Here is a 72,089-nt window from a genome sequence, read left to right on the forward strand (position 1 = left end):
AACAGATAAACCAAGCCAGAGCAGTTGCTCTGTGTGCAGCTAATAGCTGCCCTTCACGAGGGCATGGCCGCCTTCTCCCTCTGATTGCCACAGCTTAGGAAGGGATTTATGTGTAGTAGTGTGTGAGAAGGGGGACAGCCACCCAACCAGCTAGATCAACTGAATCAGCCCTGCAGATCAGCACAGTGACAGCTGTCCCAACCAGATGGTGCACACATCCACTTGATAAATGCACCCTAGAAATGTGGAGTCTGGGGAGAAAGCATTTCTGCCACGAGGCCTCCTGCCCAAGAACAAATGGCCGACAGCAGCCTGCTGAAAGTCAGGGTCGGAGCAGACCAGAAAGGCCTTTGCCGTGCGGGGGTGAAAATGCTGCCTCATGTCCCTCAGCTCCCATCTGTGATGGCTATAATCTCACCATTAGCACCCCATTCTTTGGTTTAGGATTTTTGCTATACTAACATACAAGTACACACCTGAAAACCAAGACAACTCTTTAGCCATTCAGTTCTTAGGTTGAAAAGACTACAGATCCTTTTTGAGAGCAAGTTTATCCATGGGGGAAGTGTGGTGGTGAATTTTATGTGCCAGCTTGACTGGGCCACGGGATGCCCAGATATCTGACTAAACATGATATTTCCAAGCATGTCTGTGAGGATGTTTCTGGAGGAGATCAGCATTTGAATTCATGGACTAAGTAAAGCAAATGGCCCTCCCCAATGTCCGCAAGCACCATCCCATCCACTGAGGGTCTAAGTAGAACAGAAAAGCAGAGGAAGTTTGGATTCACCTTCCCTCTGCCTGCCTGCTGGCACTGGGAAATCAGCCTTCTGTCCTTGGTGCTCCTGGTCCTCAGGCATTCAGACCTGGGCTGGAACCTTCACCATCCACTCTCAAGCTTTTGAACTACACCACTGGCTTTCCTGGGTCTCCAGCTTGAAGACGGCAGATCACGGGACTTCTCAGCTGCTATGATTGTGTGAGCCAATCCCTTATAATATATATGTGTGTGTGTGTATATGTGTGTGTGTATATATTTATATATGTATAGCCTATTGGTTCTGTTTCTCCGGAGACCAATTTTCTTAGTTGCTAATGTTTATTCCTGACTAATACAGGAAGTAAGAAAGAAGAAAGGGGAAGCTGGAAGTAGCAAGGTTAGGCTTCCAAACCAATACCAAGGTAAAGGTAAAGATTGGCCCTGCCATCTTAGATAGGACATTTTACTGTGAGCAACTAACTATCCCTCAACTGCTGGGGACCTCACAGTGTTGCAGGAGGGCCATATTTGAAATGATATATGTGACAACTCCTGAAGTGTCCTACACATACAATGAGCAAGCTGTTATTTTTCACACTCTTACTGGGGGCTGCTACCACACTTTTTTTTAATGTCCCTCTGAGCTAATTGTCCTCCTCCACAAGAACTCACATCAAATACTCCCTCGCTATCACATCTGACAAAGCAGATCCCAGCTGTTAATGACAAACAAGAGTGTTCCAGTTACCCCACTCTCCTAGAAAGCAGTGCCCCCTGGCTCTGCAGGGAACATTTGCTTCTCAGAAACTAGTCTTGGGATCTTGAGGAATGGGAAACAGCCCCGGAGGAGGGCTGGTGATGCTCCTTGCCTGTACCGCTCTCCGGGATTTCCAGCAACTTTTTCACAAAGCCCAGGGAAAGGAGAAAATAAGAGACAGTCTAGGGCCCCCAAGAAAAAAGTGACTGTCTCCCCTCTTCTTAGGGTGCCATGGAGCAGCACTGCAATGAGGAACATGGTGGAGACTTGGTTCGGGATGGGAGTGCTCACAGTGGTAGGTGGAGCCGAGCCCATGGGGCTCTACAGCAACTGTGTGGATGTTAACTGGGACTTGCAACTCCCTTCCACTTAGCTATGTGTTAGAAGGCCCTAACAACCAGAACACCATGCAGTGTGTGCCTTCAGTGGAAGCCTCTGCCATTGATCCCCTCCAGACCTCAGCTATCATTTTTAGAGCGAAGCTAGGTCAGTCACAAACTAGGGTTTGTGTAACAGGGCAATAATGGTGGTGAAACTTTCTGCAAACAGGTCACAGGAAAACTGGCTAAAGGAACTGAGGTTGTTCAGCCTGGATAAGAAAAAGACAAAGGAAGAAGGATGTGAAAGGTTGTTGCATAGAAGAAAAGAGCCAGCTTGCTCTGCGCAGCTTCTGCGAGCTCAGCTAGGACCAACTTGTTGGTGGAAATTAATAGGAGCGTTGGGCTTTGAAAGGTTCCAACTAATAATTAAAGCTGCTCAACTTGAAGAAATCAGCAAATTAATGCATTCTTAAAATTCTCTTTCCATGAGGTTTTTCACATAGCTACACGGGTTTCTTGGTGAAATAGCTAAGCTGTGCACTAATGGGACTCTGTGTATTGTGCTAGGGAACAGATTAATTTCATATTCTTTCTATGTGGCTACTTTTGAAGACCAGCCTAACGGGCACATGCAATAAAAGAAAAGATGACCTTCTTTTTCTGCCCTGAGCTGTGAGCTGCTTGCTGCTCTATGAGCTTTTTCCTAGGGGTGCTGGGGCCTCCAGGACTACAGGGTTGTCCTGATGTATAATCCCACTTCTCTCACTGACTGGGCTCTCTTCTCACATAAGAGTGACCACTGACCCCTCCCCCTCTTTTGGATATGCTGGGTAGAGATATGATGAGGAGTCTGGAGGAAAAAAATATTAGGTCTAAAGAGATTCTCCTTATCAAGGGAGAATGAAGTAAAGGCTCTAAGAAAAGTTGCCAGTCTTTTATAGACTCATTGAATTTGCAGCCCAGGAAGACTGATCTCCTCTGGGACCTTCGTTTACTACTCCATCTGTGCAGTTAGTGCCCCGGTGGACTTATGCACCGACAGACAATCTGGACCTTTCCTTCTCTTCCCCATCAAAATTCACTGGTCTGTGTTTCCTCAGGGTCTTGTTCCCTGTAGTATGGTAAATTAATGGCCAGTGACCATCAAGTCTTCAAATAAAAAATAACGGGGAAAATTCGGGCATTGTGAGTAGGTGGGAAGTATTTCCGGGCAAGAGTGACTTCCTCAAAACACAACACCCAGGTTGTTGCCTAGCTCAGAGGTTTTCAAACTCTTTTGCTTTATACCCCCTAAAAGAGTCTTAATAAAGTATGTACCATCAAGCAATTTTTTGGTGGAGAGTAAAAATCCAATTTATCATAAATTTAAATACTTTCAAAGAATATAATTTGGGGCATATTATAAAGGTTTCCATTATTAAATGAAACTTGAATTTCTTCTATAAATGTATACAGTCCAACCTAACCATAGCAATGAATAACACCCCATTATTACATTTTTAAAAACAAATACTTCTCTAACTTTTAGAAATTTTACTTTTTTCTTTTTCTACGTGAACATAAATTTTATTCCACTTTCCCCAAAGTCCTTTATCTTAATATAATAAGATTTTTACTTGAAAATACTTTGTTCATCACCCTATCACATTTATCTGCAATTGAAATGTACCTAAATTTTTTCCTTTTATGTTCTGTGACCATAAAGCTCTAAGCATTAAAAAAAATATGTGATATACTACTGATTAAACAACATAAATATATTATATTAATTATTAAACACAAAAAATAAAGTTATATTGAAAATGCATCCCTTAATGATGCAATAAACTTTTTTCAGTTAGTTGATGTATGTATCTATAGATGAATATTACTTATTGGTAGAATAAGACAGGGGTCAGCATCAATTCTATTTTTATTTTATTTTGGTTTTATAGATGTACACTGTAGGAATTGAAAGTGTCTTATTATTACAGTGTAATTCAATTCATTGAATTCCTTCTGTGTTTTGTGCCATAATTCATATATGGGTCTATTATCAAAAATATTTTTAATCTTCTCTCCTCTGACAACTTGATATGGTCCCCTCTTCATTTTTTTTATGCAATGAATTGGAAAGCACCTGACTAGCAAAGAGATTTCTTCTTCAGTCATTTGAATAATTCACTTTCTCAATTTCTGGGAAAGATACCAAGAGAGCTTTACTAAGATTTATCAAATTATTGTTAATTATGTTGTAACACTTTCACTTTGATTCACCTTTTAAAACCCATATCATCAGCAATGGCAGGGAAACAGATTTTTAAATTTCATTACACTTTTGCCAAAACAATGCTCCTTGATAAAATGCTTGGATCTTATTTCTGTTTTAAATATATTATCATTACTTTGAAGCTGCAGATTTAGCTCATTTATGGAAAATGTTTGTCAAAAACTTCATTGGCAGAATCAATCTTCACCATCAAACCAGTCAGCCAAATTAGAAGCACTTTCTGTCAAAAAAGTTTGACTACATTTTTCAATTCAAATAGCTATTTTGAGGAATATTATAAAAATCAAGGAGAACTAAAATTATACCTTGTATAACTGATCACTAAAACAAATAAAAATTAAAATGGTATATATCTAATATAATTAATTGTCCCATGTTTAAGTAATAAAAATAAGATCCTTCATATACTTTCTTATATAAAATAAGAAGAATGATTAAAAACATGGTATATCTTTAGTAAAATTGTGTGTGGCTATTGAATACTGCTGACTGGCTTGGAAGAATCATTAAATAAGAACTAGTGTAAAAATTGGAAATGGCACTAAGAATGGAAAAGTTCTATGCTGTTAATTATTATGGCAGTACATTTTGTTGTTATTATGAAAAAGATATTAAAAATTTTAGAAGATAAATTATGATGAGAATCACTATGGCTTGAATGCATCCCCCAAATTTCATGTGTTAGAAACTTAATCCCAAAATTCATATGTTGATTGAAGGTAGGACCTTTGGGAGATGATTAGAATTAGATAAGGTCATCAGAGGGGGACCCTCATGATGGGACCGGTGGTTTTATAAAAGGAGAGAGACCTGACCTGACATGGACTCTCTTGCCCTTCCACCCTTCCGCCATGTTTTGATGCTGCAAGGAGGCCCCTACCAGACATCAAGCAGAGTCCAGTGCCATGCTCTTGGACTTCCTAGGCTCTAGAACCATGAGCCAAATAAACCTTGTTTTTTATAAATTACCCAGGATGGTATTCTGTTATAGCAATAGAAAATTAACTAAGACAAGAATTGACTGTAACTGAATAAATATTTTATGTTATGGTTTGATATAATGGGTTTTAATAACTTTATTAACTAATCCACATCAGATCTGAAAGAACCCACATGTATGTATACCCCCATCCCCTCCCACCCCCCACATCTGCCCAACACCCGATCAATGTCATTCCCAAACGTGCTCTTAGGTGATGATCAGTGAAACCAATTTGATGGTGAGTACATGTGGTGCTTATTTTTCCATTCTTGGGATACTTCACTTAGTAGAATGGGTTCCAGGTCTATCCAGGAAAATACAAGAAGTGCTATATCACCATTGTTTCTTATAGCTGAGTAGTACTCCATGGTATACATATACCACATTTTATTAATCCACTCATGTATTGATGGGGATTTGGGTTGTTTCCACACCTTTGCAATTGTGAATTGTGCTGCTATAAACATTCGAGTATGTTGCGCACCATCTGGGGGATGGACACGCTTGAAGATCTGATTCGAGTGGGGAGAGGGGGGCCAGGGCAATATATGTAACCTAAACTTTTGTGCCTCCATAATATGCTGAAATAAAAAAAAAAAGAACCCACATGAAAGTTTTTTATACTTGGGTTTTATCCATTGTATTTTGTAAAAAATTGGCATTCCCAAAAGGCATTTTAGTTACATTTAAAATAATGAGCACTGCAAATCTTTACTGCTTTAGCTGTTCCAAGTTACTTTTCTTCCCAGTCAAGAAACATCCTAGGGAGGGATGTTGAGAATAGTGGAAAATAATTGCTCACAATTACACGAAGAAACCATTTTTGGTGTTCAGTGTCTCCTACTGACTTTCTCTTTGTTTCACTCTCTTGGGACTCTCCCTCAAGAGCAAGGCATTCTTTGACAAGAGTCAAGAGAAGAAACAGAAAAGTGTTAAATAAAATTTGTTATTATTCTTATCACTCCACTTTACCTTTACCATATATCTGAATTCTGAAAATCCATTTAAGAGTCCAAACACCTCATTTCTATCTTATTTAACATCATGATCACCTTTAACATGTGTATGAGAAAAGAAAGTCCAAAGCTCTATGGATTTATGATTAATTATTAAAGGAACCTTTCTCACTGTTTGCTACATCTGAGGTTTTGGTGACATAATAAGAGCAATGTGTCATACTAAGATTTGGGATGGGTGAGTCCCATATCTTTTTTTTAGTAATGTGGGGGAAAGGTCTATTATGAACAAAGATTCATTCTCAGCAAATCAATTTTAGGAAAGAGTGTAAATGGTCACCTGGCCATTTGTTGGTAAAAATAAGTGCAACACCATCCCCCCAAAACCAGAGAATTAGCGTTGCAAACTTCCATGCTCACTGAGGCAGGCAGGTGATGTAAATGAAGCAGACAGGGTGTAAGGAAAGAGGCGGTGAGGACTGGAGCAAGGACAGGGCATGCCTCATCCAAAGGTGGAGGTGGCTATTCAGCTCCAAATCCACTATTGCTAGATCTTCCACTTTTCTACCTGGATTTTCAAGTGAAATCTTCCAATTTGTAAATGTAGGCAGTTAAATCATCATTTTTATAAAACACATTGTAGGCAAACCAAACAAGTTTACAGGTTATATCCGGTCCACAGTTGTTGGTTAGCAATCTCCACCCAAAGGCAACATGGTGATATTTTTGCTTCTAGTGAGAGGACATAACAGTCTTTAGTCAAAGTTTGGGTCTTCTACTCTGACTCCAGCTAGCTCCCCAACTCTTAGCTCTGCTGCCATAGTTGTTAACCCTTAACAGGATCATAGCTGATCCTCACATATGCATCCTGCAAATTTAAAGTGAGATGCAGGGTCAATAATCTAGTATTTCAAGTTTATAGAGGCTGAAGCAGTTATCATCAGCAAACCCTACAGTCCATAGAGTTGGATGGAACTTTAAACATCATTTATTCCAGCTTCCCTGTTTTTACAGCTTCTGGTAACATCCTCTAAATATTCCTCTGGGGACTACTAATGCTTGGATTAGAAATGGAGGCTGAGCAACAGCAATATTATAGTTCCTGAATGCTCTTTTCATACACCTTCAATCTCTGTAGCTCCAAGGACTGTAAAATTTTTTTTTTATCCAAAGAAGTAGCTATGATGCTCGTTTCAACACTTCTTACTTCCAGCCTCTGGCCTACAATTACCCTGAGCTCTTTAACTTCAGATGATGTGCTGGCTTTAAAGCATGTCCATAAATTCTTTGGTATTCCTCCCTTCAGAAGGTAGAGCTTCACTCCTTTCCTCCTCGAGTGCGAGCTGTACTTAATGACTTGGCTTCTAATAGAATAGGAGAGACAATGGTGACTTCTGAGAATAGGTCATAGGCATTTTGGCTTACTCCAAGCTCTCACTTGAACAACTTGCTTTTGAGGAAGCCAGATGTTACAAGGACTCAGCACTACAGAGAGGCTCATCAGTAGAGGAATGAGGCATCCTGCCCACAGCCATGGGAGGAAGCCACACTGGGAGCACTCTCAGCCCCAGGCCAGCTTTCAGATGACTGAAGCCCCTGCTTCCATCTTGACTACAACCTCAAGAAAGATGCTGAGTCATAAACACCAGCTAAATTGCTCCTGAATTCCTGACCAACAGAATCTGTGAGATAAGCAAAGTGTGTTGTTTCCAGATGCAAAGCGCAGTTGTAATTTGTTATGTGGCAATAGAGAACTAATACAGATGGGCAAAGCAACCCAGGCCACACCATCCCATGGCCCGCCTAGCCTCATTATCTTCCTCTGTTCAGAGTTTAGCTGTGGCAAGAAGGTAGGATGTATCCCTTCACAGCTATGATAATCCTACAGGTAATGGGAGCCTGTTGGGTGAGAAAAATGGGGATTGTTTATAAGTTGAAAGGTAAGTAAATTTAAGGAGGACTTCCCTTTCTGCCAGAGGTATTAACTGCATGGCATTAACCAATGAGGTGGTGGTATCTCCTTCTTAAAATTTTTCCTTCAGGTTGAACAAATTCTGATTATGTGGTAGGCAGCTGGAATTTAGTCCTGCCCTAAGGCTCTTTTCTTTTAATAAGATTATAAATTGAGGGTAAATAGGAAACTTAACCAAAATCTGAGATGTGCATTAACTTCAAATAAAACTCAGTAGCCCCCAAAGTTAAAAGTCCCTCCTGGCACACACATACACATGTATCAAGACCAAAGATTTCTGAGACCATTTGATGCCCACTCACCAGAGACCAAGCTCCCAGTTTGGGGGCGATGTTACCTTTATCTCCTCTTCCTTCTCTCTCTAGCTTTCATCTCAGAGGCATGTTTCTCAGTCTCTATTGAGGTGAAACCCCAATGTCTGAACCCAACCAACCAAATTAGCAGGTTGGGTATAAGCCAAATTAAAGTTTCACTCCCACAGTGGATGAGGAGAAAGTAGCAGGTATTGCTCACGCACAGGGAGAGTAGGAATCTCCTGCATTGCCAGGTTTTGGGGTCACACAAGACCTCCAGAAGGCTCTGGTGATCACCATCTTGTCATCTGATAGGTTGCCGGTAGTCGGGTACATACGAATTAAGTTTTAATGACTTAAAATTCTATCTCAAATTTTCATCTTCTCACAAGTTTAAGCTTTCTGTCTGCGTGAAAGTGCAAATATTCCATAAAGAAGCGAGGTCAGGTCGCTTTTGGTATGGATGGAGAATATCACGGAGTGAGTCTTAATGGCAAAGAGTGAGAAAGAATGAGTTTTGACGTGTGTGGGAATGCCCTGAAAGGGAAAAAAAAGTGTAGAAATGAAAGGGTCTTGGTCTAATTCTTCTTTGTGTCCAGAGGCAGCTCTGCAAATACCATCTTAATGAGCTACTGCCTAGCCCCTAATCTCATAAAACCCTCAAAAGGGAAAATGCATGAAAGGCAGAGCTGATTCTATCTCTTTTGATATTTGCCCTTGGGTTTCCTGGCCTGGCTTTTGGGGCTCTGGGAACACATGAATTAGCATGAACCAGGGAAGGCGTTCAAAAGCAGACCTCTTCAATGATAAGCCAAATCAGACAGTTACCTTACAGCTTGCATATTTATTGAACAAATACTACTAAAATAGCTAAAATACATTGGGTACTTGTCATGAGTGCATCAGTAAAGATCACATTGTTACAAAAGCCTGCATTTTCAGCAGCACACAACTGCAACTCTACATAAATGCCACAGATGCAGAATACTGTTTCTTGCTCTATTTACACAGCTGATATACCTAGTCTAACAAAGGGTGGGGGAGGGGACGCACAAGAAACTCAGGCCAATGGGAGAGCGAGAAGAGAACGAAGAAGTGCAGCGCATGCGTCGTCGGTGTTAAACAGTCAGAAGCGGAACAGTTCAGAACAAGGCCTGCCCTGTCAAAGGAAGAGCTAAAAGACAGTTATATAAAAATTAAGGTGGGCTTTCAGACTGGCTAACACAACAACATTCCATGAGTAGATGGTATTTATTTTGTTTATCCACTTCATTGGGAGCAAGGACAAAAATGTAAAATCTACACCTTGCTTATCAAAACCGCCAAAGAAGAGCACTCTGCCTTTTTTTTTTTTTTTTAAATTATTAGTATTATTTTGTAAAGACATTTTTTCCAACTTCATTTTTGGAAAAGGTATAATTTTCATATTCTTACTCAGATGCCACTGTTTTGGATTTTTTTTTTTTTTTTTTTTTTTGGAGGGCATATTAAAAAAAAAAGTTTTGCCCTTTTCCCCCAAATATCCTTTCAAACAAAAAGAACTCAAAGAGACACCTCAAAACGCCTGTGAAATTATTGCTTGTCTTTCTCTAAGTCAGGCAGGCGAGGCTACGTAAAGGAATAGATTTGGTAAGTCGATTACAGTTTTGTGATTGCTCCCGTGACTGCGTGTCTGTGAGTGCCAGCCAATGGGACAATAGCCTCTCACACTCTCTGGTAGCATTCACTCAACCTACAACACTGAGGAAGAAAGCCACACTGAAGACACAAGGAAAACAAGTCAATCCAGTCTAGAGAACAACATCCAGGGAAACAGAGTACCAACACCTTCTTAGAACATGGAAATAAAAAATAACTCCATCAGAGCTACCTCGCCAAGGAGCATGTTGAAAGTCCAAAATAGCACCATTCATCAGTGTCTCAGGTCCTGTGGCAGCATCTCGGTCACTTACCACAAGGAAACAATGAGTTTCAAACTACTTCTATACATCAAAAGAGTACATGGATAAAATATAGAGATATACAGACAATTGATGAACATAAACTACTAGGCTTGTTACATCTAAATGAAAAAAAAAAAATGGGGACTCTCAGCCTCTGCAAGAAGCAGTCGGGAGCTGTGTGAGTGAAAGGCAGGAGTGGACCGGTTGTGTGAGCACGGTGGGAGTTTGAGTTGTGGAAGACATTGTCGTAGCGAACCAGGCCTGAAGGCCCACCTGTAAGGGTTGTAAACGTGGATTCACAGTGTGAAATTCTGAGCGTTTTCACTTGAGTCAGAATGGTTAAAAACTGGTTTGATGATAGCTATTTGTCCACTGTAAATTCTCTAAAGCAAGGCTCAGAGTCCCATAGTTTCTTCTTATACTTGATGATTTACACAGAAAAAAATCCCATATATGATACCATGACCTCATCAATACCCATACACCATATGTAATACAAATGGAGGTGTTACGATTAAAAAAAGTGGAGGTAACTGATTCTCGGGGAGCGGAGTTCATTGCCACCCGGTGGAGTCGGGGAGGCAGCAGCCATCACATCGTTCTTCTTGCGGTTCACCTCTTTTGGGACAGGAAGTCTTCCCTGCAAGGCAGGTGGACCCACAGAGAGACAGACAGACACACAAAAAGACAAATTCAGTCATGCTTCTGAAACCATTTTTTTTTTTTAATTTTGCTGCTTCTGCCCACATTTTACCCTTGAACTCCCGCTGTTTTGCAAACAGAGTTTACATATTAAACACAGTTCACCTGAATGTAAATATTAGGTCTGTGGGGGCATGAAATAATTAAACTGGCTGTCTTTGCTTCAGTAAAATCGAGTGCTTGTCTCATGGTGGTGCCGGCCATGTGAGAGGCAGCGTTCCCCAGACTCAGGTTTCTGGGGATAGTTTCTAGTATCAGATAGGGCCCAACATCAGAGAGGTGTTTAGAGGAGCGTTAATAGATTTTTTTTTTTAAAATAAAGAATTCAGTGGGTGTGACAGAGGGGATTAATAGTCTGTTTTCTAATATGTAATAATATTTTAAAACACATCACAACTTTCCTACATCTTATCTACGTATGGTTTATTCCATAAGCAGTTGGCACATCCCACGTGGGCCCTAACATCAGAACCAGAAGTGGGCACCAAAGATGGGAGTGACTGGGAGGGAAGGAAAGTGAGGGCCCAGCAGTGGTTGCAGTGGGCAGCCAAGGCCAGAAGAGGGTGGGCTTCGCTGGTCTGGACTGACTGCGGCTGTTCTAAGTCTCTCCTCACAATCCTGATGAGTGAGTTTTGTGTGTTTCTGACTAGAACAATTCAACCTCAGGGTGACTACTGGCCAGCCACCATGGTAGGGTGAGGGAGGGCTCCATCATAACCAGACAGCAAAAGCACAGGGAGATGAAGTCCGCTTGCTGCAGCGATACAAATAAGGGTCCTAACTGACCACATTTAATGTCCTGTTCAGATAGAAACATAATGAAGATTTGACAACAGTCTCTCTTTTAGCTAACCCATTGATTACTGGAGTTCTCTTGGGAAAAAAATTATGCTTTGTGGTTTTAAAAGATCTGGTTTTTTTTGTTTGTTTGTTTTGTTTTGTTTTTTGCTCAGATCATATGTTCTAACAGGACAGTTTTGATAAACCAATTTGACCAGATGTGAGTACTTGGATGAAAGCAATAATCTATAATTGTGATCTATAAATTACCACATCTGAATTTCTTTTTAGGAAGAATTCAGACGCCAGAAACTTCCAAACAACTTGAAACTGAATAAATATTTTCAGCAACTCAAGGGTGAATTAAATGCAACACATAATTCAACTTTAAGAAATATTACTTTACTGTCTGGATTTCCCATATTAAACATCTGATATACCTAAATTTTGTATTTAAAAATCTCAGACTTGAGAGCATACAACATTTTTAGAATGTCTATAAAATCCAGTCTTAGGCTGTGGTTTTAGAGGTTGTTTTGGTATCATTAAATACTAACGTGACCAAAACAGAAAATTAAATGAAAATATAATTCATTATTCACACACCATTAAGGATCTAGATAAAATTTCCAGAAGCATAATATTGAGTAGTTCATTGCAGTTGTGAAAATAATTTCAATCTTGAAATTTTGGTACACAATCCCCAAATCAAAAAAAAAAAAAGAAAGAAATCCACTGTAATCCTGATGTCTTTACAATAATGTTACCACCGCCCCCATCCCCCAATCAACCAATTAGCATGGTTCAGGATATGACAAACTTAGGTTTTGGACAAATGAAGAGTTCAACAGCTGTTAATTGTCACAGACCAGGAAGGAAGGAAAATCAAAAGTTCACAAACATTATCTCACTCAACAATTACACTCTTTACATAGCTGGCCTTAAAACTGCCTCTTCAGTTCAGACTTACTCTGTTAAGAAGTGAATATACAGAACATTCGTCTGCGTCTCTCTATAAGTTTGTTTTGCTAAACTTTTACCTCCATGAAAAATACACAACAAAATGAAATAAAGAGCTGGGGATCTGGGAAGAGGTACTTCCAGGAAAAAAGAGGGAAGGAGATCATTTGAGATCTGAATTTACCATTTTTACTATTTTTTCTCTCTTTTTGAGGTCTCCAAATACTCACGAATTTCTTCATTCATTATTCATGTTCTGAGTGCCTACTATGGCTTGATTAGATTTTAAGCCTAAAAAGATTAAAACAGAAACAAAAACAGCCCCTGCCCATTCTGTCCTTCGTTGACTTACTGTACAGGAGACACCCAGGTGACTGGACCCTGGCAAGCAACAATGGCAAGTCACGCAGAGAGCTGCGCTACTGAAGCCCGCTGAGGGCCCAGCACCCAACACGGAAGAGCTGCTGAGAAGACAAAGTTCTGTGCATCCTCCCGTTGGAGCCCTGGATTTACTAGATTTCAATCCTCCTCCCCCCTACTTTTTTTAAAGAATAGTTTTTCTGCCTCTACTAAAGGAATTTTAGGCTTCTGCAACAAGGGAGGGATATATTTTGAAGAAAGGACACGATGACATCTTATTTCTCCAAAAGTCAGACTTTATAAGAATTCAGGCAAAAATACTCCATCCATGGAGAAAATTGTGCTTCCATCATCCAGCACACAGTGATCTTTACAGGATGGAGGGACTTGAGTCATCTAGAAGGCTTGGGGGGTGAGGGGTGATGTGTCCAGTGGCTCCCACACACTGGCTCTCCTGGAGGTCACTCCAGTGGCCCTGCCTTAGGGCAGATGGCCCTCCCTGCTGATGACTGCTACGAGATTAATCCCCAGTTATTCAATAATGTGCTTTGGACCAAGTACATTGAGATTATTTTTCTTACAATTATGCAAAGATATGTTTTTCCAGAAGGAAACTGATGGGAAAAGGACAAATATATCATGCTTAAAATACTATTCCATTATTTAGAAAGGACAGAACTTAAAATAGCAGAAGACCTGAATCCCACAATATACCATGCCCACCCCTCGGAACATGCTTCAGGGCAGGCAAGACCTAGCACCTGGACTGGCTTTGCAAGAGTTAAGGGAAGCACCGTTGATCTCATTAAGGAGTTTCACTTAATCTTGCCCTTCTGGTTGATATCGCCAGTATCAAAGAGAGGACTTTTGGATGCCTGAATAAGGCAAGAACTAACAAAAAGGCTATGTTGTACTTTGTTTCCCATCTCATCCTCACCTGCCTCAGGGGAATTGTGCTGTGATCTGGCACAGTAAAGGTGTTTAAGGTTATACTGCTGCTGCTGCTGGTGGTTGGTAGTGGGGAGGTCGTGGGTGTGGGTGTGCTTTAAGTAAGGCTCTACTATTTCAGCTCTCTTCTACTCCAACTCTCTACAAGATCCGTGCAAGTCTAGCTCAGGCAGGGCCAAACCATTTCGTTCACCTCCTTTCCTGCCAATGATTTCAACCTTGACCTTCAGAAATTCTCAGAAAGATTAAAAGTGATTTAGGATTGTTTTCTTTCAGTGCAAACTGCCAGTTGACACAACCTCTTCAACTTCTGCCTGTCAGTATAAGATAGGGAATTGTTGAACCCGTTTAGTGTAAATAAGACTTTCTTAAACACTGAAAAGCAGCAATAGCTGAGGAAGGCCTTGTCATTGGTCAATTACACTTATGAAACTTTCAAATAGAAATTTTATTTTCGATGGACTTTATTTTTCTTTATTAACTGCAAAATCAGCAGGTCATTGGTAAAAAGTATAATCCTTCTGCTTGAGGTCAAATGGAAATTTACCCTAATAAGCAATGTCCAAAGTATCTATAGTAAAAACTGGTAAATGTTTTTTTGTTTGTTTCAGGAATAGTGCTAAAATCTAATATGTAAATTTTACAAAATTTATTTAAGTTAGAGAATTGTCACACCTAACATGCCAGAACAAAGACACCATGATTATACAAATTTTCTTTTTAGCCCTAAAACTTAGGAGAAAGAAATATAACAGTCATGTTATGTTCTTCCCATTTTGTTTCATGGGTAATCTTATCAGACATTCAAGAATTATTAGCAGACAAATATGTCATCATCTTATACTTTTAAGAGATCTTTTAGCTTGACCATCATATTTGGGTTGTTCTAACCAGGAATGGAACAAATATAAAACCTGTAAAGTGTACATTTGATATACTGATTCCATGATTTTTAAGTGAAAATTTGCTTTTGACTTATTTCTTAAGAAAGGAAGATAATGTGAACTTTAAGAGTCATAGGACTATAGGATATGTTTTTTTTTTAATATAGCATCAGATGAATGAATTATTATAGCAGCTTATAGTGGATATTAAAATGAAGAGAAATAACTCTGATTTTTTTAAATTGCTTCTAAATTGAAAACAGTGTTAAGAAAATGGCAGCTAGGATCTTACCTGAGGAAGCCTTCCTTCCATTTCCTTGTTTGGAAATGGTTCTTGACTGACCCAGACACAGAGTCCTGGGTAATAAACCTATAGAGACATGAAAGCATACATATTCAGATTAAAAACAAGATCCACTACAAAACCACATGGGATCAGCTTAATGAACTCAGTTCTCCTCAGTGGTCACTTATTTCCCGATTGCAACTTAGAGCACCGGGGAACCCACCAACTCTTGCAAATTGTTAGTGTGCTTCTGAATATCCACTGCACTCAGGAGAGTTTGGGCTCAATGTCTTCTAAGACTAGGTCCAACAGAGAAGAGATATCAATCAATGTTATCTTCAGCAGATAACGCAGCAGCTTAATGGCATGTCTGCTGAGTGCACTAAGTCACCAGGGAGGCCTAACTTCCAAAGGAACCTATGATAAGTGTCCTTGCAAAACTCTATGTTTATGTTGTGTCATGAATCCGTCAAACTAGGGTTATCCTGATCATTTATTAGAAAGCTAAAGATGACACACAAAGGAGAGGAGGAAAGGAAGAAGCGGTCCTGATTCTCTCCGCGCCCATGTGGCCACTGACAACACACTCTGCCCAGCTGCCTGGACAGCCGAGCATCCGAGGGAGGGGGGGGGAGATGGGCAGCACGGCCATGAATGACTTGGAGAATACTAGCTCATGAGTTCGGGGGTGGGAGGAGGTGGAGCGAGGGAGTGGAAATGAGTAAGTCTTCTTTAAATATACAAAGGGAGATTAGCATAAGGTTGCTGACCAGCTGTTCTCCATCTCCAGTAAGACAGGAGTGGGGGGAAAAGGACTTCAAAATTACAACTACAGATTTAGGTCAGCTATAAGGAAAAACTCAGCATAGGAATTGTTAAATTACTAAAAGAATTTAGGCAGAAAAACTGTGAAGTCTTCTTTAAAAAAATTTAGAAACAGAACCCAACAACAACCATCTGTCAGGGCTAATTCACATTTGATACAGTCCCGCTCAGAGGGAGAGGATGAATATTAGGTAAGATTCCCTCCAGCTCTGATCCTCTGATTTCTGTACGGAAGCCTCACATTTAATAAACAATAATTAAGAGTCACATCTCAATACATCAGCAAACAGACTTAGATGTCACTTTCGCTTTTGGAAGCACTAGATGAGCCTAACCCTTGAGTCAACTGCAATGTCTAGTACGCCCCAATCAATCCATTTGGTCAGGGGGGTTGAGGTAGGAACTGCAGATGGCTGTGTTTATTCTTTGGGATAATCGAACAGTAACCATTTTTGCTCTACACCAGTAATATTTATAGTGCATCCCAGCTTACAAAGCCATTTTGCATACACTACCTACTTTTTCCTGGTGATAAGCCTGTGCGTAGGTCTTATTACCATTACACAGATGAGGAAACTGAAATTCAGAAAGATCAACTGCCTTGCCCAAAGTCACACAGTCAGTGTAGGGTAGGACTGGAGCTCAAACTAGGTTTCCAGATTCTAAACTTCAGTTCTTTCCACTGCCTGCCCTCGCATTATCCAAGAATGAAAATCGCCTACCACCTCTCCCTCAAAATTGCACCAGTCCACAGCCACCACCCACATTTGGGTCTTAAATATTTGAGAGCTCCTCCTGCAAGAACTGGAACTATCATCTCACTTTGGACAGGGGCTGCTTTCTGAGCCATGCAGTTCCCCAACCCCAGCCACCTTCCTCTTCCCCAGATTTCCCATCCTCGGCTCAGCTCCTTCTGGAAGTATTCCACCATCTGCCTTGTTTGGAACAAGCAGACATTCCCTGACATTCCCTTTAGCCAGGAATGGGTGAAGAAAGAAAATAAAATTACCATCTAAAATATACAAGTTCTTTTCAAGGCTTAAAACAAAGTCACAGCACAAAAAACCCCAGTTTGGGCTTAACTTTAGCAGACTCCAACTGGGGATCAACTGTAAGTTCACTTAATATAAGTGGGTATAAAATGATTACCTTCCTATATTGCCACTTTAAAAAGCATGTTTTAAGTACAATTTAAAATATTACAAATATTAGTAAGAAATCAAGTTCTATTGGAAACTGAAAATGTTGATAACAGTGCATGTAAAAACTTAGTAGGCATAGGAAGCAACTAAAATCAACATCAAGTAAATGTCATTTCTGTGTTCCTGTGCTTTTCTGGGATATTCTATTTTAACGACACTGCTTTAGCTTTTAACTTCTAGGTTCAAGGGATTAATACTAACCCCCCCCCACAAGTAATTTGTAGGAGAAAATAGCTTCCCTCTCAGAATTATTACTCTTTTTCTAACAATTTGTTTTTCCAAGAGCTCTCCCTTTGTTTAGAAAAACAGTCAATGATTTTTGCCAAAGAACTTGGGAACATGAGTATCTGATAGCGAAACCCATGACTAAGAAAACTTTCTCCCTTACTTTGTATTTGTTAAATTGGTCAAGGGCATTTCCAATTAGGCATGTCTCAGTGTTTGAATCATAAACTAATCATTGTGTACTTTAAGAAAAATGAATGTTGCTTTGGCCTTGTGGTAAATTCTTCAAATCTCTTTCAAAGTCAGAACCTTAAGCCAAAAATGGCAGGGAAAGAGAAGGAGTCTCAGTTACCTTCTTAAAACCTGCTTGGTTGGTATCTAAGGACTCAGCATATGCATGGACATAGTATCTGAAGGAGATACTTTCTCTTAAGCACAGTTGGTTTTCAGCAACGGTAGTAGATTATAGGAAATAAATACTCTCTCTCTATGTTACAGCCTTGTCCTTGCCTATACCTGTGGTATTTTGAGACTCTAAAATGAAGGGCTTAAGAGGAAAGATCTATCGATAATCATTATTCTTGCTCTGAAATGACTTGAACCTGAACTTTGCTATTCCACAAGGTCTTCAACCCTCACTTCTTCCCAGTGCTGGACATGGAGAATGGGTAGTCACAAGCAACAATCACTAGACTTTCTGTCAAAACGTGTCAGTTTGAATGTATTGCATTTTCTCTGCACCAATCTTCCCATCTGAACATCTTCTAGTCTACTACCCAGGTTCTACTGCTGCCAGTCAGGGACAGTGTTACTTTTCAACTTCAAATTTCTTACTAATTTCCATAGCTTCGTTCACCAAGAGTTCATGAAAGAGCTGCATGTGCTGGATGTTGTGTTAGGTTCTAGGGAATTGCAAAAGAAATAGAGTTCCTGCCTTCCAGAAGCTCAAGTCTCGGGGTGGTGGTGTGAGCACAGCAGAAGTGATCAATGCACAAAAAAATAATTTTAAAAGTGTGTGAGGGGCTGACTTGTGCCCCTCAAAATTCATATGCTGAAGTCCTAACCCCCAGTACCTCAGAACACGATGGCATTTGGAGACAGGGTCTTTACAGAGGTAATTAAGTTAAAAGGAGAACATCAGGGTGAGTCCTAATCCAAAGTGACTGATGTCCGTCTAAGAAGAGATTAGGACATATAGAGAGAGGAGACCATGTGAAGACACAAGGAGAAGACAGCTGTCTGTAAGCCAAGGAGAGAGACCTCAGAAGACACCAACCCTGCTAGTATCTTGATCTCAGACTTGTAGCCTCCAGATTGTGAGAAAATGGTTTGTTGTTGAAGCCACCCAGTCTGTGGCACTTTGTTATGGCAGCCCTAGCAAACTCACAGAGTGTGCTCTAAGTGCAACAGCAAAAAAAGAAGGAAACATATAGGTTATGTCAAATGTAATAGCTGCTGGAACATGTACCAACAGACTAAACAAGAAACAAAATCAACATGTAGCATAATATCCAGTAGTGGTGGCAATGGAAATGGGGGTGGCAGTGAGCAGATCTGGGAGGGCATTTGATGACTGTCAGATATAAGCCAAGGATGATAAAAGGGTGAGGGACAAGGGCGTCATGAGCTCCCCATGGGCAGGTGCCCCTGTGGCCAGGTCTCCTGCAGCTCTCAGCAGCCACAACAGTATCAAGACCAATGTGACGCCACAGGTTTCTGTGCCCTCGGTTTTCTAACTAGTTCAGAATAATAGGAGCTGATGGTGACTCTGTGACTGAGGATTTTCAGTGCTAATAATATGAGTGTCAGAAAATTGGTAAGTTGATCTGTCTTTCTGGAGTCCGTCTGCGCTTGCTGGGCTGTAAAGCTGCTCATTCTTCTTCCTACTAGCCAGCTGACCCTCCAAAGATGGACACGCGGATCTACTGTATGCCATTCATTCATTCTTCTGAATCCAAGTTTGTGTTTCTCATGAAGACCAATTAAATTAACTGTCTTTTTTTTTTTACAATTTACTAAGTTCTCTCTCTTTTGTCGTTGGTGGTGGTAATTTGTATCTTGAAAATTTAAGTGTTCTGGGTAATACACATGGGAACACCTCAAAATTGTTGTTTTTATTAAACAAGTAAACCCAAAGTTTGCACTAATCTTCCTAAGAGAAGTATGTCTTCTTTTAAAGTATTAATATGTCTTCTTCCATGTATACAATAAACAATTATTTGTTTTTGAACAAACAAAATCCTCAAAACCCTCTAGAATACTGCTCTTCCAGAAGTCATGTAGAAAATCAGAGAAGCAAGCTATACCCTGAACAATTAAGAAAATATGAATGTTGGTGGAAAATGTAGTGGAAAAGGAAAATTTTATTATTTTAATTTGGAGAATATGAGAAAGTTCTGCTTGAATTCTAGGAAAGTTTGAGTATTTACACTCGTCACTGAGTTAATGCATCTTTTTCTATAATCCTACATGTATCTCACTGATGATTAAGTTTAAAAACAATGAAATGACAGAAAGAATCACATTGGTTTAAATATAGTAATCATGATTGTAATACACTTAGATATTCATGAGCAACTCTTAGGTTAAAACCAACTTTATGCTTTCAAGTATACTTAATATATTTAAACACACTACATATTTAAATATGGTTTATGGTGAATATGTACTATTTCTTACTGATTCTTTTAAAGGTATTTGCTAGCTGGGTACTTAAATTGCAATAGCCTATCACAGCATACATGCTTAGAATAAAATACTCAGGTGTTTGCCCTTCTGTCTTTTCTTCCTTCGTTCCTTCTTTCTAGACTTGTTTTACTCTCTAGACAGTGCATCATGAAAAATAACTTCATTTTTTAAGTCTATAAGACAATTAGCTTGCCAGTAATTATTACTTGGTATAAACTATTATAAATAGCTGACAACTAGTGCTCCCAATTAGAAAAATAAAATGTGGTAAAAATCAGAGACCAGTCCTCTGAGGTCCTAAAAAAATATACAAACTAGATTATTGGTTAAATTTTTTTTAACCTCTTTTAAGCTTTTCATTTCCAAACTTGCTATTTATTTTCCAACAGTATGGCCCCCACACTGAATCAATGTAAAAGTTCTTTGACATGTTCCCTATCACTTCTACTATATTACGTGTAAAATTTGAATTATATCTATTTGTTAACTTTAAATTTGTATTTTCCTTTGTTCATTTATTGTCTTTATCAATATTTCTTTGGGGTATGATCCTTAAAGGCAGGGTCATATCTTTATTCAGAGCCTAAATACACCACATACATAAATTTGCTTAATTCGTTAACATACCTTTTCAGAAATCTGCCATAAAGATACATTGCATGGCTTGGTTGTTAATGGTCACCATTGTAATATTGTTCTTTATCTCTGGTGAGGCCCTATGTGTTTGAAGAATGGACACATAGTCCTTTTATGACTTAACAAGGAGGGGTGCCCACTCCTGCAATTAGGAAAGCAGACTAGGGCAGCAGGTGTCCAACCTGCATAATTAATTCTTGTGCAGCAAAGGCATATATTTCATAATCTCCCTACCAATTAAATAGTGTGTGTCTGTATGCGTACATGTTCTATTCCGCCTAACTGGCCAGGAGGTTGTGAAACCTAGTACTGTAATTCAAGGAGAATTTATGTGTGTATCATGCACTTCATTTCTGCAAATGCCCTTTGAAAAGTAGCACTATTAAGAAGCTCCTTCAAAAGCCACTCTGCTCCCAGGTGTTACTGGGAGCAGTATGTATGTGAGAGGGCAGAATGTAAACTGAAACCATAAATGAGCTACAAGGATCATTTTCTCTGAACAGCATTACATCAAAGATTAAATGTTGCCAAAAGATGATGCACTGCGCTGTCTCTCTAGAGACCTAGTCTTAGAGATCTGCCTAACCCTGTGCGTGCTGCTTGGAAAGAAAGCACACAGTGGGGGAAATCCATTGTCCCTGGAAGACAAAAAGATAAGCATGCAGAACACTGCATTCAGATGATATATACGATCTCTGCACATTTTGGAAAATGGAAGCAAAGTGTTAGGACCTATGTTGGCAACCATCCTGGCTTGGGAACTAAACGAAACATGCACCATTGACCTAATTTAAACACACACACACACACACGCACACACACGCACAGGAGCTGGCGGTGGTAACAATGAGTAATTACAGACAAAGCATTATGAGCATGAACACTTGACTATGGTGCTCTATAGGCATAAATGCCATCCTGCTAGAAAGAAAAGGATGGCTTTTGTGGCTCTGCTGTATCAGAACACCTGTTGATACTCCCGGAGTTTCTAGGGCCCCACAAGTATTTACTATGTAGAAATAGGGGTTGGAGAAGACAACTGTGTTTCAATAAAGAAGACAAAGCTCACAATCTGGTTAAACTCATTGGCATTAGCTTCGCTTCAGGTGCATATTCCCACAACAGGCACAGAAAATGTTCACATTTACCAATATTACGCAACAGATTATGTTACTGTCCAACATTACATGTCAGGCAGGCAAAAGATGTATAATTCCTTGCTTTGAGTTGGGGATGTCTGCAACAAGCTGTGTAGACTCTAAGAGTGGAATCCTCTAAATTCACGCTGCTCATCGTGAAGCCATCTTGAGAGGCCGCTGACGAGTATGTGGGAACCTGACAGCTGTGGAATTTTATTTCTAGACTTCAACTAGGCAGAGAAAGGAAAAGGAAATCTCCTCGCTGGCAACAAAATGAAAGTGTTTACATGTGAAATTAATCGTCAGCACAAAGAGCTTTCACAGTCATTCTGTTCCACAATATAATATTCTCCTTGTTTGGCTGCCGAGTCTTTGAAAATTTGATTTCTAAGAATAACAGCAAAGACTTTCGAAGGGGGGGTTGGGGGGGGGCAACAAATCAAGTCAGGAGCAAGCCACAAAAGGTTAACAACATTACCCGACTTTTCTTTCTTACCACTACTTAAAGCCATTCATTACCGGAGTTTGCGGGGCTTTGATGGTGCCCAGGAGGGGCTGGCTAATTTGAGCACGGTGAACACCCGAGGTCAGCTGCAAACACTCATGTTGCGCAAACTCCTCCTTTCACCCCAGCCTCATTCCTTTCCAATAGGAACATGCTTAGCACAAAGCAATCCACCTAAGGACTCCATAAATCCAAAAAAGGGAGTTACTGATCGAGGAATTTTCAGATTTCTGCCAAGGCACCCTCCCCTGGACTGGAGGTCAGCCTGGTACAGTAACCGGAGCCAAACTGTGGACTGGACTCAAGGAATTAAGTTCAACACTTCAAATCTCGACCTTTAATGGGTGATTTTTCTTTTCAGCAATGAAGACAAAACAAAGTACAAACAGCCGATAACAGCCCAAAGGAAACCAGGAGAAAAAGTACGAGAATAATGCTTAGAAACAAATCTCTTAAGTAATATCTGAGAAGAGACTTTCCAAACAAAGGGGAAAAAAAAATAAAGCAGCCTTTTAAAACTCTAGTTTGAGATTATGCACTTGTAAATGAACAATAAAAAAGTAAAGGCCACAAGATATTTGCTCTTTTCGATGAAGAAAAAAAAATTAGCCTTTGTTAACTTGCAGCAAAAAGGCCCCTCAGGCATTTAGGCACAGCATAAGCTATTCCTTGCCCCCATGACCTCAACAAATATGTTAATAAAATCTTTTACCTCCCTGGAGTGGAACCAGAGTAAATATTTACTTAACACATCTGAGTTCTAAGTCTGGACCACCGTATTCCATTACATAAATGGATTTTCATTTGTGACCGAGAAATTAGAAACACTACATCTTGTGTTGTTTCTCCTACTTTTAAGGTACTTAAAGAAAAGAAGAAGAAAGAAACCTTGGAATACTAATTCTATATTATGCTCCAGCACACCAGACTGTAGTTGTGAATTTCAGAATGGTATTCTCCACCACAAACGAGAGTAATGCTGTTGACGTGCTTTCCAATACTAGACATCTGGAGTAGGAGGACTTTTTCCAAGCACATTCCAAGGTTAATAGGAAACATCTAGACTTGCTTTTATTAGCTGGTTTGAATAATTTTAGGTATGCTATGATGGGTTCTACCTTCAAATAATTATAAGGCTAATTTCTAGTCACCAAGAATGCTATTTTTTCTTCCCTTCTGTCCAAATATTATTGTGCTATGCATTAATATCTTATGCAAATTTTCACCAACAACATGGAAGAATAATTGTTCAAAAATCCTATTTATTCTGTTAGATCCTATTATTCTGTTAAATCTCAAGGGCAAGTGAGATAAGTATTATATTTATTTATCTAGACACAGGAGTTTGGATTTTTCTTGGTCTGAGTGGATGATTAGATAACCAATTGCTTTTGAAGAGTCTGAAGACATTTCAAAGCATTCCTCTCATTGACATGTGCAAGACGTTTCCAGAAAGTCTGCATTTTCTCCTGAAGTGCTCATTCCTAAAGAAACTATTCACTCTTTCCATCAATGCACCCTCTTCTGCTGGCAGTTGCAAACCCCTCAGCATTTAGCAAAAGTCATTTCACAGTTCAATGCTTGTCTTACACCGTCCTGGTCATTTAAAGACTGATATCTCTTCAACAGCAAACAACATCATAACAGGCCACGAAGTTTGGATGGAAAGTGGTTTCTGTTGTGGGGGCATATAATTAAAATTGGTTTAAATCAGAGGCTAGCTTATCTGATAAGAAGTGTGACATATATATATATAAATATATATCCAGATCTCTATGAACATGCTATAAATGCTCAGGTTAAATAGAGGCCACTAGGAGGCTTTCAATAATCCGTCCTCTAAGAAAACTGGCAAAAAACTAAAAGTACGGGAGGAATAGAATAAGGTTGGAATGGATGTGCCCCTGTACACCACCTGGGTTTTCAACCCCTCCAGAAGGAGCGAGGGCTAATCGAGTAGAAGGCTTCTCTCTGATGAGGCGTCTGTCAGGTATTGCCGTGGGAGGCAGAGAAGAACCAAGGGAGGGGTCCTCAACCCAAACAGATAAAGTATTTCAGGGCTAGAAGTCACCAAAAAAACACATGCTTCAAAAATTGTGCAAATAACTGCAAAAAGAATGCCAAATTGGAGGCTTAAGTTCTCTAGCAAAGGAATCGCCAGTATTTTAATTAATATGAAAAAGCTATAGTATTGTTAACTCAGAACTTCATTCTAAATCCTGACTGTATTCTCCAATAAGACCTCAACCACATATTTTTCCCCCCTCAGTCTTTCTTCCACTGTAAACCAAACATCAAAACTACACTTCTCCAAAAGAAGAGAACTAAGAGCAGTACATTGGGTTGTTAGAACCATACATGACAGAGTATGGAAATTTGGGGACCCAGTTTTCTGTAGAAATGCATAATAGAGTCCATTATAATGTTTTGTTTTGTTTATTTTAGGCATGTTTTCCAGGTGCATTCATTTAATCCTCACAGTGTTACTGCAAGGCTGAAATAAACCAACATCTGTAAAGTGCTGTCAAGGCAGGTCAGGCAGGTAAGAGGATCCGTGTTAGCTATGATTATCACCATCATCACCATTTCCAGATGAGAATATGGGAGAGTAGTCACGAAACCTGCACAAGGTCACACAGCCAAGAAATGGAGAAGAGAGTATGCAAACCCAGCCGCTCTTCTCGTAGAACACTGTCTCAATATAGATCTGCTCTGCTGTTTCCCCAGAGCCACCTGCAGCGTCACCATGAGGCCCCCTGAAAGCTGGGGCCTGTTTTCGGTCCCCCATGGATGTGTTGCACATCTCTTCTTAGTGCCCTTGTGATGAAATTTAGATGGATTTCTGACACCGACTGTCAAGGGTAATTTTCTCAAAAATATTTGTTGCTCTGTTGCCTATGTTTCCCATAAATAGCCATCCTTCAAAAATAACTAACCTTAAAAAGAAAAAAAGCAATGTTTGAGGACACAAGGGGTTGCTCTCCAGTGTTGATGTGTCGCTACACTTGTTGAGGAAAGACTAGTCTTAGAACAGCAACTCTGGCTTGGTCACGTTAAGACTTTCAATCTAATTAAACCCAAGCAATACTGGTAATCACAGTTTTGTCTTTTTTCAGTTTTCCCTGGAAGGAAATGTTCAGCACAATACAAATACCTAGCAATCACTGCAGCTAATTATAAAATGCATTTACTGAGAAACCAAATTGTTTTAATATGACCCCCAAATGAACTCCCAAGCACCTCCTTCTCAGATGGCCTGCCAATGCACAATCTAATTCAGTATATCTTTCTTGTTCACCAAATGCATTTGAAATCCTGTTCACTGTAACTTTGCTTTTCAAAATGTTAGTCAACTTAAAAACAAACTTAGTTACTTCTTAGTTAAAAGAAGATTAAAATCTTATTTTTATCAATGATCTACAGGTACATAAACCATACACTACCTAAAAATATAAAGTGATCCTAATTAAAGAAGAAGAAATAAACAATTATTAGACCAAAAAGGCAGTGAACAAACTACTAAGAATGGTAAATTCAGAAAAAAAAAAATTTAACCTTACTCTATTTGGAAACTTTTAATTAATGTATTAGAAATCCAGACCATTCTAAAGATAGACAAATGTAAGGATGGAGATGGGGTAACAAGCCAATTGTTAGTTATTAGAACCATATAGGTACCAAATAGCAAATAAGTAGCTGTGCCATATCTGATCCTCAGATGACACGGAGCACTGTTTCAACCACAATCAAAGACATGGTATCCCTCTGGCTTTGTCTAAACAACATAAGAACAGCTGACCCATTTAGTAAAAATTCATATTAATTATCAGATAAATTGTTTCTATGATGCCAAAGAACAAATTTAATTGATTTTCTGATTGAATTGATTATGACAGTGTAGACAGTCAAGCCTCATATAATAGAATTAAAATTTAAAAAGCAGTCCTTATAAAAAAAAAAAAAGAAAAAAGAATAGGCTAATAAAGATCAAATGAAAAGATGTGGAGACTTGGCTCCCAGACCTTGATAACAAGATCAGAGCAATTTAAGATTCTATTATCAAGAAGTGAGAAAAATATGCAAGGCCACGGTATTTTATGTTGTATAATTAGACCCAAGACTCCATAGGGCAGCAAGAAATGGAGACTCGGTTCTGGTCCATAGCATCCAGGCTTCAGAAAAATCAAATCTAAGTCATTAAAGACTAAAATTACGAAGATGAGAAGGGCTCGGGGAAGATGTGGGAAGAATTTTTGATCTTATATTAACTAAATTGGCTACTAGATATGTAATCTCAATTACCCAATCAATTAATCATGAAATATTTACTAAGTATTTTCTGTGAGGTATTGAGTATTTGATTGGCAGTTTTCACCTCTATACAATGAACATCTTGTCAGAGTATGTCCCATTAGTTTGGGCTGGAAATGCCAAAGTAGCAAAGAAAATCCATTTATTTTCAAAAAAGCCTTTTTAAAACTATGCCGCCAAATCCCAGGAAGTCTATTCAGGAAATTGGTGGGCTAGTTAATACAATTAATCTTTTCAAATTCTAATTCTATTAGCCAAACAACTGTGATTCCTTGATATTTCATGCTTTCAAACAGTGGATCCATTCCCTGCACAGTATTCCTTCTTTCAGCTAGTATTAGCCAAGTTCCTACAAGGCAGCAGGCACTAGGTTACATGTGCACCCATGTACTGCCAAAGCCACACCATACACTGATATACTGAGACTCAGCAACTGCTTAGCAAATGTGCACAAAAACTAGACTTTCAGACCATGGTCCCAATAGGCTTTTTGGGTAACTTCCACTAAATTATTTAGTGACAGGCATGAAACTTCGTGGAAGAAGTACTTGATATCAAACCCCTACTTGGGTCATGTCTATAAGTAGCTTAGTCAATAAGTTTTATCCATTTAACTACTGAAGATAGGTTTTCCTTGACAGTTCTGAATGTTGGCTGCCAAAGAAGCACTATCTTCTAATTTCTACTCTTTCCTGTCCAAGAATAGGTTCTGTATCAGACACCAACTTTATCCAATAAAAGTGTCCTCAAAATGCCTGGACCCATTTTAAACAAAACCGCTTTTGTAGATTTCTCCCTGTTCAGCCTCTGGACTGTAGTACTTTTCCGGACTGGAATTGTATCAAACTCAGTTCAGCCAGAAAGGCTGTTACCTGCCCCAGTAATCAAAGGACATGGTGTGTGATGGTGATCTGAATAGCAGCTGGAGTGGAGGAAAGAGAAGAGCTGGAGTGGAGGAGAGAGAAGAGCTAAAGCCGAAGGCTTCTCTCTGATGGGGCTTCTGTCGGGTAGCGCCGGGGGAAGCAGCCACACCAAAACTTCTGTGCACATCATGAGCCGCCCTCTTGTTCTCATTACCTATTGGTAAGTTTTTGGCTCAGTATTTTTGTGGGCAAGAAGCATTCAGCTATGCCCCCTTCCTTTCCAATCAGTGGCTCTGCTTCCCAATTTCAGCTTAAAAGGGGCAAACAGACCTTCCTTTCATTGGCCACACACTTATGTTCCTTTTCCTTCTTCTCAGACATGAATTATATTTGTATTTCTCTATGAAAGCAAAGATGAACACTGAGCCAAGCAGTCTAAAAGCAAGGGTTTTAAAATATCTCCAACTAGATAATCATAACACTTTCAAGGCAAGAAGCATAGATCAGAAACCATTCTAAGGTAATAACAGGCAATAACTTTACTTAAAAAGATTTCATTCCCCTGTGAAACCACAGCAGGTTTTGCTCCACTGTCACGACTGCCTCAGTCAGACTACTGAGAGACAAACTGTGCCACCTGCGGGGAAAGGCCACATTAACAACCTCGTGCATAAGGGCACTCCAACAGCCAGCGTCTGGGACGAGATGTGTGACTCTGCCCTAAAATGATATTCCTTTCGGCAGACCACACCGGCCTAGCTTTCTGGACTCTCAGAACCTCTTTTACACCCTAAAGGAGTGTAAAGGAAGGGAGCACAGAATTTAGGAGTTGTTTTTGTAGTGTGCTTAGATTTCACTTAACACTTCCGCCTTACCTCCCACTTCCCTACCATTGAGATGTCTAAAATGTTCAGTGAGACGGTTTTGTCAGCAGTGAATTTGTAATCAGCGTATGGTCATCTCATTGCCTGGATCACAAGATTTATAATCTGAGCCATCGCAATTGTGCAAAGTACCTGGCAGTTACTGGCTGGAAATCCCAAAGTGGGCCACCTGGTCCCACCCAGAAATAACAGATTGTCATGTATCCATGACCACTGACCCATTCATTTCTTCCACAGGCATTTATTGATCAGTGAGGATCCTGGTTAGGTATGGTAGCACAGATCAGACTGGGTCACAGTGTATGATCTATTCCAAGGTCCCATGAGAACATGTTGATGAAGGCTAGGGTTTCCTTCTACTTGGTAGAAAAAGAACGCCAAACTCTAGCTATTCTGGAGTTCCCTCTCAGTGATGAAACGTTTCCACATCTGAATTCACCTTCCTGCTGATAGAGGAAAAGAAAAAAAACGAGGCATCACAGCCTCACTGCTATCAAGAAGGGGGGGGGTTATGCTAAGTTACCAGGGGTCAATGTTCATGTCTCAAGTTTATAATATTGGAGGATAGAAAAACATGCAGAAATAAGCCAGCTGCAAGTAGATCGTTATAGGTGTGATAAGTGTGCAGAGGAGCATAACATTACTCCTGCTGTTAGTACCAGGGCAGGTTTCATAGAGTTGTCTTTTAAATTCAGTCTTGAAAAATGGCTTTATTTTATCAGGAGGTACATTCCTTCTAGAATGGAAAAAGCAAAGGCACAGGAGGAGGGAATTCTGGGGCACGTTTAGAATAACAAGTGTCCTGGTCCCTCTAGGAAACATATTCCATCATTGACTAGAAGTAAAGGATTCATTCACATAGTTCCTGGCATGTCTGCCTAACCACAGAAATTAAACTTACTAAGGTCTAAGCACAGCAGTTAAAAAAAAAAAAATTATTTGAAGGTATGAGGTGGAGAAGGCACAAAGAATTCAAGGAGCAATGCTTATCTATGTCACTTTGACTGAGAAATTTACAAATAAATCCAACCTCAACTGCAAGGGCCAAAAGAGCTAGTCATATAATTTTATGTTGAAAATCTTGCAGCTAATGCATTCCAAGGTGAGAATCTCTGCTGTTTATAAGAAAAAATTCCAGAAGAAAATCCCTCTTGGACTTGGCTTTCCCCAACTTTCTTGTACCATGTGATGAGATTTCCTTTGGTTGGTCACCAGATTATCGACTAAATTAGTAACAGCCTGTAGGCCTCAAATTATAAACAATTTTATTATGATGATGTAAATGTTGGCTTGTATTTTGAATAAGTATGTCTGGTTAATCAGGAAGAAATGGAGGAAGAGCTTAGCTGGGTACATGTGGTTGCAAATCATTAGCACATGCCTGCACCCAGTTAGCCTCACAGAAAGGAAGCACGGTGCCTTCTTTCAGGCAGCTTGCGTAGCAGCAACACCCTACCTGGCCACGTGGGCAATGCTGAACCTGCTGGGATTTGCCAATGGAAGTACTGCCATCCTCTCGAGAAGGTAAGCATGCTCCTTTTCCCCTTCCCAGTTCCTTCTAGCTAGAGACCCTCCTTTTCTCCACCACTCTACCCCAGCTCAAGGGGAGTGAGAAGTAGTTATAAAGGAAGCTGTACCTTTAATCAGAAGGTATATGTGAGTGAGTGTGTGTGCTCTTTGCTGTCAGGCACAATCAAAAGGCAAAGAACCTGAGACAGGCTGGTAACCTGAGTGGGAGCCCATCACTGAGATGCCTGCTCAGTGGCTTCCTATTGCTTAGCACATCAAGTCTTTGACTTCTAGGTCTGGTTTTTGAAGTCTGTCCTTGACAGCGCCGAGGCCCTAAACAGGGAGAAGGATCTTCCCTACTGTGCTAAAAATGCATTATGCTCACTCTTGCAAGCATAACTTTCTAATGTATTTCTTTTGTCTGGAATACTCTTCTCACTCATCTAAATCTACCTAAATATTCTTAATTCTTCATTCACTGAATATTTGTTAAGGACTGGTGCTAAGTCTTAGGGATCAAAAGCTTAATAAGGCATAGTACTTGCTCTCAAGGAGCAAACAGTCCACTTCTAGGTTTCAAATTTTGTGCCAATTCCAATCAATTGTTAATGGCATCCTAGAACACTATACTGAGGGTTTTGAAATTATATTCAGGCAGAAAAGTAATAATGGGTGTCAAGGTTGATTGGCAATGTCTGCCACATGTGTAGGAGTTAGTGGCGGCATGCGTGCCCTATATTTGCCATCTCAGGCTCTAGCTTAATTTTCACCTCCTTAATAAAAGTTTTCCACTACTATCCCCAGTCCCCAGTCCTTAATATCACTCTTCTCTATCTTACATTTAGCACTAGATTATATTGTCTTATATTGTTTGTTAAGTTTGCCATGCATCACAGAATCACAAAATCAGATTATACTGGAAATAAGTGAGGTCCTTCTAGTGCTAATACTGGGAGCAAAGATCCTCCTGGATCCAGGAGGGAATTTTTATGGCTACAAGAAAAGCTGCTTTAAGCTTGGAGTACCATAGCTGGATGGAACCCAGAGAGATCCCATCTCACCACATGCTCAGAGTGTGGCTCTGGAGGCTGGCGAAGGTGAACGATCACAAGCCACACTCTTCTGGCAAGTGCCGTATGCACGGCTCCACCGCAAATTTTTTTATCCTTTTTATAAATAATAAAAAAGAATTTGTCAGGTAAAGTAAAATTACATTCCTTTCAGCTTCCCAGCTCTTCAGAAAGAGAGGTTAAGGATAAAAATTACTTCCAGTTCACAAAAGAATGAATTATAGAAGTCCAAATTAATAGATATTAGTATGCATAGACCAAATATTTATTGAGTTTCTACCATATATTTAATATTTTACCAAGCACTGTGTATGAAGTTTATAAATCCTCTGGGAGGCTATAATTTAGTTGGGCAATGAAAGAAATGCATATGATCTTACTAACAAATAATACCAGCCGGGTTAATACTATGTCATTGCTACTAATAACTGAGCTGATATCTAGAATTTAGCTGAGAGCCATATTAACACGTAAGTCCCAAACCCAAACCATTAGGGCTGCTAATGCTTGTCATGCACTACCAGATCTATTGCAGAATCATTGCTATTTTTTAAGCCACTGAGATGAAATATTCTTGACGCTTTCCCTAGGTGCAAAATATGTCTAGAAATATCCATTTCAGATAAATTTAGACCCAATAAATGATAGTTTTAGCAGCCATAATTTCCACAGATGTGGGCTGAGATTTACGATTAACCCATTATCCAGTTCAAAGCAGAGGAGCATTTTAAAATCAGAATCTTGTAATACATCTTGATCAGCCAAGATGATACAGTCCAAGTACATTGGATACATTCGCCTCTGGCATATTCAAATTGAATTTGCTGGTAAGATTTCCTTATCCTTGGTCTTTTCTTGTATAACACAGGCATTATACAGATAGCTCAGGCAAATCTTTCCTACTACATCCCTCCAGCAACATTTTTAATCACCAAGATGAATCAGACCAAATCAAGTTTTTTTTTAAAGCACAATTATTCAGATTATTATTTCAATCCTCCATTTTACTTTGGCTGTGAGGATATGGCCTTAAAAGACTTTCCATCCAGGAACAGCACTAAGAAAAAAATGTAGGACCAAAGAAGCTCTAGCATTTCACTCCAAAGCTCCACAATCAGCCCAGTGCATCTGAATGCCCCTTTAGGTCTTTAAGTGACCAGGTAGATGAATACACAAATGTATGAAATTCATAATTTGGGGATTACTCATTTGGTTTAGCAGAGTATTCATATTTTAGAACTGTATTTTCCTGTTTTAAAAGCATTCATCTTAGGATTTTAAATAAATTCCTTCAGTATATTTATGATGTTCTGATTTACATCTAACTCTTTAAGAACTGTATCAGGTTAAAATGAAATGATATTTTGAATAGCTGTTTATTACAAGATTGCTGCTCAAATACCTTCTGCTAGCTAAATTATCTATATAGCTCAACAGGAAGCTGGGCTAGGTTAAACCTAGATAGACTATCTCCACTGTCCTAATTCCCCAAACAATTCCCAATTCTCCCCTTCACTGTGCACTGGAAGCCTTGGTGAAAGAGAAGATAGTACCATATAAAATTACCCCCCTAGGTACTCTTTAATAAAGAGTCACTCCACAATAAGAGTCACTGAGCAACTTCCAATGGCACAAGCTACGAATAGGACCTCACCCTCCCCAGTCTTTGTCTTTTTCTTTAAACAAGGAAACCTTATGTTAATGGAGGGATTATTGAAAGAGTCTTCTTATAAGCCCATGAATGCCACTTCACAAACTGTACAGAAAGCAGAGCTCTATGAACGGTACAATGGAGTCAACTCATCTTTTTCAAAAGCTCAGCACCAGCCTTAAAGAGAACTTATATTGTTCCAATTTCTAGGTCTCTGTGAAAACATAATGAACCCATGCTTATGCCATTGTGAGTCCATGCACACACATACTCGGAGGCAAGTTTACTGCCTAGGGGGTAATCCTATTGAAAACCAGAATTTAACCTTGACATCGGATTAAATAATTTATTTTTTCAAACTATTCAATAGGTTCATCTACTCATTGTGAAATGTTTTCTTCTCATTGACATAGCTGAAGCAAGCACTTTTAAAATAAAATGTCTAAATAAATACCAAGGACCCATATAAAATATAATCATAGAAATCAAATTTGACAAAAAGCCAAATATAAATTAAAGAAATACTGAAGATCTCTGTAGATTCACAATATCCTGCTGACTGCAAAAAAAGGCAGGGGGCGGAAAGGCATATTTATTAGAAAACTGAAAAAGGTGGAGAATGAGTTATTGGAAAAAATAGTCTGGTCAAGGAAGATACAGCAAACTATACTCAAAACTGACACTTTTAACAGAACTCTTGAGTTACACAACCCCAGGTGTCGCCATGCACACTGTGCCACCATGCATGCGCCCTGCGGTTATACTCAAACAGGCCCATTCACAGAACACAATGTGATTGGTGCCTTCTAGAGCCGCACAAGTTGTTAGTATGTTTTTGATAATGCAAAAGGTGCTCTAGAATTCTTCAATGTCTCCAAATTGTTGTTGTGAAACATCATTTGAGGGTATGTAAGAAGTCGAGCTATCGAATCTCTCTGTTTTGAATTCTGGAGTTTACTGGTTAATTTCTTACACTAAAATGAGCTGATTATAAATCTGTATTTGGAACGAGCCCTTTACTAAACAGGCTAAATACACTGAAATTAGATCCTCTTCAGTATTTTAAATTATGTAAATGGAAATACAAGTTTAACAGAAAAGCCACACTTATGCATTTCTAGAAATGGCCAGGACTTAAATCTACTCCTTCCCTAGTAGTTTTTATTGTATGTGAGCCAAGTCTTTAAGAAAGCCAGTTACAGAGATCCACAAAGTAATTCCAGTTTTAATCAAGGAAAGAAATTTAACTTCATTCTGCCAAAAGGAGAAAGATGAGGTGCAAGACACCTTCATTATCAGTTCTTAAAAAAAACACAACTAAACTTTTTTTACCTTAATATGTGCAAAGACTTTTAAGAGCTCAGACTTTCCGGAAAAAGAGAATTGCTAGAAAGTTACTTGGAATCACCCACAGACAATAACTGTCAGTGGTTTCATTTCAGGCAATGGGGCTTGTGCCAAAAGGGACTGACATCTTGATGAAAGGATCACCAAAAAGTTGTGAGAATTTTTTCATGAGTAAAAATCCTTCCAAGAGCAACAAATTGTGATTTTCCACTCTGCCACTATACATAAACGACAACTGTAAGAAATTAACATGTAATAATAATTTGCATTTGCTTTTCTGCATTCAAAGGGTTCCAACTTCCATTCTCAGCTTTGGCACATATGCTTGCCTTCTACAAAGTTCATTCCACTCAATACTACAGAACTATGATATCTTACTCTTTGAGCTTGATCTATAGGGCTAGAAAAGAGAGGGTCTATAGGGCAGGGTCACTGGCCACATTTATGTTTAACCAAACTGTTCACCCGACATATTGCAACACATGTGAACTTTCACGATCAATCTATGTGACAGAGAGTAGGTAGGTTCTGGGATAAAAAGCTAGAAGGCAAGACAATGTGGTCAGTCACAGCAAAAGATAATTAAAGTAAACACAAATACTTTGTACCATTCCATTTTATTACCAACCTATTACTCTATGACAAGGGCTAATAGGAATTTAATATGAAGTTAGGAACCACCTGCCTAAAACCCATGGATTAGCTTAATTTTATGTTCACCTTTTTTGTCTCCCACCTCAAGTTCCTTAATTTGATCATTATCAAACTAGGTCCAAGCAAGACCTACTTCATGTGGTGCCTCGACACCCACTTGTTGAAATGACAGGTGAGACATATATAAAAAATAAAATGCTTACTTGTTAATAAAAGCCAAACTGAATTCATTTAATTGCCTCTGATTCATTTTTCTCCTTGGAAGCTTATACTTATACTTGGGTTGTTCTCAAAGAAAACATCAAGTATATCAAATTCAATTTTGATTTATTAAATTCCACCCTCATTTAAAAGAAACTAAAACTAAATTTGGAAATCACACATTCTAAGTGGCAAAGAGGTGTTTTAAAGAGTATAAACATCAGCAATAGGACATGCTGTACTTCACTGAAAAGTTTTATGACATTTCCATTATTTTTTTCAGTGTAACCTTATTTCTAAAGAGGAAATTTTTCATAGAAAATTACTATACTTACTCAGCTGCTTTTAATGTTTATTCCTTCTATTTCTTTATTTAATTAGTAGTCAAACATTAAACTGCCTTCTCTGCAGATCATAATCCTTGTCAGAAATAGCTACACTTTTATTTAGAGACTGATATGCTTGACTTCTAAAACTGGGTAGATGTCTCTTATAAGTTAAGTTATAAATCAAGAAAACACTAACCATATTTTAATATAATAGATGGGGTATATTAATATGAAAAGTCATGCTTTTTATTCTCTGTTGCTCTTAGGAATAGCACATACAGTAGCTGTTTGATTAGCTGGACAGACTCCTAATTTTGGGATAAGTTCTGGCTATGTCTAAGACCCGTTGCTTCATTTGAGCCCCACTGCTGTCACCAGGACCATGCATGTCACAACATACCACTCTATTCCTAAAGAACAGTGTACTTTCTGTTGTTCAAATTAACTAAATCCTCACTTCTGAAGGAGGAATTTTAGTTTTCTGTTCAAAATAATTCCAAGTCAAAAGATCTAATTCACCACATCCAATTCACATAAATTGCTGTAGTGCAAAGCTCCCACATGCTGGAGATAGAACCTTTTAAAGGTCAGATGGGGTAGGAACAATGAAGGGTTGAGGCGGATGAAGGTGGGTGGTTGATATTTATATGTAATAAAGACTGATAAGTACTGAGAATTTCCTCTGATGACCAATTCTTACCATTTTGAGAATCTTAGTCTTGGGCGTCTATTCTCCCTCTCTTCAGTCCAGGGAGACCAACCTGCAAAATATGTTTAAATACAGTAGACACATCACCTCACTACAGGTCAGCAAATGAAAACTGCGTCTTTAGCGCCTACAGACAACTAACCATTTTCTGTGGTTAAGTTACATGCAAATTATTGTAACCACGCGGGTTTCTGAAAGAGCTTTCCAAGTGGTCTATAGGCTTCAACAAGGGACAAAGGAATCCCTGGTACTTGGCTTTGCAGAGTCCTGGGCTATTCTTGGTGTTTGGTTCATCTTTAAATTGCACAAGTTCAAAAGGTTTAGCAACTTAAAAGTAGAACCAAGTGATAAAAATAGATTGTTTTCTGGCTGCTCTTTGTTCCCAGACATACTACTGGCAGTATATTTGCAATCAAGACGACAGAATAGGAATCAGCCTTCCACCGTGTAGTGTAATGCCTCAGAGTGGATATTTTTGGAAATGGCACTGCATTACATAACCTTCCGTGTTAAAAAAAAAAAAAAAAAACCTACGGGGGGAGGGGGCGGGAAGTCAGGAATATACACCATTATGCCCTTCTCCCTAAACCAAATAAACATTAATGTACATGCTGCAGTGATTCGCCCTCAACCTTTATGTCAACAGAACACAGCTCTTTTGTTAACATAGTTATGACAAAAATTAAGATGAATGGAGAAACTAAAAGTTCTCTAAAAGGGTATCATAAGCTCTCAGAGTTTTCCTATAATGTTATTATAGATACATATAAATGCAAATCAGGTTATTATCGTCACCAAGAAGAAAGCAGTCATTTAGTTTTAAGCTCCCCCCCCAACCCCCACCAAAGTTCAACTGCTTTTAAGAAAATGCAGAAAAAAGTGTTGCAAGATCCAATGCCTGAAAAGACCCCCAGCGGCAGCAGCAGCGTTGAAAGGAGTAATCAAGTGTAAGGATGGAGGGACACAAATTCATTTCATAAAAGGGAGGGGGGGAACCTTGCATGCACCAAAGTGCATTTAATGCAAAGAAACAAAACAGTTTGTAACAATGCTTTAGGAGCAAGAACAAAATTAACCACACCAACAAGCAAAAAACCCCACCCCTTCCCCAAAGAATTCATTTCTCCCTCTTAACTTGTGCATTTTAGAAAAAGCCCAAGTTAAATTCCAGTCTTAATGCAGCATAACCAAAATGCCCAAGGTACACGCTTCAGCTCTTCAAAATTTAGAGGGAAGAAGCATGAACTCTGCAGGGTTGAAGGGTCCAGCTAAGAGCAACGGCAAGGAACCGACACAAAAGAGAAAGCAGCGCTCCCAGCCGGGGATAGGAATGGCATATACTTACAGACAAAAGCCCCGCTCCCTGTTCACTCTCTCCTCTCTACACCTGAAACACAAATGTGGATGAAAAAGGGCATCATGCTAGAAAGACAGCTGGGGGAGTGGGGGGAGGGAGGGGGGAGAGGAAAGGGGTGGAGGAAGAGGAGGGAGGAGGGGGGAAGGGAAACAAAACCCAAACCGGCTTCACTTCCAAGAAGTGCAGCCTTGGAAAAAGAAGGAGGGGAAGATCTCCCTGCCTCGCGCGCGCTCTCTCCAAGAGTGTGTGTGTGTCTCTTTCTCTAAGAGTCACTCTCTTCCTCTCTCTCCCTCTCTCTTCCTCCCTCTCTCCCGCTGGTGTGCTAGTGAACAATGAGCTAATTCTGATGGAGCTGGCGCGGCGCCAGCGCCCCAGCCTTGCTGCCACTGTGCAGCCGCCCAGGAGCCAGACTGCTTACTCGGCAGGAATCGGCGGCTCGGGGCCCCGTCGGCGAGCGGCCAGCACGCGCGCGCGCGCCCCGGCCCCCCAGCACCCGCGCCCGGGCGCCCCGCTCGCCGCGCCGCCCCCGGCCCGCCCCGGAGCGCGGCGCGCACGAACCCCGGGCCGGCCTCCTCCGCCCCCCGGCGAGCTTCTCCGCTCCGACGTGCGGTTGCTTTGCAGACAAATAAGGAGGCGGAGGAGGCGGTTTGGGGGCGCGCCAGGCGCGAAGGCGGCCAGGGTGCTGCACAGCCCGGCGGCCGGCCAGGGCCGCGGGGAGAGGCGGCGCGGCCCGTACTGTAATAATAAACCTGCAGCAGAGGGCATCTGAGGGAAAGAGGACGGCGACGGGCCGCCGCCGCCTTCCCTTTTATGTGCCTGTCCTGAGCGAAGCAGAAAATGGTGCCCGCGGCGGCGCGGAGCCGCACGCGGACACACAAAGAGCCCGCGCCGCACGCGTTTGCACACGGCCCGGGTCGGGGCCCGCCGCCCCGCTGGGGACGCGCGCCCGGGGCGGGGAGCACCCCGGGACCCGGCCCGGAGGTCCTGTGGCTGCGCGTGCACACACAGACACACACACGTGCACACGGTCACACGCGTGCACATACAGCAGTAGCCGCGGCCTGGCGTGATCAGCCCGAGACATACTCCCCTGGTACTTCCTTCTTCCCTGAAGATTTAACTCGTTCCCCATTGCCCGCCCCTGTGGCATTGTGCTTTCTTAAATTGAGGATTGCTTTAAAAAATAAAATGCCTTGCCATTTATGGTTTTTTTTTTTTTAAAAAAACCTCATCTTTCTTATTTAAAAATCTATCGTTTCATAGTAATGTAATAGCTCAAAATTTTGCAACAAACTCAAACAAACTGATTTTGTTGCCAACAAAGCAGGATATCATTTTATGGTAACTGTCAGATGTTGGAGGAGAAGATTATTTCCTAATTAAATTGCTTTGCCAAGAAAAAAAAAGATATAAAGGATCATAATGTCTTCTAAATTTGCTATCCACATTTTACCCCTGTTCACTGAAAGCAATGTTTTTCCATTGTAACAGTCAGAGAAAATAAGGCAAATTTACAAAACTCAATTCTTAAACATATGTTTACAAAGTGTCTTATTTTTTGAGATTTAAACATTTCGGATACAAAAATAGCAAACCTTAAAAAGCGATACTTTACACTCACAAGTCTAAAAGAAAACATTAAGTTTTCTGTAAGCATGTTGCCAGGACTATGGATTGATTGCCTTTCAAGCTACCAAAGCCACTGTAGCAACAAATACCTACTAGGCTGCACTGGGTGTGATGTTTAAGGAGCCCACTAAGAGTGTCCCTGAATTAATCTAAAACATCATAGTCATTTTCCAGCAAAAAAAAAAAAAAACCTTATTTGACAGCGGTGGCTAAGAACAATGGGAAGAAACAAAATTCCACAAATTTCCCTGATGCCCTCGGGCCCTGCGCTCCCCTGTCAGGGGAGCTCTGGAAGGAAGGTGTAAGGAGCAGCCTGGGTGGTGGGAAAGGGCAGAGGACTGGGGCAGCTTCTGCATGTTTAAAACCCGGACAAGGCCGGCACGGTGGCTCACGCCTGTAATCCTAGCCCTCTGGGAGGCCGAGGCAGGTGGATCCGATCGCTCGAGGTCAGGAGTTTGAGACCAGCCTGAGCGAGACCCCGTCTCTATTAAAAATAGAAAGAAATTATCTGGCCAACTAAAATATATATATAGAAAAAAAATTAGCTGGGCATGGTGGCACATGCCTGTAGTCCCAGCTACTCGGGAGGCTGAGGCAGTAGGATCGCTTAAGCCCAGGAGTTTGAGGTTGCTGTGAGCTAGGCTGATGCCACGGCACTCACTCTAACCCAGGCAACAGAGCGAGACTCTCTCAAAAAAAAAAAAAAAAAAAAAAAAAAAAAAAAAAACAGACAAGCTGGTCAAGGGCACCTCAGCAATGAGATCTCTGGTATTCCCTTTAAGATTCAGGTTGGAAAGGAAAACCCACCATCAAGGGCTACCAAAATCCACCCCAGGAACATTTGTTCAAAAGTTGCCTCTGCAGGAGAAACGTATACACACACATGCATACACACAGACTTCAGTGTTTATGCAAAACTGACCCATGATGTCCTTTCAAAACACAGAGAAATATGGGATTTAGTAAATGTTAATTTTTTTACCGTAACCAGAGACCTTCAGGTGACAGATTTTTAAGAAATAAGAACACGGAGTCAGAATCATAGCCTATTCAGCTGTTGTGTTCTAGAAAACACTTATAATCCAACTATCCAAGAAACATTCTTGAGTCCCTTCTAGGTAGCAATAGCTGTAGCAACAGCTGCCTCGCAGTCCTCCTGACTGCCTTGCTCTGCCCCACTCCCATCTATCCTGTAGGTTGTAGAGTGGATCCACTCTCCTAAAACTCCTTTTTAAGCATGGTATTCCCCACTTCATTACAGAATAAAGGCCACGTTTAGCCACAATGTGACCACAGTCTAACTTTCTAACCTTCTCTGTCTCTCTCCCAGTCATGGGATATCAGTCCTTCACTTTCGTCTGATTGATTACTTAGGGCACATATTTATCCCTAGACCATTAACAATCAGGAAGCAAAGTCACTTGAAGACTGACTTAAACCAAGATGTCTCAAACCTTTAGTGATACTGATATTTGTGGCTGGGTAATTCTTTGATGGGGTGGCGGTGGAGGGGGAGTCTGTCCTGAAGTTCATTGTAGGATGTTTATTTAACAGCATGTGTGGCCTCTACCCATTGGATGCCAGTAGCATATATCAGGTGTCACAACCAAATATGTGTTGTCCAGACACTCCCAAACGTTCCAGGGGTGGGGAAGTGGCGGTGGAGAGACTCGCCCCTGGTTGAGAACCACTGGCTTAAACCATCAGATCCATTCCTTGAGGTGGAAAGAGGTAGCTTCATTTGAGTCCTGTGTCTGCATGGAAAAGAGACAAAGACCTCCTGAACCAAATCAGGATTTTCTTAGGGAGCAGAAAAAAGAAGTAGGCAATGTCCTTATCTCCATGGAATTTGTAGTCTAGGGTGGGAGGTGGAGAGACAGCAAAAGTTAAGGAGCAGTGTGACAAGGACAATTGTAAATTTCTGCACAGGGTATATTGTGGGCACAAAGACTCATTTCTAAATGAGACCAGAGGTTTAAAGAAAGTTTCCTAAGGGAGGTGATGCCTGAGTGAATTGGTGAAGTATGAGCAAGATTCAGCAAACTGAAGAAGGAGGAAAAGAGGGGGGTGCATTTTGAGCAGAGGCAAGGGCAGACCCTGAGCTAAGAAATTTGACTGATGACTGGTGACATCCAGATGATAGACTAAAATAAGAACCCTGGATCAGAACCTGATGCTTGTGTTCTACCCCTGGCAAATATACCAAAGAACAGCCCATCAGAGTATTTGGTCAAAAGGAGAGGACATACTTTGGATACAGAATTTTCCTTCTCCCTCAGATATTTCATTCTCAGATGTTTCCTGGTGTAGCCAAATGTACCTTAAATATACATTCCTGCAACTTTATTTGCAGTCTCAGTTTTGTCATTGGTTGGAGTAACAAGATCCATGAGTTTGAGCTCCAGGTGAAAGGCTATGTAGAAAAGTGGGTAGAGTCAGCTCTAGGTGACCTTGGATAAATTATTTAACCTTTTAGTCTCAGCTTATTCATCTTTCAATTGGGATTTATACCAAAATACTTTATTATGTAAAATTGTGTAGTGTATGGCATATAAGTTATCATTTTATATATGGTAGCAGTAGGTATCATAGATAGCTTTATAGAATGAAACTTATATGAGTTTCATAATCTGCCCCTGCCTCTCCTTCTGGCCTCATCTCTTGTCCCTCTCTGATCAGACTGAATGATGTGCAACTCCCCAGTGCGTTACACTGTTGCACAACTCTTGAGCCTTTTCACTTGCTGTTCCTGCTGCTGAAATGCCCCTTTCCCCTTTCTTCGATTTACTAACTCTTGAATCTCCTTCAAAAATTCAGTTTAGGCATTACCTCCTTTAAGAAACTTTGTTTGAATCCCTGATCCAATTTAGTAAGGAGTCTTTGTGTCCAGAATGCACCCTGTGCAGAAATCTACTCTTGTCCTTATCACTCTGCACCCTAACTTTGACCTTATTTTTCTGTCTTTACCATTAGACTATAAATTCCATGAAGGAATAGACTGTAGTAGACATTATTGGTTGCCTACCTAACATCCATTGTCACTTTCCTCTTCTTTAATGAAACCCTGATTTTGTCCTGGTCTCCATCCCTCCCCACAGAGTCCACAAGATCCAGGGAAGGTGACCCTGAGGAGTAGATCTTAATTATTGTAGCAATTCAGTTTATTCAATTACCTGGATCTGATGATGATCTAGGGATAAGCATGTGACCTAAATTTAACCAATCAGACTGAAGGGAAAGAATTATATTGCATGCTTGAGTTAACACATTTGAATGCTATTCTTAAAGCAATACAAAACGATTGAAGAAATTTAATCTGAAAGTGACAGGAGAAGATTTTTTTTCCAAGAAAGATTATTCTGAGAGCAAATTGGAGGATAAATTTGAGTGGGGAGAAGGAGCAGAATTGAGAAAGTAATCCAGGTGAGTAATTATGAATGGTCCAACTTAAGGTAGAGACCATGGAAAAGAAAAAGAGGAAAGGAGTCAAGTTATACTATGGAGGTAGAATTGCAGGGCTCATTATGGGTTGTAGAGCATGGGAGATTAGCTAGAGATAAGAATCTAAGATGATTCCTGGTTTCTGGCTTTGTGACTGCTTGGGTGACAATGATGGTCTTTCCTGAAACAGAAAATAAAAGAAGAAAAGTGGATTTGTAAGGTGATAATGAGTTAGTTCAGTTTTGTACCTGTTGAGTGTAGAGCCCACATATTCATTGTCCCAACAGCCAGCCTTGAGTAATTTTCTTATCACCATCCCTCTTTTCCTCATGTTTCCTTCCTGTGACAGGCTGAATTGTGTCCCTCCTCAAATTTATATGCTGACATCCAGCTTCTCAGATTGAGACTGTCTTTGGAGATAGTGTCTTTAAAAAGGTAATTATGGTAAAATGGGGTCATATGATTGGGCCCTGGTCTGAACTAACCGGTGTCCTTCTAAGAAGGAAGGTTAGGACACAGACACACAGAGGGAAGGCCACATGAAGACACATGGAGAAGACAGCTAGCTATAAGCTAAGAAGAGAGGTCTCAGAAGAAACCAATCTTGATGACACCTTGATCTCAGGCTTTCAGTCTCCAGAACTGTAAGGAAATAAATGTTTGTTGTTTAAGCCACCCAGTCTTTTATGGCAGCCCTAGCAGACTAATACACTTCCCTTGCACCCAACATGTGGAAAAGTAAGAGATTTGTAATATTTGTGTTTGTCATGATATTTAGGATATTGTACAATAGAAAATCTAGAGCGAGCCTGAAGCTGAAGAAATTACATGTCCATCAAGGGCAAGGCTTTATCCAAACCCTGCAGGTCACTTAAATATGTGTATGAAAGTTGCAGTCATGGGGGCTCAGCTAAAATTCATGGTTCGTTGTTCTCAGAACAGCATTCCAAAACACATAAAGGAAAGGAAACCTATTTACAATTGACCCTGTCCACTTGCAAGTTTCCAGCTGTATTTACACAGCTGCTGAAGGCAGTACAGATGAGAGATTCTCCACTTCACCACTGAGAAACCCACACTGAGTGTGTTCAGAAAAGTGCCTTCATATTAGAGAATTCAGTATGTCTCAGGAAGGAGCACAAAATATCAAGAAATGAGCCATTGACATTGGGGACATTGGAAATGAAAGAAGAAAAATAGGTGTAAACTTAGCAAAATGTGAAATGTGAGTGACAAAGTGAATACAAAAGTGATGACTTATAACTACATCACTCTATAAAATGTGATGATGAACAGAGCATTTAAAAGATAATGTTCAAATGTAAGAGGCAAGGAACATTTTGACAATTGTGGTGCTCTCAATCTTGTATTTCACCCAACATCTGAAAAATTGAAAATCCCTGGAAAAGTCAAATTCGTCCTCCTGGAGGTTAAGAACAAGGAAGCTGTTGCAGAAACAGAGATAAATGGAAGGAATATCTCAAAGGAAGATTTATCCTGATTATCCTACCACGCAAAACAGACCATATGAAACACATTTAAAAATTATCCTTCTGCTTGCCTTAAAATTGATCTGCATGGTGGTGTAAAACTTTAAAAATAATACTGGTGGTTAATGCTGTTCCAAAACAAGTAAAAAGAATTTATTTTAAAGCCCCAGTGTGTGTGTGCATGTGTATTAACTAAATTGCTTTAATAAAGGAGAATGTTTTTATTCCCCTGGGAAATTCTGAATTTTACAATTAAATAAAGTAATAATTGGATATTTTCCATAACACTGGGGAAATGCAGATATGTGTTCTAAGAAGCCAATAAAGTGTATACTATTTTGTGATAGCAAGGTAGTGCTTGTAGATTTAAACATCCTCTGGTATGGTGCCACCATAGTTTAAACAAAATTATGTGCATACTAAATCTAATTTTGAAATTAACTCAAGCACCTTGACAGCTAGGCAAAGTTCTCTCCTCTTACAGTGGACTTCACCTCAGATCCTAGGATTCAACAGAGCCTGAGGTTTACAGAGTTATGGTTTAGGGCACTCTGATGAAGGCCCCTTCTTCACTTGACAGTAGACGTAGAGTTGCTTCAGTTGACAGCCAAAAATGAAAGGAGAAAGTTGTCCAAAGAAAGGGCTGAGTGGAAGACAAAAGATTCTTTACTTTTAGAATAAGGACAAGGAAGGAAGGAAGGGAGGGAGGGAGGGAGTGAGGGAGGGAAGAAGGAAGGTAAAAGAGAGGAAAAGAGAAAAGGAAAGAAGAAAAAAGAAAAAGAAAAGAAAGGAAAAGAAAAGAGAAAAGAAAGAAAAAAGAAAAGAAAAAAAGAGGGAGGTTCTTTTTTTCAAATGTTAGGGTAATTTACCTCCTCTCCTTATAAACAATACTCAAGAACCCTGCCAGAATCTTCAGTCATAAGATAGGATGGGCCCCTGGAATTCATGGAAATATACATATAAAGGATAATGAAGGTGTTTGTATTAACAATAGTAATATCACACATTTGTTGTACTTTCCTTTTCAACTTGTAAAAATCTTTCAGCATATATCTCATAAGCTAGGAGAAACAGATTTTCTTAGTCCTATTTAATAGACGAGGGAACAGAGGTAGAAAAAATGAAGGAAGTCATGTAGTAACGCTTATTGAACTGTCTAAATCATGACTAGACTGCATTACTTTTCACCATAAGCCCTCATTTCCCAGTAATTTGCATTTAAAACAAGCATCCTCCATATGCAATCACTGTTAGCTCAAAAACTATATCAGGGGTAGGAAACCTTTTCATGGTGGAAGGCTGCATTAATTTAGCTGTAATCAAATAAGACCACATTCAAGAAACTTCAATTAGATATATTAAAAAATGCACATTATTTTATAAAAATCTAACTACTATTACTTATTAATAATTTCAAAAATGAAAACTATTTGTTACAGTTAACTAACATTTTAATGACTTTGTTGTGTCTGCTTTTCGTTGGAAAGCATTTGAATATTTGCAGCATGGAGGCCCATAGTTTCAGTTGCTCCTCTAGATGGGTATCAGTCATTTGTGACCTTAAGGGTGTCTTGATTTGGGTTAGGTAGGAGAATGTAGATTTGCAGCAACAAGTGGTTGAAAGGCAAGAAAGCATTTTTCAGGCATGTTGCCAAAGGTGTGTGTATTCTACTGCATTTTTCCATATTTCAGTTGGATCTTTCTTAGCATCAAACAATGACCTTAAAATGTCCTCTACTGAGAAGTCAATCAATCAATTCCATCTGTAGTTCTTTAGGTGCCTTGGTGATATCAACTCGGTGAGGCCAAAATGCTAATTTGAGTGTGATGTCATGATTCTCAAAGTCAGTGAACCTTTCACTGTATACTCCAATTAACAGGTCTATAACAGCTGTATATTCTGCAGGATGATTTGTGTAGATCATGCTGCTCATCAATGGCTTTTGCTAACTGGGGAAAATGTTCATCCAAAATCTCCTTTTGAAGAAGTATTTTGAAAAAGACAGCTTTTTTTGAAATGCTTGGATTTTTTTTTTTTTTTGCCACATATCATATATAGACTTAGTTTAAACCTTGAAAAGAAATACTCAAGTCATTTTGATTTGACATATCACGCAGAAATGCTGCATTCCCATAGAAATCTTCTTTCAATAATGCACGTTGCTGATTCTGCTCTTCATAAAATTTAACTATCTGTTCTCACAGAGATAAAATTTTGGCTAACACCCATCTCTGTGATAGCCAACTCACTTTAAAATGATATGACAAATCCATACTGAATACCTCATTGTTCAACTGTAGCATGTTACCAAACTGATGATGTCATGTTGCATTTGCACAAATACAGTTAACAATACTTGTAACTTATTGCAAAGTGTCACTTAAAACAGTAGCTTTAGCACAGAGATTTTGCTGACGCAAGATACAATGAAAAGAAATGAGAGCATCTGGATCTGTTAATACTTTTTTAAATCTGTGCAATAAACCCTTCATGTTTTCCTGTCATGGAAGGTGCACTGTCTTTACATACACTCACTAAATTTACCAAATTCAGTCCAACTTCATGACATTTATCTTGAAAGTTGTTGAAGATATCTATTTTCTGTGTTCTCTCCACAAGAGTGCCCAAAGCGAATAGCAAAGAAAATCCTCCTTGTAGCAAAGTAAATCCACTGTTACAACCCAACTGAAACACAAAACCTGAACTGAGTCAGTCATATCAGTTGATTCATCCAAAGTGATTGAATAATACATATTTTCCTTTTGAAGTATTGCATGAAGTTGTTCTGTTAACCTGAAGATGAATTCATGCTGCAGATCAGTTATGGTTCTCCTTGAAAGAGGCAATTGTACTTTGAAATGTCATAAGGGTCTAAGCAACCTACCACTTTGACAATGTATTCCTTCACAATTTCTACATCACTGAATGGCATCCCTTTTTTCCCCAAGCATATAAGCTACTTTATAAGCTGCTTCAGTGGCATTATTTCCAGGTCTTATTGCTTCTTGAAAGAATTGTATGCTTTTGCTTTTCGTCTTTCAATTTCTGCAATGCAGCCTTTCATGCCTCTCCCTCTAATTTAAAATATTTGTGGTCCTTATGAGTGTTATGATGCTGGTGAGCATTGAATTTCTTTAATGTTGATATTGCAGTATCACAAAGCAAGAAAATCATCTTATCTTTAGCAGAAACAAGGTAATACTGCAATTCTCAATCCTCATTTAAAAATCTGTTTTCTTCCTTCAGCATTCTATTATTCTTCTTTGACATGATGGGCTGTTAAGCAGACAGAATTAAAAAACACTGTGGAGCTTTGCAACTACTCAGAAATCCCACTTCAAACAGAAACACAATGCACTGTTGTCAAAAGCTGATAAAAGACTGGTGAACTCAACCCTTATAAACGCTTGCCAGCCAGCCTCGTGCATTAGTGGCACCAGTCAGGTGGGGTAAGTTAAAATTAAATCATGAGTGTAGCAGCCATCAATTTAGCCCTTACGGTTCACTAATATCCTAATTGTGCTGGTCAATCTGTGAACATTATTTCATTGAAACTTCTTTTATTCTTTGGTATTTTAAATACATTCATTTTAAAAAAATAAAATAAAAATACAAAAGATGAACAAAATTTTGTTTTCACCTAAAGGACAAAGTGTTCAAACTTATATTCTTCTCATCCACTTTAATATCTTTTATAATTTTTTCCTACAGTAGTTAGGAGAATCACATTGATATTTGATTTGGAAATAATAAAATGATGCAGAATGTTTTGCATGGTAGGGAAAGATACATGAGTGGTGGAAGGGAAGGAGGAAAAGAGCATGTATTGAACAGGAATGTTTTAAGAAGTACTGTATTAAGCATGTTCACCTGTGTACTCTCCCTTAAACTTGACAATTTCTTGGAATTAGGCATTCTTTAACTCATTTTAACAGATCTGGCAATGCTGAGTAAATACTCTGCCTGAGAGCACACACAGTTAATAAATGACACTGATAGGATTTGAAAGCAGCACAGTCTAAACAGAGGCTTCATAGCCTTTTACATATATATATATAAACAATTTAAATATATATAAATATATACACCAATACAATATTTAGAAGCAAGATTTTATTTTGCCATCAAAATGTAGTATTTCCTTGTGTCTTATATGATTCAATAAAAAAAGTATTATTTCCCTATCCTAATGCAAACCAAAATTATACTATTAATAAAGGCCCTAAGAACATTCTTTATGACTTCAGCCTTAGCTAAGGAATTAAAGCAAACTAATTGTGATTACAGAATGATTTTTTTAAAACGTCTGTTAAAATCACGTAGCTGACCAGTGGTTATGAATAACACTATGAAATACTTTCATTTGGAGAAGTTTTAGGAGAAATGAAATTGAAATAATCTGTAAAACGGGGGGCCAGACTAGAAGGTTTTCCAAAGCCCTTCCACTTCCAACACTGTAAAATCTTATAACTCTAGAGCTTGAAATGTAATTACTATGTGAAAATTTACAAGGGAGGTCTTGTACAACTTAAATGCAATTCTATAGTTGCCCTTAAGCTGTGGTTTGCAAAATTATTATCTCAATCACAGTTTATTTGGCCAAGGGCTCACTTTTGCACTCCTAATAAATAAGCAGAGGTGAGAGAATGGAGGTTTTTGTGTTTTTAGTGTTTTTAATTCTTCAGTAGTTTTGAAATACAATTTCTTTGTCATTTTTGTTAATCTTTGTTTTACTAAATTTATGGAAACTATTTTGAGATTTTCATCATTAATATGCAAACTTTTTGTTTAAAAAAAGGCAATTACATTTTTATCCAAGAAATATTCCAGTCTCTGAAAGTCTGTAAGTTCAGCTGCAGTAGGAAAATCATAGTTTGGTTTGGGGGAATATCTTTAGGCGCTTGAGAGGCATACTCAGTCTGGCCCTGCTGAAAGGAACGGGTGTACAGCCTCAGTGCTGCAGAACTAAGTCCTCTCATCCAGCCCCTCTCCAAACACACCAATTTGGATGCCTCTGGTCCTTCATGGGAACTATAATCATGGCCTTCAACCAGGACAAGCAGTATGTTTCCCGTGAAGAACACAACTGGGACCATTTTTGACTCAGCCCCTGAAACATATCATTTTCCTGAAATGTTTCTTTTCATGAATTTTCTTTATTGTGTATTATAGGAGTTTAATATAAATGATGCTGTGTTTCATAGCATGACAGCTTTGGATTAGGTAGTGTTATCTTGTTACTAATGGTTACTGCTGCTTAGTTTCTCTTAAATAGCAAAATGATGATATTCAAATGGTCTATTTTAGGTTCTGTGTTTATCTGTGTTCAACTAAAGTCAACATAGTATTGAGAATTTCAGAATTTCACTATAACATAAACATACTTTCTTTGAATATTACTCATGTTCATGTGTCATCTATGTGTCTCTGGTTGTGGGTCCCAGCAAACAGTAGAGTGTGCAAGTTACAGTGCATGTAACTTTCATTCAATTCTCTGAGGCTTTTTTTAGTTTTAGTTTAGTTTTTTCTTTTTTTTTTTTTCAAGAAACTACTATCTGCCCAGCACTCTACTGTGTTTTCAGATTAAAGATTAATCTTTTGCTCAAGGAAGACATAGCCTAGGAGGGAGACAGAATTATAAACATACATAAAAATTCTCATAAATACTGAAGTAAACAATAATAAATAGTATTTGGAGATTACTAATTGGTCCTTGACCACTCCAAGATAACAGTGGTGACAAAGTGCTTTTGTTTCACTTAAGCCAAGAAATGGGAGCTAAATTAATGATCAAAATCTCTTCTCGAGATATTTGGAGATGACTGTTTATTTTACCGAGAATATTTAACGATGCGGATTTATCTTTAATGAAATATGCTGGGGAGGGTTGGGAATCTGTTGTCTTCAGTTGTGTAATAAGGATCAACAAGAATTTTCCTCTTGGTAGATTGTAATCAAAATTTTCATGCGAAGACGTCTCTTTACTCTCTACAAAAAAGGACCCAGGACCAAAAATAAGATTTGAGATCATCTAGAGTTCTTCCTTTACCACAGTGGGACATTTATTTCTCTGTTCAAAAATATAGTGCCTTCTATAGAGTACCTAATATTCCTTCCCACTTTTTTGAAAAACACTGTCAAGTTCAAATTGGGCTTGTGTTATCACAGAGCTCTGTGTCTGTATCCCTGCATTGCACAGCAACCTTGAGGTGCTTAGGGGACCCCCAGTGGTTTAGTTTAGACCAGGAGACACAGAACCTCACTGCTCCACCAGGCAGACCCTTCAACCCAGGCTGCAGGGAAGAGGTGGTGCAAAGCAAGCTTACCCTTGAATTCTTCTACTCTGATCTTCTGGGAACTTATAAACCACCTGACAAATTCTTAATTCAGTATGTGTTCCCAGAATTTAGACTGAAGCCTCAAGATAAAAAACTCTAAAAACATCATTCAATTAATTAGTATTTATTTAGTTTTCCTTACATTGCATGTCCAGCATTGTGCTAGGTGCTGTGGACAAGAGAGAGATAGCAATAGATAAAGACAGAGATGAGAGAGACAGAGAGAAAGAGAGAAGGAAAAAGAAAGGAAGGAAGGGATAGAGGGAAAGAAAAAGAAAAATAATAATACGGTAGGCAGAATAATGGCTGCCCAAAGATGTCCCTGTTCCATCTCTATAAGCTCTGAATATGTTACCTTACATGGTAAAAGGGACTTTGCAAATATAATTAAGGTTACAGACCTTAAAATAGAATGATTATCTTGGATTATCCAGTTGTGCCTACTTAATCACACATGGGCCCTAAAAGCAGAGAAATTCCCTTCAGCTGCAGCAAATAGAAATGCCACAGAAAGGGGAATTCAGAGAGATTCAAAGTGTGGAAATGAATCAATGCCTCCTTTTGGATTTGAAGGTGGAGGGAACAATATGACCAGCAATGCAGGTGGCCTTAAGGAGCTCAGAGAGACTCCTGGCTGACAGCCAGCAAGTAAACCGGCCTTCCCCGGCCCTCTGCCTTAAAACCACAGGGAACTGAATTCTGCCAACAACCTGAATGAGCTTGGAAGTGGACTCACTGCCAAAGCCTCCAGAAAGGAATGCAGCCCTGCTAACACCCTGATTTCTGCCTCATAAGACTCTAAATGGAAGCTCCAGCTGAGCCACAGTGACCTGATCTTCTAACCTGCAGAACTACAAGATAAAATATGGGTGTCGTTTTAACTGTTAAGTTTGTGGTCATTTGCTATGGCAGCGATACAAAACTGATACAAATAATAAATATCCCTGTCTGCAAAGATTCTGACGGGAGAGAAAGTGAGTGAAAGATGTGGTGATGGGAGGAGAAATCTTCCTGAAGAATAACACTCAGAGTTTGGAGGTTTTGGTCTTGATTTGCTTTTTTTCAGGGACAGGGTCTGGCTCTGTTGCCCAGGCTGGAGTACAGTTGTGCTATCATAGTTCACCGCAGCCTCAAACTCCTGGGCTCAAGCAATCCTCCCATCTCAGCCTCCCGAGTAGCTGGAACTACAGGTGTGTGTCACCCCACCCAGTATTAATACTAATAGTTTTAAGCATCTCAGAGATATCATTATTTAGAATAATACCTTAGGTCCCTTTCTGTACCAATCCTCATTTTAAGGGCATTTTATGAGATACTTCAAATTGACCAAGTATTATATTTGGGGAGCAGTGTTAAGTGCCTGGTAATCTCTCTGTGACTTGAGATTTGCCCTAGAGTAGCAGGAGACACCAATTACTGCATATAAATGCTTTTCAAAGCTGAGCACATGACCCTAACATAAAATCTTGCTAAGAATGCAAACTGCCTTTTGCTTTCTTGAGAACATTGTCCACATAGCAGCCATATTCCTGTTCCTTGTGTCTGCCAGTTGCTTTTATACATGCAGGCTTCCTTTCGATTCTCTGGAGTGTGCATTAGAGCAAGACTCTTTTTAATAATTCAGAGAGTATAGTTGGAGTATAAATTATTTTTATTCATTAATAAAAATTAAGACACATCTTGTGGGTGGTGGAAGAAGGGTAGACAAGGACTTGATAAAACATGCTTTGGAAATCCGATGTAAAAGAAGTATTCCAACTTATTCTCTCAACTATTAATGGAGGCAGAAGACAAAGAACAATTTGGGTGAAAATATTTGTAACTCATATCACAGAGAATAAACTTAATTTCTTCAATATAAAATAAGCTCCCCCCAATCAATAAAAGACCGAAAACTAATAGAATAATGGGCAAAAGATATTAAAAGAGAGGTCAACAAGAAAGGAACTCTAAATGCCTTTAAACTTATGAAAAGATGCTATCACTTATAAGAGACTTCCAGATCAAAACCGCAAAAAACATAATTTATACCTATCAGATGAGCAAGTTCAAAACATTTGTTGATTTATTACGTGTGTAAGTATGAGGTAAAATAGCCTTAAATATTTCCAGTAGGAGTATGCATTAGTTGAAACACTTTGGAGAGCAATTTGGTCATATCTACTAAAATTAATAATGCACATACCCTTGGGTCCAGCAAATTCATTTCTTATACTTTTTCCTTTAGATAAACTTGTATGTGTACAAAATGATTTATGTAAAAGGCTAATATTTGGAACATATTTTGTTCCAAGCAAACGTTTGGAAACAAGTTACCTTTTTATTATATTAACTGTGGGCCAGTTTAAAAAAAAGTCATGGAAAAATCCATATAATGCCATGCAGCTGTTAAAAAGAATGAGCAAAAGTGGAACAACTCTTTTGAAAAACTGTTTGGCAACATTTGCTAAAGCTAAACATATACCTACCTCATGACCTGGGATGCTCCTAGGTATATATCCGAGAGAAATGAGCTCATATGTCTACCAAAAGACATGTACAATTCTGTTTATAGCAGCTTTATTCAAAATAGCCCTAAACTGGAAACATTCCACTTTGCCCGCGTCAAGAGGAGAATGAATGAATAAATAAGTAATGGTCTATTCATATAATGGAATAATACTCAGCAATAAAAAGAATAAACTGATGGAAACATGAGTTTACACAACAACATGGAAAATTACTATGACATATTGAGGGAAAGAAGGAAGATTCTAATATGGTTTCATTTATATGAAGTTCCAAAACAGGCAAAACTAATTGTAATGATAGACGGTAACTAGTGATTGCCTCTGGGGCATGAGGGAACCTTCTGAAGTGATGGAAATGTTCTACATCATGATATGAATGGTGATTACAGAGGTAGATAAATATATAAAATTTATCATGCGGTAGATTTAAGATTGATGCACTTTATACACTTTCTAATTTATGTTATACCTCAATGAAAGCAAAAAATGGAGAATAAGGGAAAAGAGGAGGAGGAGGAGGAGGTAGAGGAGGAAGGGGAGAGGAGGAGGAAGAGGGAGAGGAACAGGAAGAAGAGGAGGAGGAAAACAGTTATGCGTACCCATGTACATAAGCTGCAAGCTGGATTGTTAGGTGAAAGTATTTCTCAACCAGAGTTCCTCATTTGAACCACAGCACACAGGACGTTATTTCTGAGTTCCCTCAATTCTCTCATGGATGGTACATGCTTAATACCATTCCTGATGCCTAGGAGAAAAGTGAATTTATCACATACAATGGATGCCTTAGGGCATGAGAGCTTAATTCTCTCAAGGAAACCTAACTGAGAATGTATGTTACGTGTGTGTGTGTGTGTGTGTGTGTGTTGTAAGTGTATATTTATCACAAGAAACTATCAATAGTTATCTCTGAGAGGGAAGTGGGCAGCTCACTTTTCACTGTATGACCAGTAGTAGAATTTGAATTGTGTCCCATGTGTATGTAAACAAACACAAATGTCTCTCTAAGTGGTATGGTGGGAATGTAAGAGATGAGAAGCTTAGGAGCAAATACAATAGTGCTTCATTGTAGTTGTACACCAACCATGGCATGTATGCTTGTGGTATTTAGCAACAAGAGTGTCCTGAGCTCAATTTTTAAGTCCAAAAGGCTGTTTATGTAACTTTGAGTGATCTAAGAAAGAAAAAGCAAAGTTTTTATTATAAAAGCAAAGTACACAGTTTAAGACTGGCAGAGGTCCAGAAATTGTAGGTGTGGAGGAAAAAGGGAAATTTAGCAGGGGCATAGTGAAACCATGGCCAGCTTCCAATAATATTCTACTAGCAGGTCCCGTCACTTTTCCCTGACTACTCCAGTTGTCATCTGATTGTCTGTGGGATGGCTCACGTCAAACAAGGTGGATGATTGAGATAAGTAGGCTAGAGGAGGTCTGGAAATTTGATTGTTTTGCTGGTAATTTGAAAGGTTAGACAGCAAAATAACAAAACAGCATCTCGGTTTGGCCCCTGAGTAGAACAAACTAAAGAAAGCCAAATAAACTGACACCTGACGGCAGAAACTGTAGGATTTAGTACAGAACAGTTTAACATGCACGCTCACAGGTGCACACACATATCGGAAATGAAAAGTGGTCTTGTTGAGTAGAGGCAAGTTGCTTGCCACTCTCCAGCCTGTACATCAGATTTTTCACATACCAGAATAATTGCCCTGGAATTTGCAGATGCATTTGTAATAATAAAGGTAACAACAACTACACTGTATGTAGTCCGAGATTTATTGAGAGCATCAATGCTTGTGTTTTATGTGCATTATACTGTTAAATGCCCAAAACATCCTATTGAAATAAATAATGGTGTTATCCCTGTGTTACAAATGAGGAAACAAAGGCTCACTGCGTTTAAGTAGCTTGCTTAACAGTTAGTGAATGTGGGAGTCTACTTCCTTTCCTCTAAGAAAATCATGTCCTTATTTTGCATTCCATGGCCCATGGTCAGTCAGTGGTATGAATTCCTTACAGAAAGAATTACACATGCAGCTTCACATAGAATCAAACTCCTGATTTATTTAATTGTGATTCAGACTTTTCCAACAATCCATCACATTTCTCAATTTGCTAATGCATTTCACCCCATTTCTTGAAACCAGCCCACACTTTTCAGAAATGCCTTACAAGCTTGTTTTTGTTTGTTTGCTTGTTTGTTTTGCTGTGATATCCTAAAGAAGAGATAGAGATTTCTTCAGAAAATTGACAAGTAGTATATTCTATAACATCTCACAAAGGCCTGCTATGGAGCCCCCTCAAACAAAATTCACTGTTCAGAGGTTACGCGTGCAAAATGTCTTCAGAAATACTTCAACCATATACGATTGCTTGAGAAAGTTTTTTGGGTACCTAGGATAAGAAGTTCACCGTGACATTTCATTCAGTACTAAAGTATGCTTTATTCTTTTACTGGCCCTAGAATATCATAGAACATCAATTACACTTTCTTGGAATGCATTGATATGTCATTCTTCACTACTTACAACATATATACCAAAAAAATAGTAAATAAATGAACTATAATGAAAATAAAGTATCTTTCCATTTTCTTTCTCATGTCTAGTGTAGAATAATTTCTGTTCATTTGGTTGCAAACTAGCTGAAGCACTAAAATAAGCTTATTGCTCTGTGGCTGGGCTACCTCTGCAAGCCCAGAAGCAAGACGAGTATCCAGGCTTCTTAAGGGCTGGGAAGCGGCACCTAGATGGCTTTTGGGAACTGTGTTCCTTTCTCCAGCTCTCAAAGGCCAGTTTGCATCCTGCCACATCTCTCAGTACCTACTTTGTGCTTCTGCCTCTGCCAAGAGGTTTGCTCTGCTTTGCTAAGACTATTTTAGTTACTGTCTTTTAGTCCTATCCCATCATCCTAGGAAAGCAATCTGATTGCATTAATTTGAGTTGTTGCAAGTATGTGGCATCATAATCCATTTAGCTGTCACAAGTATGTGGCATCCTATGGCCTGCTCCCACCCAGTGACGCTATGGAAACGGGTGGGGAGGCTTAGGGCAGGCTCTCCAAGAGGGGGCTGAGGGCAGTAGTGAGGACATGACTGTGGAGAAAATAGTTGGAATTTGTGTTATAGTTTCCACGTCAATGTAGCTATTTAGGGACTATTCAGAGAGCATTTCTTTCACATTTAGATGGGTTAATCTATTTCTAAAAGCTTATAGCATTTAAGGATAGGCTTTGGAAAGGGAACCTAATCAGACCGAGAATTGTACAACAGGAGAGAGGACAGAAGCATGGCATGGTGCACCCATTAGGTTTAGACACAAATGGGTACTTGAGGGCTCTCTTGACTGAATGGTGATATTTGCCTCAGAAGTTCTGTTCTTAGGCATATTTGTAATGTCTGAGGCTGAGGCTTTCCCTGAATGTTTTGGAAATCAGAGACGGAAAACTTAAGTGGATAGTGCTGGCTGCAATCCAATGCACGCTAGCAGAGGGGGAAACGTCATTTATAAACCACAACTGAACGTAGCAACTTCTGCTTTTTCCGTGGAGAAGATAGGGGTAGGAATAGGGCATAATTCATGTAACTAAAGGAATAAATTTCATCACTGCTCTTTTCCCTTGCAGAAAGAGATGGAGTAGGGAGAAAGGGTGAGGCTCAGATTTAAATGGCTTGTGGTTCAGCGGAATGCATTAGTGGGACTTTGAATGTAAAAAGAATCTATGTACTAAGTGTGGAATATGAAGATGCAGCAGAGCTAAAGTGAATTACTTTTTATAAGGAAACAAAGGTTTCCTTATAAAAGTTTAAAGTTTTTGCTCCTGAGAGAGAAGAGACAGATAAGAAAACAGAGGGAAAAAGGGAGAGAGAAAAGCCCTGGAACATAGGAAAGAGTCCATAAAGGTTTGCAAATTAGGGGTTTCCAATATTTTCTTTTAAGTTATTTGTTTGGCTACAATATAAACCCCATCCGTTGCTGCAAACAACAGTCAAGCCAGCTACACAGAAAATAATTCAATGAGTGTTTTTATTTGTGAGCGTTTGTTTGGTGGGAGGTGCATTTCACTGTGTCAATCATGGAGGAAGGCTGGATTTCAGATACAGTTCTGTGTGGTAGAGAATAGGGAGATAACTTGAAGAACATCTAGAGACTTCATTAACGAAACTAACTTAGCAAAAGCAGGATCTAAGAGTCATAGATAACTTGGAAAATTGTTAAATTCCTCACTGTTGCCTCTTGTAGCAACATTTACGTTGCAAAAGCCACACCAACGTCTAAGCCTTCTCCCAGGTGCTCCTTTTCCCATGTGTATAGACACATTTCCATCCTAAAATTGAGTCTGTGTTTCTTCTTCTTGAACCTGGTGGATCTTCATACATGCTTCAACGAATAGAATTGGGTGGAAGTGATCCTGCATGGTTTCTGAGGCTAGGTGGAACAAGGCAATGTGACTTCTACCTGGCTGCTGTTTCAGGATGCCTTCCCTGGAACAATGCCACCCTTATGTGAGGAAGCCCATGCAGTACTCAAAGGCCACGTGTGTATATTCCCACCCACAGCCCCAGCCAGCACCCAGCCAGCACTAGCCCCTAAAAATGTGGGCAAGCAGCCTTCTGATGATTCCAGTTCCCAGTCTTGGCGTTTTCCAGCTTAGATACCACACATTGTGCAGCACAGGCAGCCCATCTCCACTGTATCCTAACCAAATTCCTGACTCAAAGAAACCACAGGAAATAAGAAATAATTATGGTTTTAAGCCACTAAATTTTGGGATAATTTGGTATGCTACAAGACATAAATGATACATCACCACCCCCAGCATCCCCAGAAAAAATTAAGAGGAATTTTTTGATAAAATTTGTTCCAATTCTATCTGAAGCTTGAAGAATTGGGTCATAACTGTTTTCACAGCACTTTTTAGATCTCAAGTATTCTTTCCACTTCAAGAGTTCTGTAGCCTAAAAGACAAAGGCCCTCAGGGCCAGGGAGGGATGGAATAGGAGTTGGTTCATCTTTCAAGAATAAAAAGGCAGGCCTCAAGGATAGCTGAGGAGAAAACAAGTGACTTGACATAGTAAAGAATTAATTCCTCTAGATTCAGCTATTACTAGCCATGTGACTGAGAGCTTACTCTGGTTTTTGCCTCAGTTTCTTCTGTTGTGAATGAGGCTAATCATATTTATAAATTTTTTTATTTCTTTTTGTTTTTTATATAAGTTTTAACAGAGAAAATGCATGTAAAATCTTTAACTTTGTGTCTGGCACAAAATAAGCATTCTATAAATGTTATTCATAATGTGCTTAGCATAGTACCTAATACTAGGTAATAGCTTAAATAAATGGTAGCTGTAATTATTGTAATATTCCAAATGTTTACTCTAACACGCTAGCCCATATCGCTAAATTCTGCATTCCTCTTTCCATGGCTAATGTTCTTAGAATCTCCATATGGAGAGGATAGAAAGTTCTGTAGTATATGGGATTGTCAGCTTTCCAATGTGACTAGTAAATTCACCATAAAATTGAACCCACTCAAAATGTCCTAACCTAAAGCAATTTGTTTTAATAATTATCAGCCTAAAAAGATGCTGGTGCATTTATGCATGTATTGGAATATAAATGGCAAATTGTATACTCTGCCAAACCCTGGAATATATTCTTAACTTGGAGAATCTGTGTTTCAAATTAGACTCTTACATTTTTGGTATTTAATTTCATTTATACTTAACTGTATGAAACATTTGAGTCTTCTGTAAAATAGAGCTGAAAATAGATTCTCTGGGCGTCTGATAGTTCTAAATTAACTCTAAAAATAATATTTTGATGAGTAAAACAGAGAAAACCCAGAAATTTCCCATAAATACACAACTAGAAAATTCAAGTAAGTGGGTATAGGACAACAAAGAACCACATGGTATTTTTTAATGACTTTTTTCAGGCTTCGGGTGAACTCATGGTAAGAAAGCCTCATTGTTCCACAGTATCAGCAAGAAACAACCTCCAAGTTATAGAGGACACTCTCAATAGACTTATCAACTACATAGTTGGTCACAATATCTCTACTTAAAATCTCTATGCAGACTCCAGCAATGAGAAATGGAACAAAGATGATGTACTAACTCCCTGAGGCAACCCAGGTGCCCTGTGTAAATTCTTGATTTATTAAGTTTTGTAATTTGAAATTTTAATTTCCTTAAATGGTTAAAAACTTCCCGAGATTACCTTATACATTCTATTTGTTGGGGAAGATGTACAGTAGATTATTTAGCTCAGTATTCCATTCCAGTTGTTTTTGTTATCCTTATCAGCCAGCTGGATTGCAACAAAATAAAACAGTTAGTTAAGATGTCTGCTGAAGGTGAAATCAATTTTGCCCAAGCGATGTCTCAATGTGTACAAATTCCAACAGATTTTTTCACAGAACCTAACAAATTGATTTTGAAAGTCATGAAGTAGAATAAAGGTGAAAAATTGCCAAGCCAAATTTTTTCATCTTTAAAATTTTTTCAACTCTATTATGGAATAATTGAAGTACACTAAACATACTTAAAAGTATATAATTTGATCAGCTTTGACATACGTATGTTCCCCTAAAATCAAGACGGCAAACATTTTTGTCAACCCTTAAAAGTTTCCTGTGACACTTTGTAAGGCTTTCACGCCTCTATCCCCACCTATTAATATAAGCAACCACAGAAAAGAAAAAGACTGGGAGAAATGTTTGCAACACATATACCAGACAAAGGGCATGCATCTATATGTATATATTATAAATAACGTTAGTATGTTCTGGCCATAATGTTGGATGATACCTTATTGTTTTGTTTTCCCTTTTGTGGTATTGTTTTATCAAAGCTGTGAGCTTTATCTTTTGGGTGTTTTTACACTGGTTGATATCTACTGTGCTGTTCAATGTATAATGGACTTTTGAGCATTTCATGTAGGCCAGGTCTAGTAGTGACAAATTCCCTTAATGTTTGCTTGTCTGTAAAAGTTTTTATTTCTCCATCACTTATGAAACTTAGTTCTACAGGATACAAAATTCTTGACTGGCAGTTGTTCTGTTTAAGAAGATTAAAGCTCAGGCCCCAATACCTTCAGGTTTATAAGGTCTCTACTGAGAAGCCTGCTGTTAGTCTGATGAGTTTTCCTTTGTAGGTTAGTTGTTGCTTTCATCTTGCAGCTTGTAGAATTTTCTCCTTAATTTTGACTTTGACCATGTTGATGACTACATGTCTTGGAGATGTCCTATTTGCAATGAATCTTCCTGGTGTTTTATGAACATCTTGTGCCTGGATATCTGAAGTTCTAGTGATAACCAGGGAAGTTCTTCTCAATAATTCCCTTGAATAGGTTTTCCATGCTTATTGCTTTTTCTTCTTCTCCCTTTGGGATACTGATAATCCATATATTGGCTTGTTTTACACAGCCCCATATTTTTCTGAGTGATTGTTCTTTTTTCTTTAGTCTTTTTTTTTGCATCTTTGACTGATAGCTTTCTGTTGTATTTTGTAATTCTCTAAACGATCCTTTCATTTCTTTAAGTTTGTTTATATCCTTTCTTATGTTGTCTATTTCTTTAGTGAGTTTTTCATATTTTTCATTCATGCCCTAAAATATTTTTTTTTATTTCTTTGTGTTGGTTTTCAGCTTTCTCTTCAAACCCATTCATCTTGTTTGCCATCTGTATTCTGAATTCCATTCTTGACATTTCAACAGTTTCCTTTTGGTTGGGGTCCATCGCTGTGGCTCTATTGTGATCCTTTGGGGGTGTCAAACTTGTTTGTTTGACCATGTTGCCAGAATTCTTTGGATGGTTTCTTCTCATTTGAAACCTCTTCTCTCAAATCAGGGCTGATAGGTTTGTGGTGTACCTGTACTCCTTTGCTGGGAATTCTCCTACTTAATAAGAAGGAGGAGAGATCCCTAGATAGTACTTTTGTGTCCTGCTCTGGAGGACTGACCCAGCAGGAAAAGGGCAGATGCACTGACAACCTATAATGCAGGCGTTCTCTTGCATCATCCTGTTCCCCTGTGGTTGTCACAGGCCAAGCTGGTGTTGCAGGATATTCATTTGGATTAGTGGATTGATCCCAGGCCACTGTTGGAAGCTTGGGCCAGGGGCTAGGCAAGTTCCTCTCCACAGACACAGGTGGTATAACCTTGACCAGTGCTTCTCTGATAATTCACAGTGCTCTCTCTGAGACAGTACATCTGCAGGTGAACCTCTACCTGCAACCTTTGATCCTCTCTTTGAGAGGATCTCTGTAAGTGCAGGCTGCTTATAGTCCACCATCTTGGACCCTCTTCCAGTTTTCAGTGTTTAGATATTAGATCTTTTTGTTAATTCATTCCTAGGAATTTAACATTTTTGGGTGCTGTTGTAAATGAATTTTTTTTAAATTCAGGTTTTCCAATTATTTGCTGCAAGTATTTAAGTATAAAATTTACTTATTTTTATATGTTAAACTTGTATCCTGAGACTTTGATGAATTAATTTACTATTTCTAGCTTTAGCTAATTTTTAGATTCCCTAGGATTTTCTATAGAACCAAATATGCAAACAGGGATAGTTTTAAATCTTCCCTCTAATCTTTAGGAATTTTATGTCTTTTTCTTGCCTTAATTCATTGGATAGGACATCCAGCACTATGTTTTATAGGAATGAAGAAAGAGAGCAACCTTGCAGTGTTTCTGATCTCAAGGAGGAAACAATCAGTCTTCTAACATTTAAACATGATGTCAACTGTAGTTGTTTGTTTGTTATGTTTTGTTTTATAGATGCCCTTTATTCATTTGAGAAAGTCCCCTACTATTTCTAGTTTGCTGAATATTTTTTAGTTTGAATGGGTGTTGAATTTTGTCAAGCATACAAATATCTATTGAAATGATAATCAGGTGTTTTCTCTTACATTCTATTAATATAACCACCTGAAAAGTTTCCCAATTTTGTTGTGTAAATATCTGTCTACCTTTAGATGGAGACTCTCTCTTATTCATCTTTTTTCCCTAAACCTGACACTTTATATATGATTAATAAATGTTTGTTAAATGAATGAATAAATGACTCTAGACATATCAAGAATGTGTCGCCTTGTATTTCTATTTACAACTAATAAAAGCCTTCCTGTACAAGCAGTGATAACTTCAGTAATCTGCATGACAAACGTAAGTTTGGGTTAAGGAACTATTTGTTATTTCTCATATAAAGTCCAATTTATATGTAGGTGAGGTGGAAGTGGATGGCTCGGAGACAAGAGGACTTTGCACCACAAATAATCTGGGAACTCAGGCTGATAGAATGTTTGCTATCCTCAGCCTCTGGCTTTTGATGTTATCCTCAGCAAGAAGATACAGTGGGCTGGGGAGAGGTAGTAAAGGATGTCAGATTGTTTTTTTAAAGGCTAAGCCTTAAGTGGTATGTTTAATTTTTGTCCATATTCCACTGGCCAGAACTTTGTGCATGGGACTGCCTAGATACAAGGGAAGATAGGTAGCCCTAGCTGGACAGCTGTTTTCCTGTAAAACTACAGTAAAGAAGAGAAGCATGATCCTTTGGTAGACAACTAGTTATCTTTGCCTTAGAAGGGGAAAAAAGTTATGTTTATTAAGTACTCATTTAAGTCAGGTACTGGGCTACATGTATGCTACACTTCCTTTGATTAGTTATAAGGCAGCATTTCTCAAACTATGTCCCGCAGAGCAAGGGTGTCTCACACCATTGATGATCTTTGACAAGAAGGTTGGCATGGCCAAATAAGTTAAGGAGGAAATATAACTTTAAATATATTTAAACAAGTTTCTTTCCTTCCGGATTTCTCAAGGTCCTTAATATATTAATATGCATTTGATTCTCCAAGCATGCATACAATGTAAAGCATTTTCAAACCTTATTCGGCTGCAAATTACCTATGAGCATTATAAGGCTCAGTCTGAGAAATTTTAGGACAATGGATACTCAATAATAGCATTTAGTTTAAAAATTACATTTTTAAGGTTCCCAATCAATACTCATTCAACTTATTTTTATAAAGAAAATACAATGATGCTATTTGATAATGAAATTACTTTCTACAAAGTCAGGCTGGGTATCTCTGGGAAGGAGGAAACTGTCCCAGCCACGTGAGGCTTGTACTGCTAGGCTCCTGTGGTGCCATTGTCAGACCTGGAGTTATAGAGTCACTGAGCATTTTGCCCGGAGAGAACACTAAGATATATATGACCTGCAGGCCAGAATCTGTATCCCGTCTTGCCTGCAGAGAAAGAAGAGGAAGCCTTCCAAGCAGCAATCCATCACTAGGATCCCTGTTTCACTTCTTCCTTTTGTACAGATTCTTTGGACCACAGAATATCTACCATGATTTTCCTTATTAATGAAAAGCATGGCTTTGTTAAACATAGAGGTGCTGTACTTGGACATGACTCATTTGTATCTTAAAGTGACTAATCCTTATTCTCAGTTTTAGAAGCTACTATTGGTAAAAATATGTGCATGTGTGGTAACTCCAGAATTTGTATGTATGAGTGGCTTAGGGGCGGTAAATTGATGGAAGGAAGAAGAAGGGGGATGTGAAGTGTGAAGTTCTGTTTGCCTAGCGTGTTTTATTAGATTGGAGGGAACATCAATTATCCACAGCACTGAGTAAGAGTGGGGTGTAGAGAGGGATGAGACGGGCAGGAGCAAGGTCTCAGCCCTCCCATGTCCTCCTGAGCCCGCATAGCTCATCTATGCAAATTGTAAGAAGGAGCTGGATGGAGAGAGGGAAGCGGCTTGCAGAAGGAGAACAAAAGCAAGAGCAAGACCCAGAAAGAAGAATGGAGAAAGGTTACTATCTTTTCATCAAGTTGTTGAGAAGCAGCAAAAGGCCTTAAAGGCCACCTTGTCCAATTTCCTCAAAAAGAGCCTCTATCTTTCATTGATGATCACTCGGCCTCTGATCATTTGCTTCCAGTGGCAGGGCACATACGCAGTTCTCAAAGCAGCTCATTCAATTTTCAAAAAGTTCTAATTGCTAGAGCATTCTTTCTTATATTAGCTAAAATATCCCACAGTACCTAGTTTGCCATCCTCCTGGCCTCCAGAGTAATATAGGAACATCTTAAACAGAACTGCCTTAAATATTTAAAGATAGTAAGCATGGACTCACTAAGTTTTTTTCTTTTTATTCTCCAAATATCACCAAGCCTGTCACATGTTTCTCAGAAATGAAGATTTGAGAAATCTTCCCCATTCTTGTCACCTTCCTCTGTATATGTGTCAGATATTCAATGTCCTTCCTAAAAGCTAGTATGAAATAAATGCAATAAATGTGCAATATATAACTAATGCCTTTGCATCTGAAGACAGCACTTTCATGAAGGAGGGACCTGTGGAGATTTGGCAATGTTAATCTTCCTGGGGGAAATAAAATGATCAGAATTTTTTATATTGGAATAGGAATTTTGTATAGAGAAGTGAGCAGCTGTTTTCCTATAAAACTACAGTGAAGAAGAGAAGCATGAATCTTGGGTGGACAGCTATTATCTTTACCTTGGAAAGGAAAAAAAAGTTATATTTATTAAGTTCCCATTTAATTCAAGTACTGGGCTGTACACTTCCTTTGATTTATTGTAATAGAGCATTTCTCAAACTATGTCCGGCAGAGCAAGGGTGTCTCACTCCCTCTATGGTCTTTGAGAAAAAGGTTGGCATGGCCAAATAAGTTGAAGAAAGGAGTCAGCAGTAGCTACTGGAACTGTCGGTGCAGGAAATGTCTTGTCTTCTGTTCCCCACCCTGTTGGATACCCCCTCACTATACTCCCCTCTACCTCCTAACAGGGAACAAAATCTGTTCAAGGTCCCCACAACCACTCCTCACTTGGCACTGGTGTTTCTCAGTGTTCTTAGCAGGAAAACATTCTGAAGCCAACATTCATCAGCTCCAACGCCCAATAGTTTGTGCGTGTATGGCGCAGGGGGTTGTGAGGCAGAGAGAGAGAATATTATCGTTTAAAATCAGCTAAGCACTGGTTATTCTCCCTTCTGGTTGTGTTATTCCTGACAATGGGAAAATAAATCTTACTGCTCCTTTGCATCAGAGTTTGGTGGGGAGCGTGGAAAATTGCAGTAAATGCATCTTTAAAAGTGCAGAAGAAATTGGCTGGGCGTAGTGGCTCACGCCTGTAATCCTAGCACTCCAGGAGGCCGAGGATGAGGCTGGTGGATCTTTTGAGCTCAGGAGTTCGAGACCAGCCCCACCCATCTCTACTAAAAAAAAAAAAAAAAAGAAAGAAAGAAAGAAAGAAAGAAAGAAAGAAAGAAAGAAAGAAAGAAAGAAAGAAAGAAAGAAAGAAAGAAAGAAAGAAAGAAAGAAAGAAATTAGCTGGACAACTAAAAATATATAGAAAAAATTAGCTGGGCATGATGGCACATACCTGTAGTCCCAGCTACTCGGGAGGCTGAGGCAGGAGGATTGCTTGAGTCCAGGAGTTTGAGGTTGCTGTGAGCTAGGCTGACGCCACGGCACTCTAGCCAGGGTGACAGAGCCGGACCCTACCTCAAAAAAAAAAAAAAAAAAAAAAAAGTGCAGAAGAAAGCCTAGAGGTAAGGATAAGCACTAGACAAAATTCAGTTACAATGGATGAGAATTTAAAAGATTAATATCTTACTTTTATTAACATTGTTATTTTTGCTACATAGAGGATGGAAACAAGTAGTGAGGAGAGAGCAAGAGAAAAGGAAAGCTTTAAAGAAAAGGTAAAACTCAGGTGGTGCAAAGGCAATGTATGTAACCTAAACATTTGTACCCCCATAATACACTGAAATAAAAATAAGTAAGTAAATAAATAAATAATAAAAATAAAAATAGAGAAAAGGTAAAGAAACCAGGCATATAATTAAAACATTAATTTCCAAATGGTTTTTTCTGTCTTTTTTAAATTTCAGGATATTATGGGAGTACAAACATTTTGTTTACAAGTAATGCCTTTGGCTCGCCCAAGCCAGGGCTAGAGGCGTGCCCTTCCCCCATACAGTGCCCATGGCATCCATTAGTGTGAGGTTAGCCACCTCCAATCCCCCACCTGACTGACACCCAGTGAATATTACTACCATGTGAGCACCTTAGTGTTGATTAGTTAGAGCCAATTTGATGTGGTGCTTATTTCTCCATTCTTGTGATATCTCACTTTGAAGAATGGGCTCAAGCTTTATCCAGAATAATACAGGAGGTGCTAGATCACCATTGCTTTTTGTAACTGAGTAGTATTCCATGTATTGGTGGGCATTGTAACTGAGTAGTATTCTCATGTATTGATGGGCATTTGGGTTGTTTCCACATTTTTGCAATTGTGATTTGTGCTGCCATAAACATTCGAGTGCAGATGTCTTCATTATATAACGTCTTCTTTTCCTTTGGGTAGATGCCTAGTAGTGGGATTGCTGGATCAAATGGTATTTCTATTTTTAGCTCTTTGATGTATTTCCAAATTATTTTCCACAGGGGTTGTACTAATTTGCAGTCCCACCAGCAGTGTAAGAGTGTTCCTATCTCTCCACATTTGTTGTTTTGGAACTTTTTGATAAAGGCTATTCTCACTGGAGTTAGGTGACATCTTATTGTGGTTTTGATTTGCATTTCCCTAATGATTAGAGATGTTGAGCATTTTTTTATGTTTTCTGGCCATTAGTCTGTCTTCCTTTGAAAAGTTTGTGTTCATGTCTTTCGGCCATTTACTGATGGGGTTGTTTGATTTTTTCTTATTGATTTTCTTAAATTCTACATAGATTCTTGTTATGAGCCCTTTATCAGATGTATAGAAAGCAAATATTTTCTCCCATTCTGTAGTTGTCTATTCATTGTAATGATAGTTTCCTTGGCTGTGCAGAAACTTTTTAATTTGATCAGGTCCCATTTACTTATTTTTGTTGCTGCTGTGATTGCTTTGGGGGTCTTCCTCATAAATTCTTTGCCTAGTCCAAATGTATTTTCAATTCTTCATGCTAATCAGTAAAAATATTCTTGAGTGCATATTTCAAATATCTGTATATGTATATTTCTTTAAAAATTTTGTAAATATTATTGATCTGATATTAGTAAAAATTAATTTCTTACTTTAGATGGAAAATAAATATAAGCAGAAGTTCTAATATTGTGTTCTTGAGCCCAATGGATTCTACTTCAACTCCTTAAGGTGAATTTGATCCACTTTCGGAGGTGGAATGGGCTAACATGATCAAAATATTTATAATCAGAAATGGAAATGTCTAACATAAATTGTTGGCACTTCTGGCATAGGGAATCACCCTGTTGTCTCAAAAGGTTTCGTAAAATCTGTCATATATACAAATACTTTGGATGAAGTGTTGGTCTGTGTGTGTTTGCATGCATGACTATGTCAGTTTTGTCACATATGGAAATCAGGAAGAGAAGCTAAGCTGTGTCTTTGCTGATACTGTGTGAAATAAAACAAAACACACATGGGACAATGAGAAATCCATTAAAAAAAATTCAAGCCAGAGCTTGGAGTCAGAACTGACTTGGAAGAATACAAATCAGTCTCTCACACACCCAGAATTCCTGGAAAGACTGGGGAGAAGGCCATGCATCCACTTCACATGGAATGAAATTTGAGTGAATTTTATTTGAATCTCAAAGGTCAGTGTTCACAGATGATGTCTGGCTATCATAGCTATATTTCAAAATAATACATACTGTGATGATTAATTTTATGTGTCAACTGGACTGGGCCATGAGGTTCCCAGATATTTGGTCAAGTTTCTCTGAGGGTGTTTTGGATGAGATTAACATTTAAATTGGTAGACTGACCAAAGCAGACTGCCCTCCCTAATGTGGGAGGATGGACCTCATTCAATCAGTTGAAAGCCTGCAAAGAATGAAAGGCTGCCCCTCCCTTGGTTAAGGGAGAATTCTCCTGCCCAGTTGTCTCTGAACTGGAACATCAGCTCTTCTGCTTCACAAACTGGGACATTAGCTCCTCCTGGTTCTAAAGCAACTTCCAGCTTTTAGACTCAAACTGGGACATTGGCTCTACAGATGTTGGATTTGCCAACTCCATAATTGTGTGAACCAATTCTTTACCATAAATCTCTTTTTGTATATATATTTGTGTATGTGTGTATATAAATGTATGTGTGTGTATGTGTGTGTGTGTGTGTGTATATATAGTGTACATATATATATATATATATAATTGGTTCAGTTTCTCTAAAGAAACCTAATGCACATACCTAATTGATACACTTTTTTCTCTAGATGAGTATCAGAAAAAAGATATAATCAAACACATTGTGAAAAAATTGACTTTGTTTTCTCAATTAAAACTATCATATTTAATGATGTGTGTGGATTTTTCCATTTTTATCTTTTTTAAGTGTGTGATTCCACCCAAATAAAGACAAACTGGAGGTCCATCCCCATGTTTTTTCCTCCAAGATAAAAATCATTAGTTAATTTAGTGTTGCATGTACAATTTCTGTTAGATTTATCTTTGAATAAATTCCTGGTATGAGTTTCTTAAGCCTATGTTTTTATAAGGGAAGCTTGAGGGCTATAGGCAGGGCTATGCCACTGTTCACAGTCATTAATTCATTTCATAACTAGTCCATAGTTTCTCTACTGAGTCAAGCCCACGGAAGTCCCTGCGGTTGCTCTCATAGTGCCTTCAGTATAATTGTAGATTCTCTTTCTAAACATGAGGAGAATGCTATTAATAATACAAGATTATTAGCAGCTCTTATTGACCCTCCCTTAGTTATTGATCTTTTGATAAGAATTAGTCTTGAGCCAAACCACATAAACTCACATTAAATTACTAAGAAAAATGTATGAGATCTTGGGGCTATAGGTTGTTTTTTTTTTTTTTTTTTTTTTGAGACGGGGTCTTGCTTTGTCGCCCTGGCTAAAGTGCAGTGACATCATCATAGCTCACTGCAACTTCAAACTCCTGGGCTCCAGCAATCCTCCTGCCTCGGGTGCTGGAGTAGCTGGGACTACAGGGGCTCACCACAACACTCGGCTAATTTTTCTATTTTTTGTAGAGATGGGGTCTCGTTCTTGCTCAGGCTGATCTCAAAATCCTGAGCTCAAATGATCCTCCAGCCCGAGCTTCCCAGAGTGCTCGGATTACAGGTGTGAGCCACTATGCTCAGCAGCTATAGGCTTTTGAAGAGCTTTCTAGTAATGAGATAAAATTCAAAAGATATAAAGGACCAGATTTAGGGATTTGACACTTACAAATAAAATATGTTGATATATAGGAGAAAATATAAGCAAAATTGAAAGGCAAACAACATACCAGGTAAAAAAAAAAACTTGCAACATATATGACAGCTATCAGGTAGTATTCTTTATCTAGAAAGAACTGTTATAAACAAATAATAAAATAAAAACAACATTAACAGAAAAATGAAGAAAGAACATAGTTAATACACAAAATGAGAATTACAAATAATCAAAACACATGAAAAGTTTTCTGTTTTCCTCATAAAGATGCACAAATGTTAGTTTTTTTGAATTGTCAAAAATTTTTATAAAACTATAAAATCTAGTATATCCTAAAGATAAGGGAAAACAAGAACTCCTATACCCTAATGGTGAGTCTATAAATTTGACCAAACTTTCTGGAGGAATTTTAACACCGTACATCAACAGCCTTAACAATTTTTTGCATTGATTTTGGTACTGCAATTCCTCTTCTAGAAATTTGCCTTAGGAATTTAATCAGAAAAGATATATCTTGATATCTGTCCAAGAATGTTTGTCCTATTAGTGTTTAAAATTATAAGAAGCCAGAAAGAAATTAAGTGTACAATATAGGTAAGTAATTAAATTATGGTAGAGTCATACATTGAAACATGAAGCAATCATTAAAACAAGGATCTAGTTCTTCATTCATTGCATGAGAAGTTATTCAGGATATATTGTTAAGTACTGGTGACTCTTGAACAGCACACACGTTTGAACTGCGTGGGTCCACTTATATGTGTATTCTTTTTTTTTTTTACCAAATGCAGTTTGAAAATATAGTATTCACTGGGTGTGAAATCACATATACAGAGAGCTGATTTTTCATATATGCAGTTTCCACGGGGCTGACTGCCGGATTTGAGTATGCACGGATTTTGGCACATGCAGGAGTGGGGGTAGAGTGTCCTAAAACCAAGGATGACTGTAATAGAAAATTATTGTGTATAGCATGGCTCTTTTTTTTCTGTAATTGGCAAATAAAAATTATATATATTTATGGTGTACAACACAATGTTTTGATATACACTGTGGAATGACTAAATCAAGCTAATTAACATATCCATTGCCTCATGTATGTATCCTTTTTTTGTGGTGAGAATATTTAAAAATCTACTCTCAGCAATTTCCAAGTATACAATACATTATTATTAACTGTAAGCACCATGTTGTACAATAGATCTCTTGAATTTATTCCTCCTGTCTAACTGAAATTTTGTAATATCCTTTGACCTCTCCCCAATCCCCACCACTACCTTCCCCTCGGCCCTTGGTAACCACCATTCAACTCTCTGCTTCTATGAGTTTGATTTCTTTAGAGTCCACATATGAGTAGCACAATCCCATTTTGACTTAAATGTTTAATGTGTTGTTTATTCATTCCTTTAGATATCCTGCCATTATCTCTGGATTAAGCTAGACCATTAAGGAATTGCCTAACTGAGCCATGTTTTGAACTTATTTTATTGAGTTTGTTGGTTCTGGGCCTCTGTTTTCTGATTTTTAAGATGGGAATAAAATACTTCCTACTTCAAAGGATTGTTATAGGCATTAAATGAGAAATGGTCTTATAAGATTGCCTAGAAAAAAGTAAACACTATATATTAATAGTTATAAGCTAACATCAAAGTTATTATTATCATGTAAATGATTTTCTTTAGAGCTAGGTGTGAAGAAATTACTTGCTTCTCTGGAGGAACAAATATTTTATAATATTATATATATTTTGATGGATTAACAAAAAGAAATTCACATATAATTGATAGCTTAGAGCTCATTCTATAGGCCGGGTTTTATAATCATATAAGCTCTTATGGACTACATGAATGCGTACTAATCAGCTACCCTGACAGTCTCATCCTCTTGGTCAAAATTTTTATTTTAAAATTTGTATTGTCTTGTTTAGAGTCTGATACACTGCCTCAAATGTCCTGTATATAATGAGATAGGCCATAGTTAAACAGCCAGCTAACCCAACTTTATAATAGGTTTGGAAGAGATTTAATATACGTGTTGTTATCAACATCTTAAATTAAAATAAAATAATTGTAAAACTTCAATTTGGATATGCAATAAAAAATAAATGGCTTGATTTCTCACAAAAGGATATGGTTTTAGCAAGCCGGATGACGACTAGGATTCTCCTCTTACAGGACCCATGTGGAAAAAGAGTGAAGCACAGTTTTCTTCACGACACTTTGCTTATATAAATATCTACCACACTTTTGAAAAAGAAAAATGGCTAGATGTGACAGAACCAAAAGGAAAAAAAAATTTTGGCAATCTTTCAGCATCCAAAAATAAGAGAAAGAAGAGAGAAGGAAAGAATGAAATGAACAAACAAAATTCCTTGCTGCTGGTGATTCAACCATGACTTAGCTTTATATGTGTCATTTGTAATGTGGTTGGCAATTGGTTAAATTGGCACATATTAAAGCCACATGAGGATGGGAAAATTCCTTTCTGATGACGTTTCTTTTTATTTGGTGGTTCTTTGTTATTTCTAGTTTTTCTAGCTCTTGGAAGTTGAATATCACTATGCAAAGGATACAGATGGGCCTTTGGAAGGAAAAGAGGACATGCTGTACTGATTAAAAATTATAACCAGGCATGACAAACGACAGAGCTCTCCACAAGCCACTCAGTAAACTGGGGGCTATAAATTCAAATGAAATATGGGCATTTCCCAACTGTACTGTCTTGCTTTCATTTTGGAAAGTGTTAGGTTTTAGGAACTGTAGTAGTCAGGCTTTACCAGAGAAACAGAACCAATAGGATATATATGCATATTTAAGACAATATTTATTATGGAAATTGGCTCATATGATTATGGGGACTGAGAAGTCCCATATTATGCCATCTGCAGGCTGGAGAACCAGAAAAGCTAGTGGTGTAATTTAGTCTGAGTCTGAAGGCCTGAGAAACTGGAGGGGTGGGCAGTAAGTCCTGGAGTCCAAAGACCTAGAACCAGAAGCTTTGATCTCCAAAGGCAGGAGAAGATGGTTGTCCCAGCTCAAGAAGAGAGAGAGAATTCATGCTTCCTTTGCCTTTTTCTTCTATTCGAGCTCTCAACAGATTGGATGATGCCCACCTTCCTTGGTGAGGGTGGATCTTCTTTACCCAGTCTACTGATTCAAATGCTAATCTATTCTGGAGACACCCTC

General features: G+C 38.8%; 1 protein-coding gene across 4 annotated transcripts; it reads right to left on the reverse strand.

The window, feature by feature from the left end:
* Positions 1 to 9,133: 9,133 nt before the first annotated feature.
* On the reverse strand, positions 9,134 to 38,179 carry LOC123648390 (neuronal regeneration related protein). 4 transcript variants are annotated; one of them, XM_045566135.1, is made up of 5 exons: positions 38,014 to 38,179; positions 37,266 to 37,307; positions 35,912 to 35,972; positions 15,179 to 15,256; positions 9,134 to 10,892 (listed from the first exon to the last, which is right to left on the reverse strand). In XM_045566135.1, exons 3-5 carry the CDS (start codon positions 35,912 to 35,914, stop codon positions 10,767 to 10,769), a joined length of 207 nt encoding a protein of 68 aa, XP_045422091.1. In that variant the 5' UTR covers positions 35,915 to 35,972; positions 37,266 to 37,307; positions 38,014 to 38,179; the 3' UTR covers positions 9,134 to 10,766. The 4 variants fall into 4 exon arrangements, with proteins under 4 accessions (XP_045422091.1, XP_045422092.1, XP_045422094.1 ...); XM_045566136.1 differs by lacking the exon at positions 38,014 to 38,179 and adding an exon at positions 37,836 to 37,864; XM_045566138.1 differs by lacking the exon at positions 38,014 to 38,179 and adding an exon at positions 37,696 to 37,827.
* Positions 38,180 to 72,089: the final 33,910 nt, after the last annotated feature.

Source organism: Lemur catta, chromosome 12, assembly GCF_020740605.2.
Source record: "Lemur catta isolate mLemCat1 chromosome 12, mLemCat1.pri, whole genome shotgun sequence".
NCBI lineage: Eukaryota > Metazoa > Chordata > Mammalia > Primates > Lemuridae > Lemur > Lemur catta.

What these genes read in the sequence shown, in the direction of transcription:
- LOC123648390 (XM_045566135.1), bottom strand. An exon ending in TGGAAGGAAGGCTTCCTCAG is followed by an intron (nt 10,893 to 15,178) that starts GTAAGATCCTAG and finishes CCTGCCTTGCAG; the next exon opens with GGAAGACTTCCTGTCCCAAA.